At 43.1% G+C, this 65,607-nt stretch overlaps 3 protein-coding genes across 10 annotated transcripts; 2 read left to right on the forward strand and 1 right to left on the reverse strand.

The window, feature by feature from the left end:
- Positions 1-3,002: 3,002 nt before the first annotated feature.
- LOC311146052 (tryptophan--tRNA ligase, cytoplasmic-like) lies at positions 3,003-15,438 on the forward strand. Of its 2 annotated transcripts, none has more exons than XM_084182508.1 (11): positions 3,003-3,288; positions 3,651-3,782; positions 9,434-9,647; positions 9,983-10,091; positions 10,371-10,490; positions 11,170-11,352; positions 12,020-12,120; positions 12,441-12,553; positions 13,477-13,650; positions 14,026-14,166; positions 14,844-15,438. In XM_084182508.1, the coding sequence occupies exons 2-11, from the start codon at positions 3,669-3,671 to the stop codon at positions 15,000-15,002; spliced, it is 1,428 nt and encodes a 475-aa protein (XP_084038634.1). In that variant the 5' UTR covers positions 3,003-3,288; positions 3,651-3,668; the 3' UTR covers positions 15,003-15,438. The 2 variants fall into 2 exon arrangements, with proteins under 2 accessions (XP_084038634.1, XP_084038635.1); XM_084182509.1 differs by lacking the exon at positions 3,003-3,288 and adding an exon at positions 3,291-3,393.
- LOC311146053 (solute carrier family 25 member 47-B-like) lies at positions 15,425-19,124 on the reverse strand. Of its 2 annotated transcripts, XM_084182510.1 has the most exons (6): positions 18,816-19,124; positions 18,560-18,603; positions 18,374-18,445; positions 18,102-18,290; positions 17,605-17,863; positions 15,425-16,884 (listed from the first exon to the last, which is right to left on the reverse strand). In XM_084182510.1, exons 1-6 carry the CDS (start codon positions 18,850-18,852, stop codon positions 16,607-16,609), a joined length of 879 nt encoding a protein of 292 aa, XP_084038636.1. In that variant the 5' UTR covers positions 18,853-19,124; the 3' UTR covers positions 15,425-16,606. The 2 variants fall into 2 exon arrangements, with proteins under 2 accessions (XP_084038636.1, XP_084038637.1); XM_084182511.1 differs by lacking the exon at positions 18,374-18,445 and having other exon boundaries at positions 15,484-16,884; positions 18,816-18,941.
- A 13,272-nt stretch (positions 19,125-32,396) lies between these two features.
- Positions 32,397-49,191, forward strand: LOC311145977 (mitochondrial basic amino acids transporter-like). 6 transcript variants are annotated; one of them, XM_084182388.1, is made up of 5 exons: positions 36,332-36,375; positions 43,558-43,619; positions 44,062-44,184; positions 44,488-44,571; positions 46,576-49,191. In XM_084182388.1, the coding sequence occupies exon 5, from the start codon at positions 46,576-46,578 to the stop codon at positions 47,347-47,349; it is 774 nt and encodes a 257-aa protein (XP_084038514.1). In that variant the 5' UTR covers positions 36,332-36,375; positions 43,558-43,619; positions 44,062-44,184; positions 44,488-44,571; the 3' UTR covers positions 47,350-49,191. The 6 variants fall into 6 exon arrangements, with proteins under 6 accessions (XP_084038510.1, XP_084038514.1, XP_084038515.1 ...); XM_084182389.1 differs by having other exon boundaries at positions 44,143-44,184; XM_084182384.1 differs by lacking the exons at positions 43,558-43,619; positions 44,062-44,184 and adding an exon at positions 32,397-33,291.
- Positions 49,192-65,607: the final 16,416 nt, after the last annotated feature.

Raw genomic sequence — 65,607 nt, forward strand, 5'->3', positions numbered from 1 at the left:
TTACGTTTATCCAATGTAAAAAACACAATTTCAAATGTTGCTACATAAGACCGAATCAAGCCGGTCGGTTACAATTTAACATTTTTGTTTTTTGAACAAAAGATAAGGACCTTGTGCTTCCAAAACCGTACCACAAGCAATGCGTGTTAATGTTCAGACCGAGCATAGGGGCTCTTAACAAAACTCCCCGCTACAGAAGACGCCTTCGTCCAATGACTCTTATGTGTAATGTAATGGAACTGAGAGTCATGATCAAGGGCTATGGGCAACCATGATGAATACAATATGGAGAAACTATTGGAAGATGGCAGACAAGAACAAAAAGAGGAAAGTGGAAGTGGGGATTGCACAAGGCTTCTGGAAGATCTGATGAAGTAGAAGATGGCGGACAAGAACAAAAGCAGAAACGTGGAATATGTTTTGAATGAATATTGAATGGAGGATCACACATGACTTTTGGAAGAGCTAGAGAAGGAAGTTGAACGTGCCAAGAGTGAGGATGAATTAGATGTGGTGGTAGGTGCAGTGGTGACCGTCGAGAAGGAGCTGAGTGTAGAGGGAAGCGGTGTGGTGAGGAAGGTTGACGTCAAGTGCAAAAAGAGGGATACGTGCTCCAGAATTCAGAGATGGAACCTGACAAGAGTGAGGATGAAGTACCTGCGGTGAGGACCACCGAGTTCGAGCCTCGTCCTGATGATGACAAGGACGATTCTGGCCCAGTGGGAGTGAGATTTGTGGAGAGAATGGATTCTGGTATTCTGGCTGATCCATATGTGGTGTCAGGTTGAGTGGAGAAGAGGTTGGGGACTGTTGAGTGGACTTGATTTATTGTGTTTCTTCCGTCCAGAGGGAGCAGGCGCTCCAGACCACGTGACTAGGGACAATAACTGTTATTTGCTTTGCTCTACGTAGCAGGGCGCCGTTGGAAGGAGTGATTAACAGGGGTGGCATTAAGTGTTGAGGAGGATCAGCTGAAATGTAAGATTCCTGGTGTCTGTGATGCCCGCCGTTTGGTGGGATGCAGACCCGGTGGAAAGCGTGGTGAAACGGAAACATTGTCTGTCCTGCTGAGTTTTGATGCAGAGTCTTTGCCCGACAAGGTCAGGTTAGGATGTGTTAGTTATCCCATGAGAGCTTTTGTTCTGAAAATTCTAGTGTTTTAGGTGCCAAGCTTATGGTCATGTTGCAGCAGTGTTTGGGAGGGAGATTCCTAGATGTGAGAAGTGTGCAGGAGGGCATGAGACGAAGGAATGTGTAGTATCGGTGGAGGAAGGTGTGTGTGTGTAAGCTGTGGGGTTGCCCAAGGGGCTGGAGATCGGAGGTGTCCGGTGAGAGAAAGGCAGGTTGAGGTTGCCATGGTCAGAGTAGTACAGATCCATATGCTGTCGTATGCTGAAGCAGTGAAGAGCGTGGTAGAGGAAGATGGGTACAGGGTGAGGGATCCTGAGAGGATTCCTGTGAGTAGGTAGAGACCAATAGAGAGGGCTGGGAATAATATGTGCTTCAGTAAGGTGGTTTTCTTAGGATTCATAGCCATGGTTGACAACTGTACTACAGAAATGGAACGTAAATCTTAGAAAATAGAGGTTGTGGTGGCAGCTTCAGAGAAGTACTTGGGATTGCAAGGTTTTACTGCAGGGGTTGTTGAGTAGTAGTGTTCTGTCCTCCTAGACTGTTGGCCTGGAGTAGGATTAGATAGAGTTAAATAGTGGAATGGGGTGTTTTATTTGTTATGTATGTTTTGTTGTTGTGAGGGCTAATAGCTGGCAGGATAATTGTCCTTTTAATTTTTCCCAATGTTGTATTACCGGAATTTAATGTAGGTAGGCCGTGACTGGCCTCACACTCCAGTACAGTAGGTGGCAGTGTATGCACCTAAAAGTTGGATGCGATCCGCCAACCCAATCTTAAAGAAGAAAAAGAAGAATCCCTTCTGTCCATTGCCCCATTCACCTTAGTTAGCTAGCTGGCTATTACACTGCATTCATAACCAAGTAGGAAGGTGGTATTTTCCACATGACTGGGGAAAAAACTGTTGAACAGCCCTCCAACAGGTGGGCAACTCGTCTATTATCCCCCTGCTCCGAGTTTCACCTGCATTGCTCTGACATCCTTGTCAACAAATAGACAAAGCATGGTGGCACAGTTGTTGTTTATGGTAAGAACTAAATACAAATTGTTGATACAAAATGGATTCTGTTCATCTTCCTCTTGATTTAGAAAGTGAAAGCAGATCTGGATATACTTGTTTTATGAGCAAAAACTGAGCAAAACAATCACAAGGCTTCTAATGACCTTTGACGGCATTTCCCAGTCCAAAACGTGAACGCACCCAACTCGTATTTACAACTTCACAACTGGTAATTACCACCTTCCCACTTGGTTATGAACGTAGCATTAGCGCACATGAACCCGCAAGCTGGCTATGCGCTGAAGACAGGCACAACAGCTGTATCACAGATACAGTAGAACAATGAGCTATGGGTTAGTTATAAAAATCTTTGGCTCTATGGTTAGCCACATTAGCTAGCTCGCTTTGCAACTCAATCAAGAAGCTGCATAGCAACATCTCTCTTCCTGTGCCTACAGCAGATATGCCACTACAACATATATGTCACAAGTACTATGACGGGCGAAATTATTGCTGTAGCTAACGTTACTTACAATTCAGTGGTTCAGGAGAAAGTACAGTAAATGTATGTAAATCATCAATTTTGTCCAGCTCCAAATGTGTGAAGTCCCCTGTAGCTCAGTTGGTAGAGCTTGCAACGCCAGGGTTGTGGGCTCGTTTCCCACGGGGGGCCAGTATGAAAATGTATGCACTCACTAACTGTAAGTCGCTCTGGATAAGAGCGTCTGCTAAATGACTAAAATGTAAATGTAAATGAAGCCTGTGCAGGAACCAATGAATGCACATCTTAGAAATAAAAGTTGTAATTATATCTCACGCTCTTTAAAGTAGCGCACAGCCCTTGACAACTTTTATTTTGAAATCAGTCAGTCGGAATCAAAACATTTTCGGCATCGTCGACGTTTTAAACATACTTGCATTGTTTTTTATGCATTTCTCTTTATGTCCTTCTCATTCGAAGTAACTGGATTTTCTCTAACTCTTTGACATGAAAATATTAGAACCTCTCTTATTACGGTAAATAAATTCATAGTGGAACTCTATAGATCAAGTACTTGTTTCTCAGGTGATACATTTGCCCTGAACACTTCCCCTCTTCAAGCAGGCTGATGCAAGTTGAATGAGTGGATTGTAAGCGGTGTCATAGAATCTGAACGGTGGGTGTGAATTTGTTTGATGTAACCATGTTTATTTGATAAACATGTCCTATCAACCGAAAGCCACTGTCATGGCGTGGTAGAGTAGATCAGAACAGAACAACGGTATGGCAAACATATGGGGTAACCACCAAGGCTAAGCTAACTTTAGCAGTGGAGAGAGAGGTTCTTGAATCACAACATATGCGCCTTGAACCTTCCTTTCTGTTCAGGTGGCTTCATGGACCATAACAAAACCAGATAGCTATTGCTGATCTTATGACAAGACATACTAGATAGCTTGTTAACTAATGCAATGGCATATATGCTACTTGGCGTAAGCTAATGCATATGAAATTGTCACATAATCTTGTATCTCCTAGGTCCTGACCAGGTTGAAGATGACAGACTGTCTGGGAGACGGGGCCGGGGATATGACCCCAATGGACCTATATGAGAAACTAACATTACAAGGAGAGACAGTCCGAACTCTGAAAACAGAAAAGGCTGCTAAAGTAAGCTTTTCGATGTATTTATTTATTTGAAATGTTGCAGGATAAAATCTCTTGAAATGCACCATCTCGTTTTCAAGTGTCCAAAAAAAACAATACTTAGTAACAAGAATAATATGGCAACTACTGTCTAATAATATTAACAATTAAATAATAATAATATGTCAACTACTGTCTAATAATATTAACAATTAAATAATAATAATAATATGGCAACTACTGTCTAATATTAACAATTAAATAATAATAATATGGCAACTACTGTCTAATAATAACAACGAAATACAAATAAAACTGCATAAAAAAGTTGTAAAGCTAATAATAGGCCTACAAATAATGTCGTAGCAAATTGTCTTTGTCCTCAGTCAAACACAAAGTATTTCAGAGTTTTTGTTGAATTAAGATAGACTTTATTACACAAGCAATAGAGCCGAGGTGGTCTGCAGAGCATATCACTTTCAGCTCTCAGTTTATATAGTCACTTTACATACATTTTTATCTTAACCCCTCCCTCTTGGGTTCCACCCCCACTGTCTCCAGTTTCCACCTCTTGACTGCTCTGCTCACTTCCTTAGTTTATGATAGTGGCGAAATCTGACTTCTATTCAGTTTGGAAACAATGGTGGTGTGACCAATCAAGCTTTGTCATGCACAAATAACAGCCCTGTCATGTAAAAATAATCATGTTCAGTTTTAACTTTGTTCAACCCTAGCTCACCCTGGCTTGACCTGGAGATGGATTGTGGACAACATGGCAGGCCCACAATCCATCTCTCAAACATACCCAAGCCTAACCCCTCTGTCCCAGCCCGTCACGCTATAATTTAATCAGGAAGACACTCAAGGAGAGACGAAGGGTTCAGCCTGGTTTCAGTCACTGATAAGATAAGACAACCGAAGACCGGTCAGATGACCAGAGAACAAACACATAATCCCAGTGAGAGAAACCAATTATGTTCTTGCCTATCAACAGTGATGTATCAAAATGTTTAACCCTGGCTCCGTGTTTGTCTATCACAAAGTACACTGACAAATCCTCATCATATGGTTAAAATCTAACAGAGACATTTCCTGGCTCTGTTTCACAATTCCCTGAGCTATTTCCTTGCTCTGTTTCAGGCCTCTTCTTGTTATGTTGTGCTTAACTATTTAACCATACATTGTTAGCTTGTCATGATGTAATTAACTATGCTTACTATGCTTAACTGGAATAAACCACATCAATCCCCCCTTTGGAACTTAATAGTCCCATATCAATACATCAAAATACTTCACATGTATATAGTGACTAATATATGAATACTGTGACATAAAAATCAACATGTTAATGATTTAAGGCACAATCCTTGCATTAAGATCATATTGTCAAACAGTAAGATTTAAACGTTTCTACTCTAAATAAATCATATACGTGTATCCTAACTCATTAAAACTAACGTAGCATTGTTTTAACCATAATATCTATTTAAGGCAGTTATCTTGCGATTGTATACGCAATACATTTACATTTTAGTCATTTAGCAGACGCTCTTATCCAGAGCGACTTACAGTTAGTGAGTGCATACATTTTCATGACATGTTGAGAATAGTGTCAACATCTTTAGCTCACATAGCTTCTCTACCCATATCACAAGTAGTATAACAATCACAAGAATCAATATCTAATACATTAATTGCAGTGTCAACATCTTTAGTTATTAACATATTAATAACTTACTCAAATCAATCAGTCACCTGACAACTCAATCATAATCAAATTAATTATCCCAAAAAAAATTTGAATTACAATTCTTAGTGATTCACGTTAGTCCTATCACTCAAAGTTAAAACCCTCAACTTGGCACCCATTGACACTGGCAGAATGTACATTTATATTAACATACAGTATAATTATCCATAATTCTAGTATAAGCTTCCTTATAAGGAGAATAACTACAGATCAGTATCTCAATGCATTCTTATCCTAAATTACTATACATTTAGCCGGGGTGTAGACCTCCTCAATCAACCTGATACCCCAAATAATGATTTTGGACAAGTCCAAATCAATTACGGGCACAGTCAAATCAATTACGGGCACAGTCAAATCAATTACGGGCACAGTCGACCAACCCCTTCCTTCCCCGCCACTCAATCTTCTGGAGTCTCTTCATTTTCTTTTTCAGATAGCTTTATAGTTCAAAATGGATGGCCCATGATAATGTCCCAATTTCAATGTCTCACCTGAGCCGCCACTACCTCTACCCCCATTATGTTTTGTCCATTTGCCAACCAGTATACCAGCATCATGAGAGATGTTATATTTGAACAGATCTCTCTTCATGCCCACTCCACATGGACTCCTGTCACACTCCTGAGATGAAAGGCATGAGAGAAAAGCCAGTTGATAGCTTCGATTGGATGCTGGTTCTGATTCAGGTATCTTGGTAGAAGTGGTGCTGGACAGGACCCTATTCAACGCCTTTGTTGCTCCTCTTCAGCCGGTTAGTTTTTAAAATTGAGGATCACACCGTTCTTGACCGAATTATCCCTGCTATGCATCAAGACACCATCTGCAGTAACCTTGAGAGAGTAAAGATCAGAACAGTTTAGTGGAGTTCATTTCTGATTCAGGAAATCCAGATAAGCATTTATTTGTTAAAAACAAATTATTATTTTTACCAATTATTCTTAAAACCAATTTCTAATATACTCCCCTCTATCACCCTTCGGATTTCACCTCAGTCATAGGATCAGGAAGTTAGAACTCTAACCCATTGGGAGAAATCCCAACAATCCAGCAGACCCAATCTGGTGAGATTTACATTGAAACACAACAGAATAAACCCAACAATACACTCCTTCATATATCACTGGATACACTCTTACATATCACTCAAGGTGTGTACATCTCAATCCAAAAACCTCAGAGGACTGGTAATTCCCCTACTTTGACACATGACTCATAATGAGAGTAATGTTTAAAAAACAACAACCCTGCTACTGGTTTAAAACAAATCGAATAAGAATCACTAGCCTTAATAACTCCATAAAGAAAAAACGTGTATCCATACGTCATAAAAAAATAGTCTTACAGTGAGGGAAAAAAGTATTTGATCCCCTGCTGATTTTGTACATTTGCCCACTGACAAAGAAATGATCAGTCTATAATTTTAATGGTAGGTTTATTTGAACAGTGAGAGACAGAATAATCTCTTTCTTGTCCCCTCTCTCTGACTCTCTTCCTCACTTTCTTGTCCCCTCTCTCTGACTCTCTTCCTCTCTTTCTTGTCCCCTCTCTCTGACTCTCTTCCTCTCTTTCTGCTACTTTGCTTCACGTTCTCTGTCCGCTCTCCATCGTTATTCACTTTCCTGATTCATCTCTACTCCTTGTATTCTTGGCCTTCCTGTTGCTAATCTTATGTTTGGTTCTGTGTCTATGTTAGGATGCAAGGTCAATTATTTCTGTTAGCTTTCTCAGCTAAAAGTTTTTCTATTCCTCAGTTAATGGTATCTCTCTCCATAATATATCTTCATACTCTGCTTCTTTCCAACAATGAGTTTTTATCCCTTGTGTTTTTAGTACTCTTTTTATTCTCTTTTACTGGCTTATATCTGGACGGCTAGTCCATATTCTAAATTCTCCTACCTTCTATGTTATTACTGTGTTTCCTGCGCCCACCACTGTTTTAATAATCGTGGTCTGACTGTTATCTTTTCTCCCGGTCTGCGCCCCCACCTTCAAATTTCATGTACCAATTTGGGTAATTCTATTAGTGCCTATTTGTTCCCTGATTACTGTCGCTCGTTTGGGAATAACCCACTGGAAGTCTCTCGATACTATAGACACTTCTAATTAAGCTTCTGTTATTGTTTCCCTGGATCTACATTTATATCTGTTCTCTCTTTCCTTCCATATATCTACCTCATACGTGTCCAATCCACCTTTATTCATTTGGAAATAGGTCTGACGAGTTTAATCAAATGGATTATGTTTTCCCTTGCGACACAATGAAATTCCTTTACCACACCACCTTAGCTCCGCAATGAGAGACAGTCATATAATGCTTAACCTTATCTGTATTGTTTCCCACCCCTCACGTACGTCTACGATTTGGGTGCGCAAGTTAGTATATAAATATTATTCCACTTATTACTTTATCAAATCTCTAGTAATCGATTACACGCACATAGAATTCACCATATCGTCATATATTCACATCAACCAATCAATTCGCGTTTTTTAATGATTATCCATTGCCACACATCTCCTTATCACAGTCTACTCCCAGCGGAACCATCCCCTTATCACAGTCTACTCCCAGCGGAACCATCCCCTTATCACAGTCTACTCCCAGCGGAACCATCCCCTTATCACAGTCTACTCCCAGCGGAACCATCCCCTTATCACAGTCTACTCCCAGCGGAACCATCCCCTTATCACAGCCTACTCCCAGCGGAACCATCCCCTTATCACAGTCTACTCCCAGCGGAACCATCCCCTTATCACAGCCTACTCCCAGCGGAACCATCCCCTTATCACAGTCTACTCCCAGCGGAACCATCCCCTTATCACAGTCTACTCCCAGCGGAACCATCCCCTTATCACAGTCTACTCCCAGCGGAACCATCCCCTTATCACAGTCTACTCCCAGCGGAACCATCCCCTTATCACAGCCTACTCCCAGCGGAACCATCCCCTTATCACAGTCTACTCCCAGCGGAACCATCCCCTTATCACAGCCTACTCCCAGCGGAACCATCCCCTTATCACAGTCTACTCCCAGCGGAACCAAAAACAACTTTTAGTTACACGGACCCACTTTCTAACATAACATCCCGCTCTCAATACCTCCCTGTGATATTCTCTGATGGGCAGTAATGTACGGAACCCCAAGATAACGTTATATCAAAAGCTTATTATCCAAATCTCAATCATTTTATTTTACATATTTCTATATGTTATTATCCAAACTATAAAACTCATTCCCATATTCACACAACTCTCATATCACATTCACACAATGCTATTTCCAAACACACTTAATCCATATTTGTATAACCTGCAGGAATATTTTTATTCTATGAAAGGGGGACCCAAATTTGGAATGTCAATTCTATCACATTATCATTTTACTATAACCAATTTTAAACCCAGTGAGAGAAACCAATTATGTTCTTGCTTATCAACAGAGATGTATCCATGTTTAACCCTGGCTCCGTGTTTGTTGATTAACCATGTCTATCCCATAATCCACTGACAAATCCCCATTTCCTGGCTCTGTTTCACAATTCCCTGAGCTATTTCCTTGCTCTGTTTCAGGCCTCTTCTTGTCATGTTGTGCTTAACTATTTAACCATACATTGTTAGCTTGTCATGATGTAATTAACTATGCTTACTATGCTTAACTGGAATAAACCACATCACTAACAAAACTACTGCTACAACTAATAAAACAAATATCTTCACATGGGGATGTTTCTATTGGTTAAAAACACAAACAGTGTGTTCTTATACTGTATCATGTCATAATAAGTTGCTAAGTGTTGTGCAATACAGTCATGATACAACATGGTCATATCGTCTTCATGTAGTGAATTATTCCATGACCATGGTAATGGGACACCATGATGTTATTGTAATACCTGTATCTTCTATTGGTTTTGGATCGCAGGCTGATATTGATGCTGCTCTACAGTTGCTGCTGAAGCTCAAAGTGGACTACAAGCAGGTAACAGGTCAGGACTACAAGGCTGGATGTCCACCCTCGGAATGCTCTGTTTCACAAGACAATGGGCCAGCAGCAGCTGCAGATGGGGAGGACATGGTCGACCCCTGGAACGTCTCCACCACCAGCGCCAAAGGAGTGGACTACGACAAGCTGATAGGTCAGAGGGGAAAGCATAATGTTAGATCTCTGGGTAGAATCCTAATTTGGGCACATGCACAGCGCACTCTTCACTCGACAATTGTGTGAATCATGCATTGATGGAAGAATTGTTAGAGTTATGTACGAATTCTCAAGTTAGGAGTTGGGCCTCTGTGAAAATGAATGAGCCTTTATGCGAGATATCTAAAATATCTCACACGTTGCTGTAAACTCGCTTCAAACATATGGACGTTATCTAATGTCAAACTCTTTTTTGATTTAGTCAGAGCATAATTCATGGTATGGGTAAATTGTGCACTGCCGTAAAACATCTTACTGTGTGTTTCTTTCCAGTGAGGTTTGGCAGTAGCAAGATTGACCAAGAGCTGGTGGACAGAATAGAGAGAGTCTCGGGACAGAAGGCACACCGGTTTTTACGCCGAGGAATCTTCTTCTCTCACAGGTCAGTGACGCTAGTCAACACAGTCACCAGATTGTTCACTCCTCTAGTATGACAGCTGTGCTTGTCATCACCGAGTTCGTCATTCCTATGAATTTATTTGAATGTACTCTAGAAGGCGGTCCATCTGTCTGTCCGTCTGCCTTTATGTCTATCTGTCTGTGATTGAGCATGAGCAATTGATCCCAGGTAGTAAACATCTAGTCTTAATCTGCTCTCATCTTGTCTTGAAGGCATTTTAGAATGTGTCATGTGCTTTAACTCTGCGTTTGTCTTTTCCAGAGATATGCACCAGGTTCTGGACGCGTATGAGAAGAACAAGTCTTTCTACCTCTACACGGGCAGAGGGCCCTCCTCAGAGGCCATGCACGTGGGCCACCTCATACCTTTCATCTTCACAAAGTGAGGCGCTGCTTTTATATACTGTTTATCTCTGTTAGTATTAGTAGCCAGGGTTGGGGTCAATTCCAATTCCCTTCCAGTCAATTCAGAAAGTAAACCACACTAATGTTTCCTGTGAAAAGCATAGAAGAGAATTGGACATTCAGTGTACTTCCTGAATTGACTGGAATTTAAATGGAATTGACCCCAACCCTGATTAGTATTAGTGAGATGGATAGACTTGACACTATTAAGAACCACCAAAAGTTCAAACATTTGAGTAGACTCCATCTATTCTCCCTACACTATGGTACATCCCAGACCTTGTCCCAGACCAGGAAACACTCTAGACCCTACCTACTGTATTACACACTGCCTATAATAACAGATACTGTATAACACACTGCCTATAATAACAGATACTGTATAACACACTGCCTATAATAACAGATACTGTATAACACACTGCCTATAATAACAGATACTGTATAACACACTGCCTATAATAACAGATACTGCATCATGTCAAAAACACCTAAGCCCCAGCGTTTCAAGTCAGGTTTGTAGAAGAAGGGTCTACGTTAGACTGACTTCGTGGCTTAAGGCCGGTCGTATGGAAGTGGATTCAGGTCAGAGGGTCGTATGGAAATGGATTCAGGTGAGATTTGAGAGTAAAGGGCTGCGCTCCACCTGTTCCCAGGTGGCTGCAGGACACGTTTGACATCCCACTGGTGATCCAGCTGACGGACGATGAGAAGTACCTGTGGAAGGACCTGTCCCTGGAGGACTGTCACCGCTACGCCGTGGAGAACGCCAAGGACATCATCGCCTGTGGCTTCGACGTCAACAAGACCTTCATCTTCTCTGACCTGGACTACATGGGGTACCTAACTAACCACGGACCCCTCTGTCTCACTACGTCTCTGGGCACTTATCCACGAAGCATCTCAGAGTAGGAGTGCGGATCTAGGATCAGGTCCCCCTCTGTCCATGTCATGTTACTCACTAGGATCTAAAAGTCAAAGCTGATCCTAGTTCAGCACTACTACTCTGAGACACTTTGTGGCTACGGGCCCTGGGCCTCATTTACCTAAGAGGTGCAGGGACTACTGTGTGTTTTAGTACTATTAAATATTAGTCGTTTCAGAATTGCCTCATCATGCTCTTTGAGCGTTTATACATCATGGGAATACTAAAGAATAGTTATTTTTCTAAAAAATGTCTCTTAATCACACGTCTGTTCACTGGTGGCGCTATAGTGCAGTCATTTAAAATAATATTTAGATAGTAGGCTACATTGCTCTCAACCTCTCTCTCTCAGGAGCCTTCTGTCATCATAATTCTTCACCATAATTATTTGCTGTGTGGGTTATTCTCAACAGCCTGAGATACTAAAAGCTGATGCTTGTCATTCAATAGAAGTAGCTCACAGTGACATACTTTACTTATTCAAAGTGCATCGTAGTCCTGCTAGTGGTATGAGGTTGGCATGTCAGCTATGTTGCCTATTTTGATGATTGTTCTTAACCCTGATTGTTTTGTCTCTACAGGGCGTCCCCAGACTTCTACAGGAATGTGGTGAAAATACAGAAGCATGTGACTTTCAACCAGGTCAAAGGCATCTTTGGATTTGGCGACAGTGACTGCATCGGTAAGAGAGATGACTTGTAGGAATTGAGTCAACACCTGTTGAGCAATTATACAAATGCTGGGCTTTCACTTTCATTATGAATGAACACTATTAATTCTTTCTGACTAGCATAGTGTTGCTACAATGTGATCAGGGTCATTTTCACTAGAAACCAAACGGGGAAAAAAACTCAAACAAGGAGGGACTAACTGTCCAATAAGAAATGCTCATTTCCATTTTCTGTTGTAAAACGTTGTTTTACTACGGTGTGCACTAATGAATATGGCACAGTTGAATGCTTTTGAACAGCTAAGTATTCCTCCCTCTCTCACCCACCCCAGGAAAGATCGCCTTCCCTGCCATCCAGGCCGCGCCGTCGTTCAGTAACTCTTTCCCTCAGATCTTCAAGGGCAGAAAAGACATCCAGTGTCTCATTCCCTGTGCCATAGACCAGGTCAGTCAAGCCTCACACCACAACCAGGACACGGTCTGCTAACCTTTAACAACCAGGACACACTGTCTATTAACCTTAAACAACCAGGACACACGGTCTGCTAACCTTGAACAACCAGGACACTGTCTGTTAACCTTGAACAACCAGGACACTGTCTGCTAACTTTTAACAACCAGGACACTGTCTGCTAACCTTTAACAACCAGGACACTGTCTGCTAACCTTGAACAACCAGGACACACTGTCTATTAACCTTTAACAAGCAGGACACACTGTCTGTTAACCTTGAACAACCAGGACACACTGTCTATTAACCTTAAACAACCAGGACACACAGTCTGCTAACCTTGAACAACCAGGACACTGTCTGTTAACCTTGAACAAGCAGGACACTGTCTGCTAACCTTTAACAACCAGGACACTGTCTGCTAACCTTTAACAACCAGGACACTGTCTGCTAACTTTTAACAACCAGGACACTGTCTGCTAACCTTTAACAACCAGGACACTGTCTGCTAACCTTTAACAACCAGGACACCGTCTGTTAACCGTTAACAACCAGGACACTGTCTATTAACCTTTAACAGAGAAAGATTTCTGAAAGATAAATATTTACCAGTTCATTTTAGAAATTGGATGCTTTGACTGATCATCTACAAGGCCCTGACTAGTGGTAACTGATTAACCTCAGCTTCTCTTTCTACACACGATGCTTGTGACTGTATATTTAGCCAGAATAAAATCCTGCAAGGTTAAAAACAGAAGGATCTGAGTAGTAGGGTCTGACAGCATGTCACTGAGATGGTAAAGAACTGTTAAATTCAGTCTGATATGTTTAAGTTTACAGGGACTCAAGTAATGTAGCGTTACATCTAGAGCACTATAACGGTTTTGAAGACTTATATCCCTCCTCTACCCCTTAAGGACCCTTACTTCCGGATGACCCGGGATGTGGCCCCCAGGATCGGCTACCCCAAGCCTGCCCTGTTGCACTCTACCTTCTTCCCCGCGCTGCAGGGGGCCCAGACCAAGATGTCCGCCAGCGATGCCAACTCCTCCATCTTCCTCACAGACACGCCCAAGCAGATCAAAAATAAGGTGACACTGAAGCTTTCTAATACCCTTTTTACACTGTGTTGCCCACTCAAACTATACTGGCTCAGATATTTTATTTTTACCTTCCAGCACGATTCTAGCAATAGTGAATGCTTAACCAGACTGGCACAGTACAGTACAGTCCAGTTTACCCAGTTTAGTATTGTGAAAGAAGTCACTTGACAACGTAAAACAGGGCTTTATAGCTAGATACAGTACATTTACTTTATTAGTTCCACATGGCAGTCAAATATAGTCACCTGAAATGGAAATGACATTACATTTGATCGATTGATATCAGAATGTTTTACACGAAAGGAGAGGGGGGAAAAAAACTGTAATTCATGTTGAGTTGTCATTGTGGCTGTCATCACTTAGGTGAACAAGCACGCCTTCTCCGGGGGAAAGGACACGGTAGAGGAGCACCGGAAATATGGCGGCAACCCCGATGTGGACGTGTCCTTTATGTACATGACCTTCTTCCTGGAGGACGATGAGCAGCTGGAGAAAATCCGACAGGTGGGGGAGCGTGCTGCCGGACAGCTGTCAGAGAACCCAATGCGCCTGGACGTCAACAGTAGACAGACATGGCTCAACATATTTACAGTATTGCTGTCAAGGTTTAGGGGCTGGTGTTATTTTAACCGACAGCCACACTGTCCTACATTCAATATATATATAATTTATTTTACCTAGCTACATAGCCCTACATTTGAATTGGTGTTTTTTTAACCCACACAACCATGCTATCAATGACTACCCCCACAGGTGAAAAATAACCTGATCTTTATAGGAAATAAGCAAAGTTTTCTATTTGGTATGAAAACTATTGGACAGAGCGGGACATTTGACTATCCCAGACAAGATTCACATCTGTTTACGCAAATCTCTCCAAATTAACACTGTGATGCTTTGTGTGTGTCAACGTCTTATCCGAATGATTAACGGTCTAGATTTCCTGGAAACAAAGCTAGAGTTCTTACCTGGTCGCTCTCCCATTATGTGCTGTAGCCATCTATTCTATTGATGTCATGCCATGTTTGGCCTGGCAAAGAACGAGCCGAGAGGAGCGGCCAAAGCACAAACAGGCTGGACCACCAGGCTAATGATTTCCTGGAAACAAAGGATGTTCTTTGCTGTATTTTGTCCTAAGTAATAATCTCACTCATTGGTGTACTGTATCTCTCTCTCTCCAGGACTACGCCAGTGGAGCGCTGCTAACCGGTGAGCTGAAGAAGAGTCTGATAGAGACCCTGCAGCCAATGATCACATCCCATCAGGAGAGACGCAAGCAGGTCACAGACGAGACCGTCAAGCAGTTCATGACCCCGAGACCTCTAGATTTCAATTTCTAGCCTGTGCGCAGCCAGTTTTAATCATGTGCTAAGTCCCGACCCAATGTTGGAGGTCGTCCATGTCAAAACTCAGCAGGGCAGCGTTCAGCAGAGCACAACGTTGTGGAACGTTCAGATATAAATGTTTTGTAAAATAGATATGCCTCTGACATGTAGAATAAAGGAATCTTGTCTAATCTATTCATTACATTTCTATCTGCAATGTTCCACAACCTCCTACTGAATGTGGCCCAGGTCTTGTCACATGCGGCATACCAGAAACATGAACTTAAATGTGTCAAAACTACATATCCCCATGCTGAACAGTTCATGTCTAATGATTAACCAACTCTGATATGGCTTCACATCAAACTTACTAAGCATGGACAAAGGAAGTCTTATTTTGGTTTGTGCTAACAGCAATACCATTGGATGAATAAAATGTCTGTCTTGTGAATTTTTATTCAGTCATTAAATAATTTATTACATTTTTTTTTTTTTTACACTGCAGAAATGTTTGTGTGTGTTAAAACTCCCTTATACATTTCACTCACACCAAAATCAGATGCATTCCTCACAAGTACAGTATCATCAGTACATGTGGTATACAGAAAATGACTCGCAGTATTTTGAGAACTGGGAGTTTAGACAGTACTATTGAAAATACTGTCCAAGTCAAGAACATATCAGAATTGATACTGCTTGGATCCAGTAACAAAGCAAAGTTCTTCAATTACATTTTCAAAGCGACGTTGATAAAGTCCTAGCCTCGGCTCCCAGGCTTCGCTCACTTTCATAACGAAGGTGAGGTGAAAGCCTGTGGCAGAAGTTAATCAATTCCTAAATACTGATGATTCCCCCCTCATCCCCACCCCCCAGTATACTGCAGTTTGCTGGCTGGTGGCCCTATTTCAAAGACACTTGTTTCCGAGCTGCGACAGGAGTGATATGAACAGTGGGATAATTCTTAGGGCAGGATCAACAAGATCGCTAGGTAACTTTCCTTAATAACCGTCAGCTTCAGTTCTAGCCATTAAAATCAAGTGATCCTGCGGTGTAAAATCCAACCCTGTTATGTTAAGGTCAGTGAGGGAATGTTATGTAAACAGTAGGTAAGTCTCCCTTCAAATAAATAAAAAATAAATGTGCAAATGAAGTAAGTTACTGTACTGCTATTCCTGAAAAGGGGTGATAACTATTAGGCCCTATTGCTAAACGATCTGAGAACTACCATAAAACTGTTTTAGCTCAGTATTCATTTTTCAATTCGCATTTTCACTTGAAATACTATGCAGGAATATATAAAATCTTACTGAGGAATTGTAGTTTGCCTTATAGTGCAGTATGGCACTATAGAAAAATCACATAGCAGCAACTGAGGCAAAGGTGAACGGTGATACAACATGAACACAATGGATTGTGCGTTATTCTAGTCATGGAAAACTGCATTGAGAAACATCAAAATAGAATCCCATCACCCAAGTCTTCAAAGCCAAGGTTGTATTCATTAGTGCACGTCGTGTCAAAAATGTTTTGCAACGGAACATTCAAATTTGTTCTCGGACCAGTAGTTCCTCCCTATTTCAGTCCATGGGGTGTCTAATGAACGACCCAAGCCTTTAAATTCAAGTTTTCGGTCGGAGGAGGCGCACAACCACCTCGTACATGGCGAACACGGACATGTTGACTGGAAAGGCCCGTATGCAATTGAGGCCCAGGCCTTTGAAGAGAACACCCGGCCCCTCAGTGCGTATGCTCTGCGCGATGCAGTGGAAGAAACCCTTGTATCTCCTCTTGCCCATACCGTCCACCTGCAAACGGGATTTGATCACGTCCATAGGTGTCCCTATGCACCAGCCACACATCCCTGACAGTCCACCAGCAAGCAGAACCACCTTCCACTCTGGGGGGGGGGGGAAAGACACCAAATAATCAACACTAAATTATCAAGAATCATGATGACCAATTGTAAAAGCAACCATTTACACTTAAAGATGACATGAGCGGAGTTACAGAAGCATATGCTTTGGAAGATTCTTCCAGAGTGATGCTGTGTGTTTACCTGGCTGGGTGTTCCCAGGTGCTATGTGTTTACCTGGCTGGGTCTTCCCAGGTGCTATGTGTTTACCTGGCTGGGTGTTCCCAGGTGCTATGTGTTTACCTGGCTGGGTCTTCCCAGGTGCTATGTGTTTACCTGGCTGGGTCTTCCCAGGTGCTATGTGTTTACCTGGCTGGGTCTTCCCAGGTGCTATGTGTTTACCTGGCTGGGTCTTCCCAGGTGCTATGTGTTTACCTGGCTGGGTGTTCCCAGGTGCTATGTGTTTACCTGGCTGGGTCTTCCCAGGTGCTATGTGTTTACCTGGCTGGGTCTTCCCAGGTGCTATGTGTTTACCTGGCTGGGTGTTCCCAGGTGCTATGTGTTTACCTGGCTGGGTGTTCCCAGGTGCTATGTGTTTACCTGGCTGGGTCTTCCCAGGTGCTATGTGTTTACCTGGCTGGGTGTTCCCAGGTGCTATGTGTTTACCTGGCTGGGTCTTCCCAGGTGCTATGTGTTTACCTGGCTGGGTCTTCCCAGGTGCTATGTGTTTACCTGGCTGGGTCTTCCCAGGTGCTATGTGTTTACCTGGCTGGGTCTTCCCAGGTGGGGACAGCTGCTCACAGATAACGTGGTAAATAGTGAAGTAGGTGGCAAAAGAGGGGCCGTCTCGCAGGGCGAGGGCACCAGCTCCCTTGTACAGTCCGAGGAAGCCCTCTTCACGAGCGATGGTCAGCAGACAGTGCATTGGGCCACGATACTTGGGTTGCTGAGCGTCCAAGCCTTGGTGTACCATCTGGCACTGCATCCGTACTTTTACTATGTCAGCTGGTGCCATCACAGATACCTTAAAGAGGACAAGGGAAAGACTACTCAAAGGTGTTGTGGTATGATGTCATCAAGGTCGTGTTTCGGCCCATTAGCTTCCTAGTGAATATGATCCAGTTTTGCTTAGAGGAAAATTCTTTTTTTTTTAGTTCCCCTAATACAATTCACTGAAACTGACCAATATTGGCCATGCCAAGTACCATGTCATGTAATGTTGCAACAAGTGTAGACTAATATACTAGTTATAAGTAGACTACCTGTGCAACACCTCCTGACAACCCGGACAAGAAGAAGTCCACTTTGGCTGGCAGAAAATCCAAACCTGTGGAGGTGGATCGTAGTTGTTGTAAACACTGCAGGACATTCCTGTAGACGCCAAACACTACAGAGGAGCTGATGGAGACAGTGGTGACTGGCATGGACATGCCCCTGTAGAATCCATTCACCTGTGGAGAGAGAAAGCTTTCAGCCCCACGTCCAAACTACAGCGCTTCATATGGGGGTTTCAACACCTCACTGAGGCACTCACCCCCTCTGTCTTCCATGTAGTATGAATGCATTGCCAAACTCCCGTGAATCTCCTTTGCGTCTGTATTCTCACCTGCAAAAGGTAATCGAGTCAAAAGTTATTGAATTTGATAACTGCACATTATTAAACATTAGTCAAATGCGCACAGACAACTTATGAAGCTCGCTGACATAACAAGATACATACCTTCACTGTGTCCAAAGGATACCCCACAGCCACTCCAAAGGCTCCTGTAGGAACAAGTAATATTCATCACATCGTAAATTATGTAACTAACTCAGTGAAAATGTTTCAACCTATTTCACATTGTAAGCTAGCCTATAGCTTCGCTTGCCTGTGTAGTTACATGTTGCCAAATTTCTCAGCAATATAACTAGGATAAGTTAAATGATTTAGATAACAACCAGACAAAAACACATTACAGTAACGTTATTTAGCTCACCTCCAACGGAACCAGCAACGAAATCTGCCAAATGCATATTTTTCTCCTTGGGGGGTCAACTCAATTCATTTAGATGGCTGCCTGCGAGCCAGTTAAGTAAGCTATGATGTTTTTCTAGATAACACGAGTCATGACCTTCAATTTTTTAATAATGATATATTATTCTCCTCGTCGATTCACTGTCAGGTGAATTACGTATACGTCGCATCAGAAAATGTTTACTAAAGCTTTTTACATAGAGATCTAAAGTGACCATGGACGACCTACACAACTATGCTAGCTAGCTACTGTCAAACATCAAAATGCTACACCGGCATTGTGTCACATTGATTTTTAACTCGTGGTGCAACAAACAGCCTGAGCCAAGTTCTGGGTTTGAGTTAACATCACTGAGCTGTAATAGGCCTATTGAATTAATTGGAAAATATAAATGTAGTATATTATTTAAACATAAATAGTAAATAATTAAAAACAACAACAATTAAATAATAGAAAGGAAAACAATCACATTCCTCAGCAAGGAGGTTCTCAATCAACAGTTTGAACTGCCCAAGAGGCATCAGAACACCATTTTTAGGGAACTCTGTAGTTTATTCCATACATGGGGTGCAAAGAAACTAAAAGCAGATTTACCTAGCTGAGGAAACCGAAGGGGTTTCCAGAGTTAGCCATCCCTAGGGCAGGGTATTGTAACTCGCACGTCTAAAGGTTATAAATGATGTTAGCAGGGGTGAAACTTAGGTGCAACTCCATACTATACTGAACAAAAATAAAAACGCAACATGTAAAGTGTTGGTCCCATGTTTCATGAGATGAAATAAGAAAATGTTCTATATACACAAAAAGCTTATTTCTCTCAAATTTGGTGTACAAATTTGTTTACATCCCTGTTAGTGAGCATTTCTCCTTTGCCAAGATAATCCATCCACCTGACAGGTGTGGTATATAAAGAAGCTGATTAAACAGCATGATCATTACACAGGTGCACCTTATGCTGGGGACAATAAAAGGCCACTATAAAATGTGCAGTTTTGTCATACAAGACAATGCCACAGATGTGGTGGTCCTCTGTAGCTCAGCTGGTAGAGCACGGCGCTTGTAACGCCAAGGTAGTGGGTTCGATCCCCGGGACCACCCATACACAAAAAAAAAAAAATGTATGCACGCATGACTGTAAGTCGCTTTGGATAAAAGCGTCTGCTAAATGGCATATTATTATTATATTATTATGTCTCAAGTAAAATGTAAAATGTAAATGTAAGTTTTGAGGGAGCGAGCAATTGGCATGCTGACAGCAGGAATGTCCACCAGAGCTGTTGCCAGATAATTGAATGTTCATTTCTCTACGCTAAGCCACCTCCAACATCATTTTAGAGAATTTGGCAATACTTTTTATTTGATTTATTTGATTCATTAGGATCCCCATTAGCCGACGGCAATGGCGACAGCTAGTCTTAATATTATTATTATTTATTTTTAAATTTTTTAGGGGGTAGATTAGCTTTAATATTGCAGATAAATTGTAGCTTCCATCAATGTAATTGTCTCCATCATTTCCAATCCCCATATATATATATATATATATACATACATACACTAACAGTCAAAAGTTTGGACACACCTACTCATTCAAGGGTTTTTCTTTATTTTTACTATTTCCTACATTGTAGAATAATAGTGAAGACATAAAAATTATGAAATAACACATATGGAATCATGTAGTAACCAAAAAAGTGTTAAACAAATCAAAATGTATTTTATATCTGAGAGTCTTCAAATAGCCACCCTTTGCCTTGATGACAGCTTGGCACACGCTTATATATATATACAGTGCCTTCGGAAAGTATTCAGACCTCTTGTCTTTTTCCACATTTTGTTACGTTACAGCCTTATTCCTCAGCAATCTACACACACTACCCCATAATGACAAAGTGAAAACAGGTTTTTAGAAATGTTTGACAAATTTATTTAAAATATATATATATTTACATAAGTATTCAGACCCTTTGCTATGACACTCGAAATTGAGCTCAGGTTCATACTGTTTTCATTGATCATCCTTGAGATGTTTCTACAACTTGATTGGAGTCCACCTGTGGTAAATTCAATTGATTGGACATGATTTGGAAAGGCACACACTTGTCTATATAAGGTCCCACAGTTGACAGCGCATGTCAGAGCAAAAATCAAGCCATGAGGTCGAGGAAATTGTCTGTAGAGCGCCCAGACAGGATTGTGTTGAGGCACAGATCTGGGGAAGGGTATCAAAAACTTTCTGCAGCATTGAAGGTACCCATAAACACAGTGGCCTCCATCATTCTTAGATGGAAGAAGTTTGGAACTACCAAGACTCTTCCTAAAGCTGGCCGCCCGGCCAAACTGAGCAATCGGGGGAGAAGGGCCTTGGTCAGGGAGGTAACCAAGAACCTGATAACCACTCAGACAGAGCTCCAGAGTTTCTCTGTGGAGATGGGAGAACATTCCAGAAGGACAACATTAATGTTTCTTATAAAAACAAGAAGTGACTCAGTGAGTCTTTCCTCAACTCTTAGCCAAGAGAGACTGGCATGCACAGTATTAATATTAGCCCTCTGATTACAATGAAGAGCAAGATGTGCCGCTCTGTTCTGGGCCAGTTGCAGCTTAACTAGGTCTTTCTTTGCAGCACTTGACCATATGACTGGACAATAATCAAGATAAGACTAAACTAGAGTCTGCAGGACTTGCTTTGTGGAGTGTGGTGTCAAAAGAGCAGAGCATCTCTTTGTTACGAACAGACCTCTCCCCATCTTCACAACAATTTAATCTATGTTTTGACCATGACCGTTTACAATCTAAGGTAACATCAAGTAATTTAGTCTCCTCAACTTGTTCAACAGCCACACCATTCATTACCAGATTCAGCTGAGGTCTAGAACTTAGGGAATAATTTGTTCCAAATACAATGCTCTTAGTTTTAGAGACTGCAACTCTTTGTTAAGGGTTTCAGTGACTTCATTAGCTGTGGTTGCTGATGTATATGGTTGAATCATCAGCATACATGGACACATATGCTTTGTTTAATGCCAGTGGCTGGTCATTGGTAAAAATGGAAAAGATTAGAGGGCCTAGAGAGCTGCCCTGCGGTACACCACACTTTACATGTTTGACATTAGAGAAGCTTCCATTCAAGAAAACCCTCTGAGTTCTATTAGATAGATAGCTCTGAATCCACGATAATCCAGAGGTTGAAAAGCCATAACACATACGTTTTCTCAACACCAGGTTATGGTTAATAATACCAAAGGCTGCACTGAAATATACCAGTACAGCACCCACAATCTTCTTAAATCAATTTCTTTCAACAAATCATCAGTCATTTGTGTCAGTGCAGTACATGTTGAGTGCCCTTCTCTATAAGCATGCTGAAAGTCTGTTGTTAATTTGTTTACAGAGAAGTAACATTGTATTTGGTCAAACAATTTTTTCCAACAGTTTGCTAAGAGCTGGCAGCAAGCTGATAGGTCTGCAGTTAGAACCAGTAAAGGCTGCTTTACCACTCTTGGGTAGAGGAATGACTTTGGCTTCCCTCCAGGCCTGAGGACAAATACTTTCCTTTTGGCTCAGATTAAAGATATGAAAGATAGGAATGTCTATAGAGTCAGCTACCATCCGCAGTAGCTTTCCATCTAAGTTGTCAACACCAGGAGGTTTGTCATTATTGATCGCTAACAATAATTTTTCCACCTCTCCCACACTAACTTTACAAAATTCAAACTTGCAAAGTTTTTCTTTCATTACATCATACATGAGTACGATGGCTCGCTGTTCATTGTTCCAACGAATCCAACCGGCCTGACAACCGCAGACCACATGTAACCACGCTAACCCAGGACCTCCACAACCGGCTTCTTCACCTTGCGGGATCGTCTGAGACCAGCCACCCGGACAGCTGATGAAACCGAGGAGTATTTCTGTCTGTAATAAAGCCCTTCTGTGGGGAAAAACTCATTCTGATTGGCTGGGCCTGGCTCCCCAGTGGGTGGGCCTATGCCCTCCCAGGCCCCCCCATGGCTGCACTCCTGCCCAGTAATGTGAAATCCATAGATTAGGACCTAATGGATTTATTTTAATTGACTGATTTCCTTATATGAACTGTAACTCAGTAACATTTTTGAAATTGTTGCATGTTCCATTTATATTTTTGTTCAGTATATATGATATGTAGCTCTGTTCACACCAGGGGAACTGAGCAGTAGTTAACGACTTTGGTGAAACTCCACCTGATTATTGCATTTCAATTTTCATTTTTGTGTGTTGCACTTGCATTCAGTAGCATCTATGAATCACATGATAATGCATAGTATTGACGTCAAACAGAAGGACACGGATGGTTCCTGATGTTGTGAGATTCTCTATGGTGTTTACAGAACAACTGGTTCTGTGAGTTTAGGCTATCAGGATTCAAGGATGCTGTGAGATTAGGATATCAGGACCTGCTTAGACAAAGCAATTGTAACAGAAGAGCAAACCATCGCAACATCGTTTATGGGAAAATAAATGTATGCAGTATTGCCATTATAATGAGTATCAAATCAAATTGTATTTGTCACCTGCTTCATAAACAACAGGTGTACACTAACAGTGAAATGCTTACTTACGGGCCTTTCCCAACAATGCAGAGAGAAAAATAGGAAAATAATAGAAAAAGAATAACATGAGGAATAAATACACAATGAGTAACGATAACCTGGCTATGTACATTGAGTACCAGTACCGAATCGATGTGCAGGGGTACGAAGTAATTGAGGTAGATATGTACATCAGTGGAGGCTCCTCCTCAGAGGAAGGGGAGGACCATCCTACTCAGTGAATTTAATACAAATAGAAATTGAGAAAACATTAAAAAAGTTATCCTTTTTAGATAAGACTATACAAAATATAATCACGTCACCAAATAATAGATTAAAACACACTATTTTGTAAAGAAGGTCTACAGTAGCCTCAACAGCACACTGTAGGGTAGCACCATGCTATAGCCGGAGGACAGCTAGCTTCCGTCCTCCTCTGGGTACATTGACTTCAATACAAAACCTAGGAGGCTCATGGCTCTCACCCCCTTCAATAGACTTACACAGTAATTATGACAACTTCCGGAGGACGTCCTCCAGCCTATCAGAGCTCTTGCAGCATGAACTGACATGTTGTCCACCCAATCAAAGGATCAGAAAATTAATCTAGTACTGAAAGCATAAACTACAGCAAGCTAGCACTGCAGTACATAAAGTGTGGTGAGTAATTGACTCAAAGAGAGAGAAAGACAATAGTTGAACAGTTTTGAAAAAAGTAATTTATTCCAAACTGAAGGAGAAGCAAGAGAGAACTAGAGGCAAGAGAGAGATTTCGTTTTTTTTCACTTTCAATTTCACTTACTTAGCAAATGCAGCTAGCTAGTTTAGCCTACTGAAACCCCCTGCTCAAACAGAGGGATGCTATGTTAGCTTGCTGGCTATGACTTTGTAACACAACACTGGAACTCTTCCAAGTCAAGGTAAGCTTTTGGTATTACTAATTTATTGCCACCGGGGCACGCTGGTGTAACTGCTTACTGACTATACACTGTAACGTTACTGCATGATTGTAGGGGGTTTACTAACGCATTAGTTACATTTTACATTTACATTTTAGTAATTTAGCAGACGCTCTTATCCAGAGCGACTTACAGGAGCAATTAGGGTTAAGTGCCTTGCTCAAGGGCACATCGACAGATTTTTCACCTAGTCGGCTTGGGGATTAGAACCAGCGACCTTTCGGTTACTGGCACAACGCTCTTAACCACTAAGCTACCTGCCGCCAGTTATATTAACTATGTTGACTAGGACGTTACTTTAGCTAATATGGTGACAACGATGTAGGCTGTTTGTAGAGGTTTGGCTTGGAAAGGTTTTTTCGCCTGGTCACATACAGCTGATTTGTTGTGCATTGAAGTCCACAAGCGAATACAACATGGCTGTTATGAGAATGAACTCTGTTTACCCGTGATCAGGGGTGTTTTCATACCGCCGTTTCTGTTGAAAAACGTTTCTTAAACAGAAGCAAACGGAACAAAACGGGGATAAACATACCTGCATTTGTCCAATAGAAACTCTCGTTTGCAACTGTATATCAGCTAGATGCAGGCAAGAGTGTGCAAGGCGGTATTGAATGTCATTGTCTGTCACCTCAAATTTGTCTCTCGACCTGTGTGCACCTATGTTGTAAACTTTCATTCATAGGCTAGGTTGTAGCAACCTCATGATGGATATAGGTAAAATTCGAGTATCATGTAGTAGCCTAAACCTATCGATGTTACATTGAACTGGGTGAATGGAATATGAATGAGTCATCCAATATGCTGTAATAGAAATAAGGCCATGCTCATGAAAATAAAATTGCCCTCCCTCATCTTAAATGGCACCGACCACCACTGATGTACATATAGGTAGGGGTAAAGTGACTAGACAACAGGATAGATAATAAGCAGTAGCAGCAGCGTATGTGATGAGTCAAAAGAGTTAGTGCAAAAAGGGTCAATGCAAATAGTCCGGGTAGCTATTTGGTCAAATATTTGGCAGTCTTATGGCTTGGGGGTAAAAGCTGTTCAGGGTCCTGTTGGTTCCAGACGTGGTGCATCGGTTCTGCTTGCCGTGCGGTAGCAGAGAGAACAGTCTATGCCTTGGGGGGTGGCTTCAGCGCCTTGTGGTCGGGTGCCAAGCAGTTGCCATACCAGGCGGTGATGCAGCCAGTCAAGATACTCTCAATGGCACAGCTGTATAACTTTTTGAGGATCTGAGGGGCCATGCCAAATCTTTTCAGCTTCCTGAGGAGGAAGAGGCATTGTAATGCCTTCTTCATGACTGTGTTGGTGTGTGTGGGCCATGTTAATTCCTTAGTGATGTGGACACAGAGGCACTTGAAGCTCTCGACCCGCTTCACTGCAGTCCCATCAATATGGATCGGGGCGTGCTCGGCCCTCCTGTAGTCCACGATCAGCTTCTTTGTCTTGCTGACACTGAGGGAGAAGTTGTTGTCCTGGCACCACACTGCCAGGTCACTGACCTCCTCCCTGACCTCATCTCTGTCTCATCGTCGTCGGTGATTTTTTGATTTTTTTAAATTTATTTATTTATTTCACCTTTATTTAACCAGGTAAGCCAGTTGAGAACAGGTTCTCATTTACAACTGCGACCTGGCCAAGATAAAGCAAAGTAGTGCAATAAAAACAACACAGAGTTACATATGGGGTAAAAAAAACAACATAAAGTCAGAAATACAACAGAAAATATATATACAGTGTGTGCAAATGTAGCAAGTTATGGAGGTAAGGCAATAAATAGGCTATAGTGCAGAATAATTACAATAGTATTAACACTGGAATGCTAGATGTGCAAGAGATTATGTGCAAATAGAGATACTGGGGTGTAAAAGAGTAAAATAAATAACAATATAGGGATGAGGTAGTTGGGTGGGCTAATTTCAGATGGGCTGTGTACAGGTGCAGTGATCGGTAAGGTGCTCTGACAACTGATGCTTAAAGTTATTGAGGGAGATAAGAGTCTCCAGCTTCAGAGATTTTTGCAATTCGTTCCAGTCATTGGCAGCAGAGAACTGGAAGGAATGGCGGCCAAAGGAGGTGTTGGCTTTGGGAATGACCAGTGAGATATACCTGCTGGAGCGCAGACTACGGGTGGGTGCTGCTATGGTGACCAATGAGCTAAGATAAGGCGGGGATTTGCCTAGCAGTGATTTATAGATGGCCTGGAGCCAGTGGGTTTGACGACGAACATGTAGTGAGGACCAGCCAACAAGAGCGTACAGGTCACAGTGGTGGGTAGTGTATGGGGCTTTGGAGACAAAACGGATGGCACTGTGATAGACTACATCCAATTTGCTGAGTAGAGTGTTGGAGGCTATTTTGTAAATGACATCGCCGAAGTCAAGGATCGGTAGGATAGTCAGTTTTACGAGGGCATGTTTGGCAGCATGAGTGAAGGAGGCTTTGTTGCGAAATAGGAAGCCGATTCTAGATTTAACTTTGGATTGGAGATTCTTTATGTGAGTCTGGAAGTTGAGTTTACAGTCTAACCAGACACCTAGATATTTGTAGTTGTCCACATACTCTAGGTCAGACCCGTCGAGAGTGGTGATTCTAGTCGGGTGGGCGGGTGCTAGCAGCGTTCGATTGAAAAGCATGCATTTAGTTTTACTAGTGTTTAAGAGCAGTTGAAGGCTACTGAAGGATTGTTGTATGGCATTGAAGCTCGTTTGGAGGTTTGTTAACACAGTGTCCAATGAAGGGCCAGATGTATACAAAATGGTGTCGTCTGCGTAGAGGTGGATCTGAGAGTCACCAGCAGCAAGAGCGACATCATTGATATACACGGAGAAAAGTGTCGGCCCAAGAATTGAACCCTGTGGCACCCCCATAGAGACTGCCATAGGTCCAGACAACAGGCCCTCCGATTTGACACACTGAACAATATCTGAGAAGTAGTTGGTGAACCAGGCGAGGCAGTCATTTGAGAAACCAAGGCTATTTAGTCTGCCAATAAGAATGCGGTGGTTGACAGAGTCGAAAGCCTTGGCCAGGTCGATGAAGACGGCTGCACAGTACTGTCTATTATCAATCTGCGTGATCAGGCCTACCACCGCCGTGTCGTCAGCAAACTTAATGATGTGTTGGAGTCGTGCGCGACCACGCAGTCGTGGGTGAACAGGGAGTACAGGAGGGGACTAAGCACGCACCCCTGATGGGCCCCCGTGTTGAGGGACAGCATGGCGGATATGTTGTTGCCTACCCTCACCACCTGGGGGCGGCCCGTCAGGAAGTCCTGAGCTTAGTGATGAGCTTGGAGGGCACTATGGTGTTGAACGCTGAGCTGTAGTCAATGAACAGCATTCTCACATAGGTGTTCCTCTTGTCCACATGGGAGAGGGCAGTGTAGAGTGCATTAGAGATTGTGTCATCTGTGGATCTGTTGGGGCGGTATGTGAATTTGAGTGGGTCCAGGGTGTCTGGGATGATGAGCCATGACCAGCCTTTCAAAGCATTTCATGGCTACCGATCTGTGTTTTGGGGCGAAAGTCATTTAGACAGGTTACCTTGGCGTTCTTGGGCACAGGGACTATGGTGGTCTGCTTGAAACATGTACAGTTGAAGTTGGAAGTTTATATACACTTAGGTTGGAGTCATTAAAACTTGTTTTTCAACCACTCCACACATTTCTTGGTAACAAACTATAGTTTTGGCAAGTCGGTTAAGACATCTACTTTGTGCATGACATAAGTAATTTTTCCAACAATTGTTTACAGACAGATTATTTCACTGTATCACAACTCCAGAAATTTTCAGAAAATGATGTCTTGGCTTTAGAAGCTTCTGATAGGCTAATTGACATAATTTGAGTCAATTGGAGGTGTACCTGTGGATGTATTTCAAGGCCTACCTTAAAACTCAGTGCCTCTTTGCTTGACATTATGGGAAAATCTAAAGAAATCAACCAAGACCTCAGAAAATAAATTGCAATTTCCAAATGCCTGAAGGTACCATGTTCATCTGTACAAACAATAGTATGCAAGTATAAACACCATGGGACCACGCAGCCATCATACTGCTCAGGGAGGAGACTCGTTCTGTCTCCTAGAGATTAACGTACTTTGGTGTGAAAAGTGTGAATCAATACCAGAACAACAGCAAAGGACCTTGTGAAGATGCTGGAGGAAACAGGTACAAAAGTATCTATATCCACAGTAAAACGAGTCCTATATTGACATAACCTGAAAGGCCGCTCAGCAAGGAAGAAGCCACTTCTCCAAAACCGGCAAAAAAAGCCAGACTACGGTTTGCAACTGCATATGGGGACAAAGATCGTACTTTTTGGAGAAAAGTCCTCTGGTCTGATGAAACAAAAATATAATTGTTTGGCCATAATTACCATCGTTATGTTTGGAGGAAAAAGGGGGTTGCTTGCAAGCCGAAGAACACCATCCCAACCGTGAAGCACGGGGGTGGCAGCATCATGCTGTGGGGGTGCTTTGTTTCAGGATTGACTGGTGCACTTCACAAAATAGATGGCATCATGAGGAAGGAAAATTATGTGGATATAATGAAGCAACATCTCAAGGAAGTTAAAGCTTGGTCGCAAATGGGTCTTCCAAATGGACAATGACCCCAAGCATACTTCCAAATTTGTGGGAAAATTGCTTAAGGACAACAAAGTCAAGGTATTGGAGTGGCCATTACAAAGCCCTGACCTCAATCCAATAGAAAATGTGTGGGCAGAACTGAAAAAGCGTGTGCGAGCAAGGAGGCCTACAAACCTGACTCAGTTGCACCAGCTCTGTCAGGAGGAATGGGCCAGAATTCACCCAACTTATTGTGGGAAGCTTGTGGAAGGCTACCCAAAACGTTTGACCCAAGTTAAACAATTTAAAGGCAATGCTACCAAATACTAAATGAGTGTATGTAAACTTCTGACCCACAGGGAATGTGATGAAAGAAATAAAAGCTGAAATAAATCATTCTCTCTACTATTATTCTGACATTTCACATTCTTAAAGTAAAGTGGTGATCCTAACTGACCTAAGACAGGGAATTTTCACTAGGATTAAATGTCAGGAATTGTGAAAAACTGAGTTTAAATGTATTTGACTAAGGTGTATGTAAACTTCCGACTTCAACTGTAGGTATTACAGACTGGGTCAGGGAGAGGTTGAAAATGTCAGTGAAGACACTTGCCAGCTGGTCAGCGCATTCCCTGAGTACGCGTCCTGATAATTTGTCTGGCCCTGTGGACTTGTGAATGTTGACCTGTTTAAAGGTCTTACTTACATCTGCTATGGAGAGCGAGAGCACACAGTTGGAACAGCTGGTGCTCTCATGCATGGTTCAGTGTTGCTTGCCTCGAAGCGAGCGTAGAACATGATGCATGGAATGCTAAAGCATTAATGTATGAAAGCGCACATTCTTATTTTAAAAGTATGTAGTTCTGTCCTTGTGCTGTACTTGTCTATTGATGTTTTGTATTTGTCATGTTTTATGTTTTGTGTGGACCCCAGGAAGCCACCCAAGCCACAAACTGTTCTCTCTGCTACCACACGGCAAGCAGTACCAATGCACCAAGTCTGGAACCAACAGGACCCTGAACAGCTTCTACCCCCAAGCCATAAGACTTCTAAACAAGACTGCTAAATAGCTAATCAAATGGTTACCCGGACTACCTGCATTGACCCTTTTAGGCACTAACTCTCTTGCACTGACTTTATGCACACACACAGGACTCTACCCACACACACACACACACATACACACACACTACATACACCCACACACACATAACATGCACACGCACATGCATACTGACGCCACACACTCACACACACACACTCACACACACACACACCACATATGCTGCTGCTAGTCGCTTGACCCCTACCTATATGTATAGTACATACAGTAGCTACCTCAAATACCTTGTACCCCTGCACATCGACTCGGTACTGGTATTCCTTGTATATAGTCATGTTATTTTTACTCGTTAATCACTGTACCACTGTTTCAAATGTTTTATTTAATTTTTTATCTTATCTTTAACTCTGCATTGTTGGAAAAGGACCCATAAGTACGCATTTCACTGTTAGTCTACACCTGTTGTCTACGAAACATGTGACAAATAAAATGTGATTTGATTTGAGTAGCTGCTGCTTTAGCAGTAATGGGGATCCTAATAAAATACAAACACTAGTATGGCGGGAGTTTTTGTAAGAGAGCTATAGATAAAAAGAGAGCAATGGATCGACCTACTTGATTTCAAAGAGGGCCAGGATGACATTGACCAAATCACTATATCAAACAAATGGGAGCAAAAAGCAGGACTCATGCCAAAGGTGTCATGATAATGCAGAACAATTTTTACTCAACAGGCAAGGACATAGCTCATCAGTGTTCCTAGTAATATGATAGATAATATTCGGACTTTCCAAAGTGGATATAGGTGAGATCCAAGAACACCACAGAGAACCCCTCTCTCGCTCCTTATCTCCATCTCTCTCCCCGCTGGCACAGACGTCAGTTCAACGTCTAGTTTTGATTTACATTTGGTTGAGTTGTCACCTAACGTGAATTAAACTTGAAATCAACAAAAAAAATGGATTTAGGTTCAAAGTTGAGTGATTGCAAATCCAATCAGTTTTCCATGTTGATTCAACAACTTCACATTAAATGTTTTTGTTGAAATGACATGGAAACAACATTGATTCAACCAGGTTTTGCACAGATATAATAAATAAATAAACATAAATATGGGTTGTATTTACAATGGTGTTTGTTCTTCACTGGTTGCCCTTTTCTTGTGGCAACAGGTCTCAAATCTTGCTGCTGTGATGGCACACTGTGGGTTTGTTTTCAAATTCTTTGTGGATCTTTGTAATCTGAGAGAAATATGTGTCTCTAATATGGTCATACATTTGGCAGGAGGTTAGGAAGTGCAGCTCAGTTTCCACCTCATTTTGTGGGCAGTGTGCACATAGCCTGTCTTCTCTTGAGAGCTGGGTCTGCCTACGGCGGCCTTTCTCAATAGCAAGGCTATGCTCACTGAGTCTGTACATAGTCAAAGCGTTCCTTTGGGTCAGTCACAGTGGTCAGGTATTCTGCCACTGTACTCTCTGTTTAGGGCCAAAAAGCATTCTAGTTTGCTCTGTTTTTTTTGTTAATTCTTTCCAATGTGTCAAGAAATTCTCTTTTTGTTTTCTCATGATTTGGTTGGGTCTAAATGTGTTGTTGTCCTGGGGCTCTGTGGGGCCTGTTTGTGTTTGTGAACAGAGCCCCAGGACCAGCTTGCTTAGGGGACTCTTCTCCAAGTTCATCTCTCTGTAGGTGATGGCTTTGTTATGGAAAGTTTGGGGGTCTCTCTCTCTCTCAATTCAATTCAATTCAATTCAAACGGCTTTATTGGCATGGGAAACATATGTTTACATTGCCAAAGCAAGTGAAATAGATAATAAACAATATAATATAAAAAACAATATCTCTCTCTCTCTCTCTCTCGTGATAAAATAGGATACAGTTATGAAAACATGGGCATGGCAAGCAGGGGAGGGTCAGGTATCAGTGACTCAAGAAGTCAGACTGTAGGTGTGTAAGCCAAAAGGATTACACGTCTGGCAGGTATACAAACAAACACTGTTGAAATGTCCCAGTGCCTCAACATCCCAATGGATAAAATACACCCAACAAAGATATACAGAAGTATAAATAAACTATAGTATAAAAGCTAAAAAATGTAAGTACCTTTGGCCACTTTCAAGAATATAGCTGAATATGCAAATGTAACTAGCTACAATGTAAATATTTTTGCAGCTCCAAAAATTAAAATGCAACAATAACCATTAAAAAATAGAAATTGAACATACAGTGAGTTTTTTTTTCCAGATGTTATTTTTTTTCAGAATGTCTCAAATGCTACAGATGTTGCAATCTTGCATGTGTCTTGGTTAATATTTTACCGTATTTTCCCCCTAACATCTGGTCCAGGGTCGGTTTTGTTACTTGGGTACTAGGAGTAAAGGGTAACCGAGTGGCGCAGCGGTCTAAGGCACTGCATCTCAGTGCTTGAAGCGTCACTACAGACCCCCTGGTTCGATTCCAGGCTGTATCACAACCGGCCGTGATTGGGAGTCCCATAGGGCGGCGCACAATTGGCCCAGCGTCGTCCGGGTTTGGCCGGTGTAGGCTGTCATTGTAAATAAGAATTTGTTCTTAACTGACTTGCCTAGTTAAGTAAAGATAAAATAAAATACTAGGTTGGGGAGAGCTGATCATAAACCAGTTGTTTGGAGCAGAAAGTACTGTAATCAAGAGGTTTTGAAGACAACCGGTGCAAAATCAACTCGAGCCAATCAGCGTGCGGGGCGGTAGGGGTGTTGTCTTCATCACAGTGATCTCATTGGGCTAAATGCTTGCTTAAAATGGGCTTTGAATTTCACACGATACAGTCAGAAATAGAAACAACGTGTAGAAGGAAGAAGACACAGCTGGTGGGGGTAGATAGGTAGCGCCTCAATTCAATAATCTAATCATACACATTAAGCTACTTAGCGATCTATCTTATTAACGAGCTCACTTGGGTAGTGTCATCTACAGCCCTTCGCTAACTCGCTTTCATTCAGGAGGAGACGAGAGCTAGCTAGTTACTGTAGCTTGCAATTCAGCTATCCTTTAACGTTACAGATGCAGCCATCAAACTACAGGTGAAAACTGATAGTTAGCTAAATTATTCGTCTAGCTTGAAGCAATACAAGATTGTAGCTAGCTTTTGCACCAAGCCAGAACTTTGAATTAGCTAGCTCCCTTGTGCTACGAAGAAGAAATACGGGCTCATTGATAGCTAGCTTTTGACTAATTCAAAGACTCCTGAGGGAATGGACTTTATATTGGACTTTGCAGCAGGATGCATAGGAGGTAAGTTAAAAACTAGCTAGAAAGCACACCCTTGGATAGATTGCTTCAATGCTTGCTACGTGGCAGCACGGAGTCATGTAACGGTTTGCAAAATACATCAGGTTGGAAACGCTTTGAATGAATGATTCAGTGGTTTGGCTAGCAATGCTAGCTAGCCAATGCAGAAATGTGCCTAGTGATGGCGCAAGTTTGCCCAAAAAATGTAGGTTTCATGAATGGAAAAATACCGAGTACTGTTCAGTGTCTAGTCTGCTTTCGTGCCCCCATTGTTGTGAAAAATATTATATTAAATGTGCTTAGCAGGCTAAACCTGTTGGTTTATTAGAATCACAAAATATATTTTTGTGAACGTTTACGCTCACACCCAGACAATTCCATTCATTCCTAACCATGTGCTAGGAGTGTTAAAAATCAGCAGCCCCTCTTAAGCACCAATTATATTAGCGACATTCAACTTCACATGGTCAAAACTGATGAATATAAAAAGCAGACTAAGTAGTCTTCAGATTTTTCACGGTACAAAGAATACCTCCTCCCCTAAACTAAACCATGTGTAGTTTTAAACCTAGGTGGCGTTGTGAAATAGGACCTGTGTAGCAATTTACCACAGTTTCTTTGATTTTAAAACATTGTTAAAATTCTTATCCACCGGAAGTCAATTCCTAACTTCCTATCAAGATTTATAATGCCTTAGTTAATCCCATCTCAATTGATATTAATGTTGTCAGGTTAGCCAGAAAGACTGTTATTGATAAATAAACTATCATTATTGTGATACTGTCTCGGCTACTAATGTCTTGAAAGTGGGGGTCAGACAAATGTTCTTTAGGGTCATCTTTCTGCAATGAGTCATTCTCATGAAACTGACGTTTGACAAAATTCTCAAGTGTCATTTTTCATGAAATGTCCTCTTGGATCACTGAGATAGGGATTGGTACTGATCTATTTAATGTATTTTGATCAGATTTTATGCATTTAACTACGATTTCCACAATTCTTATTACTGCAGCAGTTTTCGAAGTCCAACAAAGTAATAAACAAATCAATTTCTAATATTTTTTTAACATTGCTCCCCTAATGAAAAGGCCTGAGTTAAACATAACACTGACATCTTTTTTTATACTGAACTAAAATATAAATGCAACAATTTCAAAGATTTTACTGAGTTACAGTTCATATAAGGAAATCAGTTAATTGAAATAAATTAATTAGACCCTAATCTATGGATTTCACATGACTGGGCAGCGATGGGTGGGCCTTGGAGGGCATAGGCCTACCCACTTGGCAGCCAGGCCAACCCACTGGGGAGCCAGGCCCAGCCAATCAGAATGAGTTTTCCCCCACAAACTGGCTTTATTACAGACAGAAATACACAAACATCTGTGGCATTGTGTTGTGACACAACTGCACATTTTAGAGTTGCCCTTTATTGTCCCCAGTACAAGGTGCACCTGTGTAATGAGCTTCTTGATATGCCACACCTGTCAGGTGGATGGATTATCTTGGCAAAGGAGAAATGCTCACTAACAGGGATGTAAGCACATTTTTTTTATTTCAGCGTTTATTTTTATTTATTGTTAAATTAAATGAATCTGACTTCCTAATTTGGCCGTTTCGTTAATGAGATGGCCAAGTGGGGTAAAGGCGGAATTTGAGAATAAGAACCTCATTCTGAAGGCATATAAGCGAATAAATTAACTCCTCTAGATGATGCATCATGGGTGAATAAAACTTTATTTCAAAACTGATTGGAGTTTTTACAGGAACTTAGCGTTACTAAAATGAGACACTGTTTGTACATAAATATTATAGTAACACATCAACTAGTATTAGGGCTCCCGAGTGGCGCAGCGGTCTAAGGCACTGCATCTCAGTGCTTGAGGCATCACTACAGACCCCATGGTTCGATTCCAGGCTGTATCACAACCGGCTGCGATTGGGAGTCCCACAGGGCGGCTCACAATTGTCCCAGCATCGTCCAGGTTTGGCCGGTGTAGGCTGTCATTGTAAATAAGAATTTGTTCTTAACTGACTTGCCTAGTTAAATAAAGGTAAAATAAATAATACATAAAAAAAACTAGTGTTAAAAAAAGTGTGATTTCTGGACAAACTACAGCAACATATTTTGTGTTTTATTCAATTAAGTTAGGTTTTTCTGAAGTAAAATGTTATAAAATGACCTGAGAATTGAGTCTGGATGAATTTCAGTAATGAGAATTTGGTTTGAAAATGTAAAATAATTCAGGCAAATGTATTTAAAATAAGACACTTTGCCAATAACTAGACATCTTAAAGCAAATTGTATTGGTTGCGTATGAAATTTTGCAGATGTTATCGCAGGTGCAGCGGAATGCTTATGTGTCTAGCTCCAACAGTTCATTAATACATTTTACATTTGAGTCATTTAGCAGACGCTCTTATCCAGAGAGACTTACAGTTAGTGACCCAACAATACACAACACACACACACAGAATAATAGTTGATTTTTGCAGATGCATCATGGGTTTTGTAACTCGTGATATAAAACTGGTTTCATGAGAATCACACGCATGCACAACCACTTCACTCAAACACCAAGCCAGAACACATACAAGTGCACCTAACCTGAAATTACCCTAGGCAGGGTTTTGTCCTGCGACGCACACAGGTGGTGTCAGACGCAGTATTGACACAGTATTGCATTTTCTTCTCGCTAACAATGTCAAGGACGCGGGTACAGTACAGTGAACAACTGATGGGCAGTCCAGAGAAGACTGTTTGTTTTTTGTGTAATGCACTTGATATTCAAACATGCACCCGCCGCCACTGAAACAGTGTTGTAACTTTGCATCAGGTCGTGGCTCATAGACTGAACAGTAAACAGCGTCTCCATGCTCTCTACTGTACCTATACTTGTATTTAGTTACCACTCTTTCTCCAAGTTGTCAGGTTTTGTAATTGTTTTACTACATCAGTTTCACATGGATTTAGCCCACATTACTTGTCAACCTCCTCCAACAAGCAAATGCTGACTAATTGTTGATCTTTTGTAATTTCCAGGTGCTGCCGGTGTCTTGGTCGGGCATCCTTTTGACACTGTAAAGGTGGGTTTATGTTTTATCTGGTTGGCAAATGCCTGGCACGTGTATCTTTTTCATAGAAATCGCACTGAAATGTCATTCTTATTTAGCTACCGTGGGGTTTATCGAGGATCCTCTAAAGTGCACGTTTTGAATATAATGAGGTTATCCGTGACCCAAAGTGTTTGATAAAGTATGAAATATGCATGCTCTCCCAATCAAAACATTTCAGGAACCGCATTTCTCGGCTACTACTTGCGTATAGCAGACTGCACTTATTTTCATACCACACAAACGCGGGTATTTTGGCAGTTTTTCTGACCTAGGGTCATATCTACCCACTGTTGTTGTAAAAGTAGAGCACATGGCATTAACCCAGTGTCTTTACTGCAACACAATCTGTTCTTGGAACGGAACAGACAGCTCCTCCCAGTTAGCTCAAGGACCAGAGCTAAAGAGCTGTTTGTTGTCTATGCATGGTATGTTGGCAGTGCATGGTATGTTGGCAGTGCATGTTGAAGCTTGCAGAGCAACCGTGTCAGATGCGCGCACAACAAACAATTCAACTTATCTAGAAGCATGCTAGGTTTCTGTCTGTTATAGTTAACATTTCAAGATTCTATTTTTTTTTTGTATGAGTGAGTGCATAGCCTCAAGCTCAGCTGACCCCTACACTCATATGCATAACCCAAATATCTTTCTGACTAACACCTAAGCCACATGATAGGTTGGAGCTGACCTTATGAGCTAACCACAGCATAGGTCATTGGAAAGCTCTGTAAATAAGCAGTTGAGTTATACACTTCATAGTCCCCTGTAGCTCAGTTGGTAGAGCATGGCGCTTGCAACGCCAGGGTTGTGGGTTCGTTTCCCACGGGGGGCCAGTATGAAAATGTATGCACTCACTAACTGTAAGTCGCTCTGGATAAGAGCGTCTGCTAAATGACTAAAATGAAATGAAAATGAATTGGGCCATGGACTCTACAAGGTGTCAAGTTCTACAGGGATGCTGACCCATGTTGAGTCCAATGCTTCCCACAGTTGTCAAGTTGGCTGGATGTCTTTTGGGTGGTGGACCATTCTTAAAACGCACAGGAAACTTTGGGTTATGGTATGTAACCCCGGTTCTCTGAAGGAGATGCGGGAGACCTCTCACTATGGGACACACCCTCTTTTGCAGGTCATTGGTTGAAGCCTTATTCAATCACGCCAATCAGAGCTTTATGGGTGTACGCCCTGCGTGTCTATAAATCAAATCAAACTTTATTGGCCACATGCGCCGAATACAACAGGTGCAAACATTACAGTGAAATGCTTACTTACAGCCCCTTAACCAACAGTGCATTTCTTTTTAACAAAAAAAATAAAACAACAACAAAAAAAGTGTTGAGAAAAAAAGAGCAGAAGTAAAATAAAATAACAGTAGGGAGGCTATTTATACAGGGGGGTACCGGTGCAGAGTCAATGTGCGGGGGCACCGGCTAGTTGAGGTAGTTGAAGTAATATGTACATGTGGGTAGAGTTAAAGTGACTATGCATAAATAATTAACAGAGTAGCAGCAGCGTAAAAGGATGGGGTGGGGGGGCAGTGCAAATAGTCCGGGTAGCCATGATTAGCTGTTCAGGAGTCTTATGGCTTGGGGGTAGAAGCTGTTGAGAAGTCTTTTGGACCTAGACTTGGCACTCCGGTACCGCTTGCCGTGCGGTAGCAGAGAGAACAGTCTATGACTAGGGTATATAACTCACTGCTCTGGTTTCCTCTTGCAAGAGGGGCAATCTGGTGAGATGTCTCCATCTCTTTCAGAGAACCGGGGTTACATACTGTAACCCAACGTTCTCTTTCAGTAGACTCGGTTCGACATCTCACTATGGGACACTTGCAAAACGCCCCGATTGCCAATAGCCTGTTTCCTGAGAAGCCTGTTGTGCTACATGGGAATGTGCCTGATCCATCCTACTCTGCTCCAGAGCCAAGGACTGTGTGTGCCAGGGAGGGCGCAGTTAAAGTCCAGGCGATAGAACCTCACCAAGGTGTGAGGGAAGCCCAACTAGCCGCCGCACAAATCTCCAAGACTGAGATGCCTCTGAACAGTGCCCATGACATGGCAATTCCTCTAGTGGAATGTGCCCAGACACCCAGTGGAGACTGCAATCCCTGACAACTGTACGCCTTGGCGATAGCCTCCACTACCCAATGGGAGAGGCATTGTTTGGACAAAGCCCTACCCCGAGCAGGGTTGGCAAAGTAAACAAACAGTTGGTGACAACTCCGGAATGGCCTAGTCCTGTCCATGTAGATGCGCAGTGTGTGCACCAGACACAATGGGTTAAGGTGCTGCTGCTCTGGAGAAGAGAGCGGTGGCTTGACTACTAGAAGTCATGGGAATGAACTTAGGAATGAACGCGGCGTTAGGATGTATCCTAACCTTGGCGTAGCCTGGGGCAAACTGAGTGCATGAAGGATGAACCGAGAGCGCATGAAAGTCGCTAACGCGCTTGGCCGTGGCCAAGGCGAGCAACAGAGCCGTCTTTATAAGACAGAGTCTTAAGATCCACTGTCTCCAGGGGTCCAAAGTGATCGCATCTAGAACCAGCGCCAAGTCTCATGATGGGGCAAGTGGCTTGGAGACGCGACGATACGCTCTCTTCATAAAAATACGAACAAGGATGTGAGCCCCGATCGTAGTCTCACCTAGTCCTGCATGGCAGGCAGAGAATGCCGCCAAGTAGACCTTAATGGTGGAAAAGGCCTTGCCCTTGTCAAGCAGTTCCTGGAGGAAGGAGAGAATGGCAGGGATGGAACACTGAAAGGAGACCAACTCTCGTTTCTCACACCACCTCTCGCATACCCTCCACTTCAGGTCGTAAAGACCTCTTGTAGAAGGGGCTCTGGTGGTCTGAATTGTGGCAAGTTGGACCTCTCACTGGCCAGGACCAGAGATCCATCAGCTCGGGATGAGGGTGAAATATTTCACCCTGCGCTTGGGATAGCAGATCCCTGCGCGATGGGAGGCGCCATGGTTGCGCGTACAGGAGAGGTACAATCTCCACCTGCCATGGCTTACTGGGCCAATGCGGGGCTATCAGGATGAGGGATAGCCCGTTCGTTCTCACTGTCAAGAATAGGTGGGGGATCTGGCCCACTGGAGGGAAGGCGTACAGAAGCACGTCTGGCCACTTGTGGGCTAGTGCGTCCACGCCTAGAGGAGCGTTGTGATCTCTCATCGTGAAGAACAAGAGACAGTACGCGTTGTCCTGCGACGCTTACAGATTGACGGTAGCCCTGCCGTAACGCCCCCACACCTCCTTGACGACTTCGGCATGAAGTCTCCACTCCCCTGGTAGGGTGTTCCCCCGCGACAGTATAGCCACATCTGAGTTTAGTCTGCCTGGCACGTGTTGCTCTGAGCAACAACAGATGTTCGCTGCTCCATAGCAAGAGCTCTCTCAGAGAGTGAAGTTGACGGGAGCACGTTCCTCCTTGGTGGTTGATATATGCCACCGTTGACGTATTGTCCGACCTGACCAGGATATGTTGGCCCTGTAGGAATGGACAGAAGTGCCTGAGGGCTAATAACAGTGTAGAGCTCAAACGTTGATATGGGCTGTACTCATAGTCTGACCATACGCCGTTCACCGAACGCCCTTCGTGGACTGCTCCCCCCCCCCATCCCTGTAGTGATGCATCCGTTGTCACTACTTTGCTTGTGAAGACTGTCCCAGTAGGGCAGCCCCGTGTCAGGAGGGATGTGTTTCTCCAGCATTGAAGTGCCGATAGACAATTTGCAGAGAGAAGCACGCGCCTGTGGATGGATAGGTTCAAGCAGAGTGAGGTCACCCACTGCTGGAAGTCTCTCATGACTGATGTTGCCGGGAAAAACAGTCAGTGGTGAAAAGACGTCGCTCTATCCATGGTGAGGGCTGCTCGACAGGCTACCGAAACAATCTCAAAAATATTTTCTGCTGGGTCTGTAAGGGTGAGCTTTTGGCCCGATTTATCCTGAAGCCTATAGCAAGCAGGTGCGAATACAGCTGGGCTGTGTGCTCCGCTGCCTGAGCCCGAGTGTCCGCGCAGATCAACCAATCGTCGACTCTTAAGCCTCTCTCCCGCAGGGGGGCTAGGGCAGTTCGGCACACTTTGTGAATGTACGTAGGGCAAGGGACAAACCGAATGGTAAGGTGATGTATTCGTGGGAGGGCTATGCCCTCGAAGGCGAACCTTAGATATCTCCTGCAGGATAAACTCTGTGGAAATAAGCATCCTTGAGGTCTACTGTGGTGAACCACTCGTTCGGCAGAATCGGATCTAACAGCACCATTCCCATGAAACGCGGGGGGGACCCCTGCGAATTGTTCTCTGTACCCCTGGTCTATTGTGCATAGGACCCAAGGGGAGACTGCACACGTGCGCCACTGCTCTCTGTGAGGAGCAAGGGATCCCGCCTCTCCCCTGTGGCAGTCGCCCCACTGGTGTCACTCTGCATGTGGGCAACCTGCCCCGTGGAAGGGACGGGGGCCTGCAAAGCCTTGCGCCCTCGAGAGGTTGATTGTTTTCCATGGGAACATTCTGAACCATAACCCTCGGCCCGTGGGCCTGGATGTGATAGGAACTCTATTTGAGAACTGAACTTGGGGAACAGTGGTGTTGACCTACCCCAGTGGTGTTGACCCGCCCCAACGAGGGCTTAGCAGTCTGGGGGGGACGACGACGACTCCTGTGCTACACCTCTGCTGTGTGTAAACGAGCTTGTGTGACCTGAGGCAGGACTCCCGAGGAGACTGGTCGTTGAGGTCGGAGGATCTCTGCCGGCTCCTCGAGCCCCCGCGCCTTACGCTATGTGTGCCGATTCTTCACCAGCAACTCAGTGCCTCAGGGCATCGCAACGAGCAGCGGAGACCCCCATAGCGTCATCCGGAGGGAAGTGCCGATTCTTCCCCTTCCCTCCGGATGACGCTAAGGGGGTCTCCGCTGCTCGTTGCTTGGCGTGATGCCCTGAGGCACTGCGGTGAGGGGACTGTCTGTCCCAGGGTCGGAGCAGCCGGAGAAGGCTGCTGAGACTTCTTGGGGATCCTCCAGTTCTGGGAAGGGGGTCTCATGGTGACGACCTGGGTGAACGTGGGCTTCTGGGGCTTGTTTCTGTGGTAACAGGGAGCCCAGCGCCTCAGTCTCCTTTTTCTTAGACTCGAACCTGGCCTGTATCTCCGATATGGCTGGTACAAGCAGTCTGGTGGAATCGATCTGTCCATTCAGGATCTTTCCCTTCTCCCTCTGTCACCCTTGCGTTGTTCAGCCAGAGGGCTCTCTGGACGACGGTCGCGTGCGCCATGACCCACCCAGAAGGTGGGGGAGGCGTGGCATCAATATCCAGTTTGGTGGCAGCGCATCTGATTGCTTCGAAGAAGAGGTCAGTTATTGACTCCTGCCTCTTCAGTCTGGCTGGGGTAGCACAAACTGAGCAGAGAGGAGACATTCTTCAGTGGCGTAATCCATCTCCTGGTCAAAGGGCGCTACCTGATGTGCCAAGAGACATGCCGTCATCCTCACTTCTGGATTGGTCGGAAATAAGGGAAAAGTGGGGGTTCCCCCGAATCAGCCTGATGCGCAGACGGAGGGGATGCCTAATTAGCATCTCCCTCCTCTGGGACTTCGTTGTCAACGGAGTTGTCCTCGCGCAAGTATGAAGCCTGGGTAATACTTTCCATGTACTTCGCTCTACGTCTAAGGACACCGGAGCCCAGCTGAGCGCAATGCACACAACTAGCGGGGTCAACGAGAGCCTCCATAGTGTGTTCAACGCCGAGGCAAGTAGTACAGAGCGTATGGGAATCCGTCCCGGACATGTAATGCCTGCAGTTGCCAGGGCGAGCATTGCTAGGCTTGTGCTGCTTTTTCTCCACCTTCCCTGATGACTTGGCCTGTAAGCCTGTCGACATCTCGTTTCGACCGGACGGACAAAAGCAAATGGAATTACCGGGGGGCTAGCAAGGCACTCCACGTGCTGCTACTACGATGTGAAGTCGGGAGAGACACGGTAACGTGAGCTTAAGCCAGTTAAGCAGAAACCGAAAGCTTTATTTACCAGGGTGGTGAGAAATAAATGCTGTCTTTATACTTTCGGTGTAGTGAAAGTAGAGCCAACACTGATGCTAGCTAATTAGCTGGCTGTCTTCACTTGAGTGATGCTAGCCAAGCCGTCGCGTGAGATACCAAGTGCCGACTCGGTGTGTAAACCAAGTAACTTGAGGTAGAACGCACGGCTGGGTTATCTTTCACAGGGGAATAAAAAAGAGATGGCGCTTCAATGGTGGGGGTAACACGCTGAAGAAACCGCACCGCTCGTGCTAGCCAAACAAACCGACGGAGAGCTAGAAACCCCGGGTAGAAGTAGCAAAAATGTGTGGGAACCTGCTATTAGTGGGATGCTAATGCATTGCAGTTAGCTAGCTAACAACGGCAATTGTGTGTAGGCCAGGAAACAGGTGTACTGTAGCTAGCTGACGACAAAAATAGCTGCTAACTGAGGTAACTTCACTCTGTAAAGTGAAGCTGAAGTTAGCAGAATTCCTGAAAAATAGAAAATAAGCCACTCCACGCTATGTGGTGGGGTGGTAACCCACACCGAAAGGAACAGTTAAGTTGGGAGCTAGTTTACTGAATAAAGCTGCTTAACGGGCTAGTAACCAGATCGTAACCAAATGGACTCGCGAAGAATGAGGAAACCAGAGCAGTGCAGGGTGTTCTATAGACACTCAGGCGTACACCCACAAAGCTCTGATTGGCCTGTTAGGCGTGATTGAATTAGGCTTCAACCAATGACCCGCAAAAGAGAGCGTGTCCCATAGTGAGATGTCGAACCGAGTCGACAAAGAGAACTGTTGAGCGTGAAAAACCCAGAAGTGTTGCAGTTCTTGACACAAACCGGTGTGCCTGGCACCTACTACCATGCCCCGTTTTTAAAGGCACTTAAATATTTTGTCTTGCCCATTCGCCTTCTGAATGGCACACACACAATCCATGTCTCAATTATCTCAAGGTTTAAAACGTTTTCTTTAACCTGTCTCCTCCCCTTCATCTACACTGATTTTTGAAGTTTAACAAGTGACGTCAATAAGGGATCATAGACTGACCAGGTGAAAGCTATGTTTTGTACACTCAGTGTATCTGCAGGTGTTCTTCTGTGTTTGTTTTTCCGTTTCACATTTTAGGGGTTTGCATTTTTGAATGCTATGGATCCCCCTGTAAACAAGATGCTACTTCCAACCTGCTGGTAAAATGATTTAAATTTTTTCAAGGCAGCGGGCAAGGTATTTTTTTTTAAAGAACATGCATTTTGTTACTTTAAGGTAATTTCTAGTAAAGTTATACCAGTCATGGCATAAAGTTCTCATTATTTAGCCTCAAAATAGCCTTTCTCATGCAGTTTATTTTATATAGCTGTGGAAACTAATAATCAGTAGGTTTAATTGTTTTAAAGATACAATTTACGAGGCTTGTACTGAAATGTTTATCTTCTCATACGATTAGTCTTCTAAGAGCAGTAATTTGCAGACACTGAATCTTCAAATATTTTCGCTGTGTACTCTTAATAATTTCTAAGCATACAAGTTATAACACATGCATCATGATATTTGTACATGATATTTTGACAATTGAGTCAGAACTTTATATATATTTTTTTGTGTTCATAATCGTTTTTTATATTAATACAGTTGTGGAGAGAGGGACACTGTTGGTTTTATCCCTGAATGGGGAGGGCTGTCTTTAACAGCATAAGTGTCACTGTGTTGTAGATGAGGGATATACAACCTCTGCACGGATGTGTGACCTAGCTAGTAAGTACGGTCAAGGTCTTCTGTTTCTCCCCTGTTTTATTTTGTGAAAAATATCCTCCAGATTTACAAAATAGCACCAAAAAAAACAATATATTATAATTTCACCCTCCTTTTTGTCACCCAAATTGCACCCCACTCAACTCTTAAACTGTAGTACACTACATTGCACAATAGTAAAGTTTATTTATATTCTCTTTTTCTATGCGTTTTTTTATGTGTAGTTGTGTAATGTGTATGATATTATTAAATGTGGCGGTATTGCCTTCTGTGCTTTTTCACTAACATTGAGGCTTCCATTTTCAGGTACGACTCCAAGTTCAGAGTGTGGACAGACCTCTGTACCGCGGCACGTATCACTGCTTCCAGTCTATCGTACGGCAAGAGTCGGTGAGTACGACCACCACCGTTACGGAATCAAGTTCCTCACAGTACCAAGTCTGTAGAATAGTGGTGTCAAACGCTCAATCCGCAAGCCCCCCCTCCCCCCCCACTGTGCTCAGAATGACAGAAAATAAAGACAGAAATCACAATGCAGCCAATAAAACAACATTTTCAAAACATTTGCCAAAATGCAATTTGTGGGAAAACTCCATTCTAAACAGCGCACCTGATGCGAGCGGTTCTATATGTGACAGAAAATCAGTTAGAAAGAGGGGGAATGTAAAGATGCAACAACTAGTGCTGTGACGGTCAGGAAGGAGATGTGTTCGGTCTCCTAGAGATGAACGTACTTTGGTGCGAAAAGTGCAAATCAATCCCAGAACAACGGCAAAGAACCTTGTGAAGATGCTGGAGGAAACCGGTACAAAAGTATCTATATCCACAGTAAAACGAGTCCTATATCGACATAACCTGAAAGGCCGCTCAGCAAGGAAGAAGCCACTGCTCCAAAACCGCCATAAAAAAAAGCTAGACTACGGTTTGCAACTGCACATCGTACTTTTGGAGAAATGTCCTTTGGTCTGATGAAACAAAAATAGAACTGTTTGGCCATAATGACCATCGTTCTGTTTGGAGGAAAAAGGGGGTTTGCAAGCCGAAGAACACCATCCCAACCGTGAAGCACGGGGGTGGCAGCATCATGCTGTGGGAGGAGTGCTTTGCTGCAGGAGGGACTGGTGCACTTCACAAAATAGATGGCATCATGAGGAAGGAATAGTATGTGGATATATTGAAGCCACATCTCAAGACATCAGTCAGGAAGTTAAAGCTTGGTCGCAAATGGGTCTTCCAAATGGACAATGATCCCAAACATACCTCAAGTTGTGGCAAAATGGCTTAAAGACAACAAAGTCGAGGTATTGGCGTGGCCATCACAAAGCCCTGACCTCAATCCTATAGAAAATTTGTGGGCAGAACTGAAAAAGCGTGTGCGAGCAAGGAGGCCTACAAACCTGACTCAGTTACACCAGCTCTGTGAGGAGGAATGGTCCAAAATTCTCCCAACTTATTGTGGGAAGCTTGTGGAAGGCTACCCAAAACATTTGACCCAAGTTAAACAATTTAAAGGCAATGCTACCAAATACTAATTGAGTGCATGTAAACTTCTGACCCACTGGGAATGTGATGAAAGAAATAAAAGCTGAAATAAATCATTCTCTCTACTATTATTCTGACATTTCACATTCTTAAAATAAAGTGGTGATCCTAACTGGCAGTTTTAGCATGGGCAGCACCATTGAGGGCTTCCGCCATTTTAAAGTTGTGGGGATTCCTATGGGTTGTAGCCTCAATGGCGCTGCCATGCTGTCACAGACGCTGTAATGGCACATACTGCATGTAAAGATGAGTCCCCTATCTATCTCTATGGCTTCAACAGAGGTCAGGGGCGGCAAGTAGCTTAGTGGTTAAGAGCGTTGTGCCAGTAACCGAAAGGTCGCTGGTTCTAATCCCCGAGCCGACTAGGTGAAAAATCTCTGTGCCCTTGAGCAAGGCACTTAACCCTAATTGCTCCTGTAAGTCGCTCTGGATAAGAGCGTCTGCTAAATGACTAAATTGTAAATGTCTGCCTAGCAGAGAGACTATTGGCCAGTCTGGGGGGAGGAGGTTGGGGGAAGACATATCAGTAGCCAAGGTCAATTGGGGTGTTACGCCTGCTGCTTGGCTAAATTAAGAGAACCACCTTGTCACTCGAGCCGGTTAAGTTTTAGGTTAAGGCTGTCAGTATTATAGTAGAATAGCAGCTTAGTATATTAGCATTATAGAATTGCCTTATGAAGAGTATGGCCTTAAACAGCATTTATTGTGGTCAAAGTGTGATTTGGCAGTGGCAAACTACTAATATGTTTGTTTGTGCCAAGTTCTTCAGCGTCATTCAACTTAAATTACCCAATTACTTCACTCACGTTTTCTCTCGCTCTTTCTCTTCCTCTCTCTGCCGTGTGTCCACAGATGACGGGGCTGTACAAAGGCATTGGCTCCCCCATGATGGGCCTGACCTTCATCAATGCCATCGTGTTCGGTGTCCAGGGCAACGCCATGCGCAGGCTGGGCCACGACACGCCGCTCAACCAGTTCCTGGCTGGGGCGTCGGCGGGCGCGTTGCAGAGTGTCATTTGCTGCCCCATGGAGCTGGCCAAGACGCGCATGCAGCTGCAGGGGTTGGGTGAGCGGAAGTCCAAGCAGAAGCTGTACAAGAACTCGCTGGACTGCCTGGTGCGCATCTACCGGAAGGAGGGCTTCCGCGGTATCAACCGGGGTATGGTGACCACGCTGGTCCGCGAGACACCGGGTTTCGGGATCTACTTCCTGACCTACGACGTCCTGACGCGCTCCCTGGGCTGCGAACCCGACGACCCCTACATGATCCTCAAGTTGCTGTTCGCCGGCGGCATGTCGGGCATCGCCTCGTGGATCTCCACCTACCCCGTGGACGTCATAAAGTCCCGGCTCCAGGCGGACGGCGTGGGCGGCCAGAACAAGTACAACGGCGTCGCGGACTGCGTGCGTCAGAGCCTGAAGCGGGAGGGCTGGCGGGTGTTCACGCACGGCCTCACCTCCACGCTGCTCCGGGCGTTCCCCGTCAACGCCACCACCTTTGCCACTGTGACTCTGTTCCTCATGTACATGCGAGACGATGAGGTCGCCGTCAAAGACTGTGAGCCCCAGCCCGCCCACTCCTCGCTCACTGTGAGCCCACAGCAGGCCCAGCCCTCAAGCCTGTGAACGGTGGAAGACTGTGTTTCTGCTCTGGTGACCCTTTATTGGATTGGAAGCGGTCCCACAATGCACCAGCTAATAAGCTGATGTGACTTGACCACTCAACGTTAGCGTCACGACGAAGGCTATTTTTACAAGATGTCTGTTCAGATGGTAAACCGCGCTTGTAAATACTTGTCCCTTTTTGACCCCTGGTTTTGTACAGAGCAGCCTTTTTTTATAGAATTGTTGAGTTTTTTTTGTGAACTAATTGGTCACTCGTGGGAGAAAGCAATCAGTGAAAAAGCACTAAAATGGCTGACCTGTTCATTCTTAGTCATCCCTTGTATATGTGTGCACAGCTGAGTGTATATATATATATGTATGTCTGAAGGGCTCAAGGTAATGACTGGAGCGGATTCCGTGGAATGGTATCAAATACATCAAACACATGGTTTCCAGATGTTTGATGCCATTCCATTGGCTCCGTTGCGGCCATTATTATGAGCCGTTCTCCACTGGTCTGAAGGTATGTACATATGCTCTACTGTGTAGATACATGAAGCTTTCCTATGAGCAGACTCATTAGTAGAGTCCTAGCCAGGGATTCCAAACTATGTCCTCGAACCTAACGGTCCGTTCACACAGGTTGCGGGGGAAAACTCATCCAGAAAGGAAGCCATTTCATTGGGGTTCTAATCAATGATTCTGCCGGGCTAGGACCAATGAAATGACTTCCTTGCATAGATTTTTACGGCGAGCAGTGTGAACGCGCCCTTAGGTCCGCGAGTGAAGATTCTCTCGAGTAACCTCTTTATCTACCCTGTTGGAATGGCACTGGTTATTCCAGAGACGGGTGCGATGTCTGCATTAGCTGGTCCCTGATTAAATGACTTGGCTGAATTTACACAAGCATTCCAATTCTGATCTTTTGCCCAATTGTTGATCTGATCTGTTTGGTCAAAAGATCAATTATTGCCAAATAGATCAGAATTGTGCTGCCTGGGTAAAAGCAGCCTTAGTTCTTCTTCAAAGTCCTAACTTCAACACGGATCATGGATTTCACCTCCGTCATGTCTCAGACCCTGTAAAGGTGGCACCTTATTGCTCATTTTACTGAAAGATTCAGAATTAACTGAAATATTTGCTCAAATGTGCTGAAATGATTGCAGTTAATAGCATGAAATGGCATGAGGAAAGTGCAGAGCGAATTGTTTTGATTAAACCTTTTTTTGTACAGTAGAATTGTACTGTATTCGAGGCAGCACAGTCCCTAGCAATAGACATTTACAGCCTGATTCTGTTACATTTTGGGCAAAAGTGGTACAATTTGTACATACAAACATGATATTGAATGATGTACATCTGATTTATTTTATACAAGTATGATATATGTAAAGGAATCTCTTGAATATCGCATCCTTTCACTGGGTAGGTTAAACATACAGCTCTTGGATATCAAAGACTTGTCTAATTGAATTGCAACCGTGTGTGGTTCACAAGGACACATTTCATAACTAGTTTCTATATGCTGGATGACACTGCTTGTACAGAGATGCGTACTACATTATGTATTTATACTGTGAATTTGGGTCAGTGCTTTCAGTCCCTCTCGTCTTGTTTATTTTACAGCACAATTTGTGTTGACGTAGACATTCAAGGGCAACTAAATGGAATGCTGCTTCCTTTCTGTTTTACTGTAATGTTAAACAACACGTCCAATCAGAGCTAGATATTTGTCCAGAAGAGCTCAAGAGCTTGAAAAGGCCAGTTACTCTTCATTTGTACGTGTCATATTTGTTCTGTATCGGTCGTAATTTCTTTCAACTAAAGCAATATGTGGAAAAATAATAAAACTATCTGATATGAGTCTTCTTTGTCATGTCTTTTCAAGACAAAGTAACAGAGTACAATTGTCAGTATTTCTGCCTAAGGCCAGGATTCAATACGATCGTGCTTTGTCGACTATGCGCCATTTATAGGTAATTTCCGATTGAGCTGACATACGGCGATGGGTCTAATGAACGTTGCCTTTAAAAGGTGCGTTGTCGTCAACAAAGCGCGATCGTAATGAATCCCGGCCTAAGCCTTAGCGTATGTAAGGCTAAGCCTGATGCTGCGTTCATAACCTCTAGTTTATTTGTAAATACCAGCATACGACTGGGAAAATTCCACTTTAACGCCTCTCCAACTGGTAATTACTAGTGGGAAACTTGTCTATCATCCTGAGCTCCCACATGCTAACCTCTGACGTCACCTGCTAAGGGAAATGACCTCGATAACAGCATTTCTGGCAGTTAAATGCAACAAAACATTATTCATGAAAAGCAATCTTTTAATATGGTTTTGGAACGCCTTTATTTGTTTGAGCACGATAGCTGTACGTTTACTGTATGGTTGACGCAGTTTGTTTGCCATTAGCCTGTTGGCGTTCTCAACAAGTTAAAAGCGCGTGAACGCACACAACTCGTTGCTCATAGTTTACAGCTCAGTCAAAGCTCTTCTCTGTCCAGGCACCCCAATGGTTGAACCTGCTTCCCCCTGAAGCTAGGACAGCAGAGTCCCTGAACATATTCTGAAAAAGTCTGAAAACCCACCTCTTCACAAAGTATCTTGATTAATCCCCCCCCCCCCCCGTCTGCTAAATGACACCCGGAGTGTGGGAGACACAGCGGCTGTGCGAAGATACTAGACAGCCAGACATACGGTTGAAAGCGCATGTTATCTTCTACAGTCAAATATTGAGAATACAATCAACTATTAATGTTGGACAAAGGATAATAATCTAACGCTAAGAAATATATGTGCATAAACTTCATTTTGAGTGCTTATCTGGCAATGTGTTTTGACTGAATCATGTCAAACACTTTTGTGAATTTGTTTTTGAATAAAGCAACTTAAGAGTTATAGAAAAATAGTGATCAAAACAGTATGTTTGATCTCTACAAAATATGAACACAAAAATACGTTATTTGAACAGAAATGGTAATAACTTCAATAATTTGTTAAACAAAACAAACGCAGTTAAACGTTTTACATAGGAGTGAGCGAGTACTCCCAATTTGCATTCACCATACTGTACATTCACCTTAGTGTCCGTCGTCAAGTCTTATTTCAATGTGCAAGAAATATATACAGTAAGGCTGGGCCTTGTACACAACTGAAAACATTTTGCAATGGGGGAACGAAAATGCGTGTTTCTTATTGGACCAGGTAATCCCTCCCTGTTTCAGGCTGTTTTAGTCCACCTGGGGCCACCATTCCAGGCCTTGATGACGTTAGAAGTCCTGTTTGAGGGAAATTGTCCTTCAGGCTCAGTTCTAGGATCAGCGCACTCTCCCCAAATCCTAAACGGTAACCGTTAGGGAGGAAAAGGGCAAAACTGACATTTAGATAAGTGCCAATGGGGAACTAGGCAGTGATGGCTGGCTAAAGGCTGCACTTCCTGGCTGTGTTGTGGTGGTGTCAAAGGAGTAGTGGATGCAGCGGTAGATCTCCTCGGCTGTGGCGCGGCTCACACACGCCCCCTTCTGTAGAGCACACGCCCCCTTCTGTAGAGCACACGCCCCCTTCTGTAGAGCACACGCCCCCTTCTGTAGAGCCTCGATGGAGCTACAAGTAGAGGGGAGGGGCTAATTCCACATTATGTTGTTAATACCATAGAAATAGAATCTGGATGGATTAATTATATTTCTATTGTTAACACCAAGTATTGTATTACTTTAGCTAATTCTGTTAGATTTCCTGATGGTGTCCTCATCAATATTCCTCATATTATTGCTATCATCAATTCTGGGGCCCTTTAATGGCTGAAGGATTATCCTGTTGGTTGCATGGGTCTTTCCACTTTAACAAATCGGAATTGAAATGCAATTGGAATGGAAATGGACTGCTGCTTTGACGTGTCAATGCACTGATGTACTAGATATGTGTTTGTATTGTGTGTAACTAAAGGAATGCTGCTTTTCTTGGCCAGGGCTTACTTGAAAAAGAGAGGTCAATCTCAATGTGACTTTTGTTTAATATTTTGTTATCAAATGTATTATAAATGAAAGTTTACAGAGATGCTCAGTTAATTTGACTGCCCCTACCTGTTGACCAGGTGGCCCACCGATCTGAAGCTATGGCACATGTTGAGGGTGTTGACATAGCTGACGCAGGGCAGCGTCCGGTAGAGCAGCAGCATCTGCTGCCTGTGACCTCCAGGGGAACACTGATGACCCTTCCGCTGCTCCACCTGGGCCAGCTCGGCCAGCGGTTGGACACCTGCATGCACCAGGCTGGCCAGTGTGCTGTTACCTTGGGAAGGAACATTTTCAAAACAGGGACAACAACGGTAGATCACAAAATGTTTGTCTGATAGTAGAAAGGCAACGTTGAACCCTGTAAACCCTGTCTGATCTTTCTACTCTTACATTTATTATTTTATACATTCTTGTGAGATGCCAATCAAACAAAAGTGAGCATACTTTAGACATGTAGAAAATCAGGAAGTCAACCCACAGGAAGTATCCCAGCTAACTGGTTCCGTTCAAAAGTGAATGCGTGCCCTCCCTCACCTGGTTTGGTGCGGTCCTTCTCTACGAACGAGCCAGACGCCATCAAAGAGGCCCTGCAGGCTGGTTACTCTCTCCACCAACCGTTTGTGGTTCGCCATCCCGGCCAGCTCCGATTGGCTCTGCCTCGCCACCGCCATGCAGTTACTGACCACGAAGTCGGCGTCATCCAGCGAGCACACATGGACCGAAACGGCGTGGCGCTGACGCAGGCTGGACACCACGTCCACACAGGCTGTGATGCAGCGGCTGTCCACCAGTACAGAGACAAGGCCAGACGGGCCCGATGACGAGGCAGGGGGCTCGCTTAGAGCGGCGGCCTGACAGATGGAGCTCTGGGCCTGGGGTTCTGAGGAGGTGGAGGCAGCCTGGGGAAAGACACAACATAGACATTTAAGGGATAAATCAAATTAATTAGATAGTGTGAAATACTACTACTTCTGAAATCCAGAATCTGGAAGATTCTATTCCATTCTTCTATTGAAAGCTAAGTTTATATGTTGATGTTTATACTGTGTATTGATTCAAACATCTGCTGTTTACAGAAACTAAATATCCCTTGGTAAGTGGTAGTGGAACAGGTTGAGAGCTTCAAGTTCCTTGGTGTCCACATCACCAACGAACTATCATGGTCCAAACACACCAAGACAGTCGTGAAGAGGGCACGACAAAGCCTATTCCCCCTCAGGAGACTGAAAAGATTTGGCATGGGTCCTCAGATCCTTAAAAAGTTATACAGCTGCACCATCGAGAGCATCCTGACTGCAAGGCACTACAGAGGGTAGTGCATACGGCCCAGTACATCACTGGGGCAAAGCTTCCTGCCATCCAGGACCTCTAAACAGGTAGCTTAGTGGTTAAGAGCGTTGTGCCAGTAACCGAAAGGTCGCTGGTTCTAATCCCCGAGCCGACTAGGTGAAAAATCTGTCGATGTGCCCTTGAGCAAGGCACTTAACCCTAATTGCTCCTGTAAGTCGCTCTGGATAAGAGCGTCTGCTAAATGACCAATTTTTTATTTTTTATTTTTTAAACTAGGCGGTGTCAGAGGAAGGCCCTCAAAATTGTCAAAGACTCCAGCCACCCTAGTCATAGACTGTTCTCTCTGCTACCGCACGGCAAGCGGTACCGGAGCGCCAAGTCTAGGTCCAAAAGGCGTCTCAACAGCTTCTACCCCCAAGCCATAAGACTCCTGAACAGCTAATCATGGCTACTCGGACTATTTGCACCCCCACCCCATCTTTTTACGCTGCTGCTACTCTGTTAATTATTTATGCACAGTCACTTTAACTCTACCCACATGTACATATTACCTCAACTACCTCAACTAGCCAGTGCCCCCGCACATTGACTCTGCACCGGTACCCCACTGTATATAGCCTCCCTACTGTTATTTTATTTTACTTCTGCTCTTTTTTTCTCAAAACTTTTTTGTTTGTTGTTTTATTTAAACTTTTGTATTAAGAAATAAATGCATTGTTGGTTAAGGGCTGTAAGTAAGCATTTCATGGTAATGTCTACACCTGTTGTATTCGGCGCATGTGGCAAATAAAATTGGATTTGATTTGATTATGTGATACTAAGTGAATCTATTACCATTTAGTAGCAGCATAGTAATTGGATTAGCATCTGACCTATATCATGTGACCTATATCATCTGAACTATATTATCTGATCTATATCATGTGGGCTATATCATGTGGCCTATATCTGATCAGTACATTACCACATTACCTGTGGCTGTTTACTTGAGGACAACAGAGACTCTGACTGCTTCAAGTCCAGCTCCTCAGACAGGAGGGCCTGCTGCTGGAGCCTCTGGCGACACCTCTCTTTCTGCTGCTCCGCTCTAGGCCCTCTCACAGAGCTCGCCGAGAAGGTCCTGCAGGTTCCATTAGGGCTCTAGGCCCCACCACGGAGCTCGCTGAGAAGGCTCTGGTGGCTCCACTAGGGGGCGCCTGCTGCTGTGGAGCTTTAAACACCCAGTCATTCTGTTGCTGTACCTCAGTCGGCCTGCAGAGGGCAGCAACACCTTCAGCTTTAATGTGGTGAGTCTGAAAGTGTGTGTGTGTGTGTGTGTGTTTGTCATCAGTATGCATGTGTGCGCATGTTATGTGTGTGTCAGTGGAGGCTCCTCAGAGGAGGAAGGGGAGGACAATCCTCAGTGAATTTAATAAAAATTGAAATAGTTATCCTTTTAAGATAAAACTATACTAAATATATTCACGTCACCAAATAATTGATTAAAACACACTGTTTTGCAATGAAGATTTACAGTAGCCTCAGCAGCACTCTGCAGTGTAGCACCATGGTGTAGCCGGAGGACAGCTAGTTTCCGTCCTCCTCTGGGTACATTGACTTCAATACAAAACCTAGGAGGCTCGTGGTTCTCAACCCTTCCATAGACTTAAACAGTAATTATGACAACTTCCGGAGGACGTCCTCCAACCTATCAGAGCTCTTGCAGCATGAACTGACATGTTATCCACCCAATCAAAGGATCAGAGAATAAATCTAGTACTGAAAGCATAAGCTACAGCTTGCTAGCACTGCAGTGCATAAAATGTGGTGAGTAGTTGACTCAAGGAGAGAAAAAGACAATAGTTGAACAGTTTTGAACAATTTAATTTCTTCCAAAATTAAGGAGAAGAGAAAGAGAGAGAGAAATTTGGTTGTATTTTTTTTTTTTTACTTTCACTTTCACTTAGCTAGCCAATGCAGCTAGGTAGTTTAGCATACTCAAACACCCATCTCAAACAGAGAGGGACGCTATGTTAGCTAGCTGGCTATGGCTATCCAACACTGGAACTCTTCCAAGTCAAGGTAAGCTTTAGGTTTTAGTAATTTATTGCCACCGGGGCCCGCCGGTGTAACTGCTAAACTGCTTTCTGATTGTAGACTGTACTGCATGACTGTAGAGGGTTTACTAACGCGTTAGTTTTAGTAGTTCTAGTTGACTATTACATCACAACGATGTAGGCTGTGTGTCGCGGTTAGCGGTCATGATATGAAGGTTTGGCTTGGAAAGTTTTTTTTGGCCTGGTCACAGACAGCTGATGTGTTGTCCACTGAAGTCAGGGGTGTATTCATTCCACCGATTCTGTTGAAAAACGTTTCTTAAACTGAACGAAACGGGGATAAACATACCTGACTTTGTCCAACAGAAACTCTAATTTGCAACTGTTGGACTAATGATTACACCCTAGATCAGCTAGATGCAGGCAAGAGTGTGCAAGGCAGTATTGAATGTGTCAATGTCTGTCACCTTGATTACTCAAAATTCAACCTGTGCATCTACATTGTAAACTTTGATTCGTAGGCTAGGTTGTAGCAACCTCATGATGGGTACAGGGAAAATTAGAGTATCATGTAGTAGCTTAATCCTATCGATGTTACATTGAGCTGGGTGAATGGGATATGAATGACAGTCATACAATATGCTGTAATAGAAATAAGGCCATGCTCATAAAAAACAAAAACATAATCCTCCTTCATCTTAAACGGCACTGACTGCCACTTGTGTGTGTGTGTATATGTGTGTGTGTGTGTGTGTGTGTGTGTGTGTGTGTGTGTGTGTGTGGTTGTCAGTGTAAGTATGTGTGTGTGTATGGATAGAGCCCAGTGTGTGTGCATAGAGTCAAGAGAGGGTCAGCAGTGTGGTTCAGCAATATTATGTCTCTTCACAACTGTGTGGATGTGTGTGGACCATGTTAACTCCTTAGTGATGTGGACTAGTGATTCGCGGGTTGACTCATAACCCGCAGTCCCCGCGGTTATATCTGCAGGGTGGGCGGGTTTAAGGTCATGAAATATTGTGTGGATGAAGGGCGGGTGGGTGGCGGGTTGAATAAAGAGAAAACAACACCTTAAAAAATCCATAAATGTATAATTATTGTGCGATTTATATCTAAAGGCTACTTTGAGGTTTTTCTTTCATTCTTTTAGGCTATCTGACATTAATGTATAGGCCTAAGCTTTAGGGCCTAACTGTACGCGCGCCAAATAGCCTACAGTACATGTCAACCGCCAAATGCTTTTGGGAAAGGGCAGAAAAACTTAACATTAATCCACGGAGACAAAAATGACAATGTCAGAGTTTAATTCAAGAGGAGAAAAGCTACGAAATGGAGCGTTGAAAAATAAAGTGAAGGGTGGGCCAGAAAAGTAATGTTTGGGAAAGATTTGGTGATGATTGTGAGGCGCTATACAAATTATACAGTCACAATATAGGGACTTCGAACAGGCCTATGGCACGTGAAGGGAACTGTAGCCTACCGTTTAGATGGGTTAAATGGAAACTGAAGTCTGGACACTGACTGTAGATCTATAACCTCTCACAGAGCCTTCATATGAACTGCCGCAGAATAAAGCATTTCTTGCAGGAAAATGATACACCAAATGTAGTCCACATTTTGACTCGGGAACAGGAATAGAGAATAGGCTTGGGCGATACCGTTTATACCGTATACCGAAGGCATGATTTTCAATACCGTTTAAAATAAAATAAACACATATATATATATATATATAATTCTTTTTAAATAGCACCCCTTGTGTGCGCATTCCGTAATACTGTATAGCCTGGTAGGTACAGAAATAGTATTAAAATCTGGATACCGTCCAACCCGAGAGGAAATATGATTTATTTCTTTCAGCATTTTGAGAGAATGCTAGGTGCTATCTTTATCAGCATCATAAAAGCTGATAGTATTTCAACCACATAAAATATGCATCCAAGCCGAACTGAAATCGTATCAGAAATATTTTGGGTTGTTTTCACAGCTTTCTGTTTCAACCGGTCAAACTGACATTTTGCACAGAAAATCTTTTGCACAGTTATTGCATTGTGGACACAGAGGAACTTGATCTCTCGACCCATTCCCCTACAGCCCCATCAATGTGGCTCCTTTGTCTTTGTGGATCTTTGATCAGCTCCATTGAAAGTGCGTCTTAGTCAAGGACAAGTTTAACCTCTGTCAGGGGAACTGGCCCTAAGATTCTCAGGAATCAATAAAATCCTGATAAACAACTTTACCTGAGAGAATATGTCCATGTTGTGGTTTTGCTTGTAAACCATTTTGAAAATGCCAGCCACAGCATGGCTTCTCACGACTTTAGGTAAACCCCCTGCACCTTTGAACCTGTCACACAGGGAGATACAATGAGTGTGTGTGGTGCGTGTGTGTGTGTCATTCATACCCAAGCCTCTTGAGCCAGCAGTAGTTCCCTTTGACAAAATGCTTGTGTGCTGGGTCATGTTAAGGCCAAAAAAAAACCCCGAAACAAAACATATCAATACGTTGTGCAACAGAAAATAAGGTTGGAGAGGTTAGAGCTGAGGGCCACCATACTACGACGTCAACAAACAGAGAAGGTAGCCGAGCAGGAACAGAGGCATTCCGGAAGTCATCATTGGACATTGCCTCCCCCTCGCTGTCATCGTCAAAGCCATATTAACTTTAATATGACGGTCGTGAAGAACAGTGTTCAACAGTCACTGTAACGACTGTTTGATGCTAGCTTTCACTGAAGTTAGTAAAAGAGAATTGAGGTATGAAAGTTCACACACCCTATTCTGAGATGAAGAGAACCACACACAGCTGCTAAAATGGACATGCTTGATAACCATGGTGATAGCAGTTACAGTAATTATCTTACAATGCGTGCAGTGGTGGAAAAAGTACCCAATTATCATACTTGAGTAAACATAAAGATACCTTAACAGAAAATTACTCAAGTAAAAGTGAAAGTCACCCAGTAAAATACTACTTGAGTAAAAGTCTAAAAGTATTTGGTTTTAAATATACTTAAGTATCAAAAGAAAATGTATAAATAATTTCAAATTCCTTATATTAAGCAAACCAGACGGCACAATGTGTTTTCTTAATTTACAGATAGCCAGTGACACACACCAACACTCAGGCATAATTTACAAACGAAGCATTTGTGTTTAGTGAGTCCGCCAGATCAGAGGCAGTAGAGATGACCAGGGATGTTCTCTTGATAAGTGTGTGAATTGGACCATTTCCCTGTCCTGCCAAGCATTCAAAATGTAACCAGTACTTTTGGGTGTCAGGGAAAATGTATGGAGTAAATGTATGGAGTAAAAAGTACATTATCTTATTTCGGAATGTAGTGAAGTAAAAGTAAAAGTAGTCAAAAATATGAATAGTAAAGTACAGATACAAGTAATTTTACTTTACACCACTGAATGCGTACCATGGTATGCTTTGGCTTCCTGGTAACTTCTACAGGAGAATCGACTTCACTGAGGAGCATTGATTGGGAGAGGAAATATAACTAACAATGAATCAACAGAATCATTATCATCATTTGAATAGATGTTTAACTTGGGTACCACAAGGGATGTTCTCTCAAACAAAGAACACTTTTTCAGACCCTTTTTCATCATTGGTATTCTACATAAGATACAAAGTCTAAATCTTTAGTTAGAAGACCACAAGACCATTCTGAACCCTTAAGCACTTTCCACAAGTTTTCTTTGTCTTGGGGAAGGCCATGTACGCAACTGTGTGAGTCTTGTTTGTCAAAAATCAAACGCAGCTGGTTCAGACAGGAAAACTGAGTGATGCATCAGTTGATAGCATCAGTTGATATTGTACCAGTTAGATAATCACTCAACGTTAATATGGTGGTCTATTTAGTCCACCAGGTTCTGCACAACACTTCTCTGATGGTTGCCGCGAGCAACCTATGCCCTGGTGTTCTTGATGACATGCTATTGCTGTAACGTGTTACTCGCCATGCATGTCTGTTTTCTGCTTTCCCATCAGCCACCTGTTTGGTCCTGTGTTTTCGTTCCTACAGGGGGATTGGTATAGCATACTTTGCTCTCTGCCATTCAGAGAATAATAATGCCATTCATTATTATTATCTTAACATGATGCATGCTCTGGCAGTGAGCTACCCCGAAGGAGCAGAGCCTAACTCCAAGACATGGATTGTAATCGTTCTAATAGCAATAGATAAACACATGGCTTTCCTGTCTGAACTTAAGGTGTCTCAGAGAAAACAGGTGCTGTCCTAAAAGAGGCCAGTCTGAACGGGAAATGCAAATAAAATAGAAATTATACAAGCAGTCTGCTTATATAGAGACATATTACACCTGAATATTCTGACTCAGTACGGTATCATTACAATTATATTGAGCACTTCTTAAATTGGGCACATATTGTCTACATCCATGGCAAATAAAGATGTGGAAAAAAACAAGAGGCTGGAAATAAGATGTGGTAGGTTTTTAAAATAACAAAGGTTGATTGTACATTTGTGATGGTAGTGCAGCTACATGTACATAAGTTAGAAAATAAACATGAACACCATTACAGGACTGCAATTAGAGACCTGAGCCAGTAGCAGTCCCAGACTGGGGACAACATATGCTAATTCTAATACGCACGCCTGAAGCAGATGTGTAGGTCAGCTAATCAGAGCACCTGCTAATTCTAATACGCACGCCTGAAGCAGATGTGTAGGTCAGCTAATCAGAGCACCTGCTAATTCTAATACACACGCCTGAAGCAGATGTGTAGGTCAGCTAATCAGAGCACCTGCTAATTCTAATACACACGCCTGAAGCAGATGTGTAGGTCAGCTAATCAGAGCACCTGCTAATTACTTGAGCAGGTACAGTTGAAGTCGGAAGTTTACATACACTTAGGTTGGACTCATTAAAACTCGTTTTTTCAACCACTCCACAAATTTCTTGCTAACAAACTATAGTTTTGGCAAGTCGGTTAGGACATCTACTTTGTGCATGACACAAGTAATTTTTCCAACAATTGTTTACAGATAGATTATTTCACTTATAATTCACTGTATCACAATTCCAGTGGGTCAGTAGTTTACATACACTGAGTTGACTGTGCCTTTAAAGAGCTTGGAAAATTCCAGAAAATTATGTCATGGCTTTAGAAGCTTCTGATAGGCTAATTGACATCTTCTGATAGGCTAATTGACCTCCACAAGTCTGTTTCATCCTTGGGAGCAATTTCCAAATGCCTGAAGGTACCACGTTCATCTGTACAAACAATAGTATGCAAGTATAAACACCATGGGACCACGCAGCCGTCATACCGCTCAGGAAGGAGACGCGTTCTGTCTCCTAGAGATGAACGTACTTTGGTGCAAAAAGTGCAAATCAATCCCAGAACAACAGCAAAGGACCTTGTGAAGATGCTGGAGGAAACCGTTCCAAAGTATCTATATCCACAGTAAAACGAGTCCTATATCGACATAACCTGAAAGGCCGCTCAGCAAGGAAGAAGCCACTTCTCCAAAACCGCCATAAAAAAGCCACACTACGGTTTTCAACTGCACATGGGGACAAAGATCGTACTTTTTGGAGAAATGTCCTCCGGTCTGATTAAACAAAAATAGAACTGTTTGGCCATAATGACCATCGTTATGTTTGGAGAAAAAAGGGGGTATGCTTGCAAGCCAAAGAACACCAGCCCAACCGTGAAGCACGGGGGTGGCAGCATCATGCTGTGGGGGTGCTTTGCTGCAGGAGGGACTGGTGTACTTCACAAAATAGATGGCATCATGAGGAAGGAAAATTATGTGGATATATTGAAGCAACATCTCAAGACATCAGTCAGGAAGTTAAAGCTTGGTCGCAAATGGGTCTTCCAAATGGACAATGACCCCAAGCATACTTCCAAAGTTGTGGCAAAATGGCTTAAGGACAACAGTCAAGGTATTGGAGTGGCCATCACAAAGCCCTGACCTCAATCCTATAGAACATTTGTGAGAGGAACTGAAAAAGCTTGTGCGAGCAAGGAGGCCTACAAACCTGACTCAGTTACACCAGCTCTGTCAGAAGGAATGGGCCAAAATTCACCCAACTTATTGTGTGAAGCTTGTGGAAGGCTACCCGAAATGTTTGACCCAAGTTAAACAATTTAAAGGCAATGCTACCAAATACTAATTGAGTGTATGTAAACTTCTGACCCACTGGGAATGTGATGAAATAAATAAAAGCTTAAATAAATCATTTTCTCTACTATTATTCTGACATTTCACATTCTTAAAGTAAAGTGGTGATCCTAACTGACCCAAGACAGGGAATTGTTACTAGGATTAAATGTCAGGAATTGTGAAAAAACTGAGTTTAAATGTATTTGGCTGGTATGTAAACTTCCGACTTCAACTGTATATACAGTTGCGGCCAAATATATTGGCACCCTTGCACTTTTCTTAAATAATTCCCTAAGGAGACCAAAATAAATTGTTATTGGATTTACAACATTGCAGAACCATATATATATATTTAAGTTTACAATTTTAATTCAGAAAATAAAGACAAAGGGCAAGGACAGAATTATTGGCACCCCAGAGCTTGTACTTGGTTGCACAGCCTTTGCCCAAGAGAACTGCCAACAAATGCTTTCTTGTAGCCATCAATGAGCTTGCTGGATCTTTCTACTGGCAATTCGGCCCACTCTTCAGGAGCAAACTGCTCTAATTATTCAATGTTTGAGGGGTGCCCTCCACAAACTGCTTTTTTCAGATCTTGCCATAGGTTATGGATGTGATTCAGATCTCGACTCTTCACTGGCCACTCCAGAACTGTCCAGTGTTTCTTCTTGAACCATTCCTGGGGTGCTTTTTATGTGTGTTTGGAGTTATTGTCCTACTGGAAGACCCACAACCTTCTGTTGATTTCATTATGTCTTGCACACATTCAAGGCCCCAAGTACCAGAGGCAGCAATGCAACCCCACAACATTATCAATCCTCCCACATAATTGATTGTAGGGAGGGTGTTATTTTATTTTAACGCTTAATTTGATCATTGGTAAACATAGGAAGACCCCACTGCTGAAGGAGACACATGAAAGCCTGAATGACTTCTCAAAAACCCACCTAAACAAGCCTAAATCCTGTGGGAAATGTTCTGTGGACCAATGAAACAAAATGAGAGCTCTTTGGCAATACATATCAGCGCTGTGTTTACTGACGACCAAATGAAGCATTAAATGAAAAGGAAAACCCTCCCTACAATCAAAGATGGGAGAGGTTTGATAATGCTGTAGGGTAGCTTTGCTGCCTCTGGTATTGGGGGGTCTTGAATGTGCGCAAGGCATCATGAAAACAGCAGATGATCATGTGTTTTGTAGACCAATGTTCAACCCAGTGTCTAAAAACTGGCTCTCCATTGAAGTTTGGAGGAACGGTTAAGAAGAGATGCTGGACTGTTCTGAAGTGGCCAGCGAAGAGTCCAGATCTGAATAACATCCAAAAACCTACGGCGAGATCTGAACACAGCAGTTGGTGGAGGGCACCCCTGAAATATTGATGAATTAGAGCAGTTTTCTGCTGAAAAGTGGGCCAAATTGTCAGTACAAAGGTGCAGCAAGCTCATTGATGGCTACAAGAAGCAGTGGCTGCAGTTATCTTGGCCAAAAGCTGTGCAACCAAGTACTAGCTCTGGGGTGACAATAATTTTGTCTTTATTTTCTAAATTAAAATTGTAAACTTAAGTTTACAAAAATAAAAATGGTTCTGCAATTTCAACTTATTTTATAAGAAATAGGAACTTTATTTAACAAAAGTGCCAATTTATTTGCCCGCAACTGTATATATACAGTGAGGGAAAAAAGTATTTGATCCCCTGCTGATTTTGTACGTTTGCCCACTGACAAAGAAATGATCAGTCTATAATTTTAATGGAAGGTTTATTTGAACAGTGAGAGACCTACAGTTCAGAGTCTTCCTCTGACTTGGGCTCACATTCAGCAGTTGAGGCCAACTGGTTGAGATAGATCTGTTCTGCAGCAGCAATGCAGCGTGCTGGTTCGCTAACCAAACCCTTCTCCTTGGTTGGGGATTGGACCTCTGAGCTGTCACTCTCATCGTTGAGCATTATAAAGTCACAATCCATCTCCATGATTGGCTGGTCACTGGTGGAGGGGCGTGGTGCTTTCACCCAGTCAGATAAAAACAAAAATGGCATCAATCAACCTATCAAGATTATTTCAAATTTATTCAGAAAAAGGTTTGGTCGTAGTCTGGACAACTTCTATAGATGTTGCACAAGCTATTGTATCATAATGAAAGTTACTGACCTAACACTTCCTTGGTATGACACATGAAGGTAGCCTATCGGTTAAGAGCATTGGGCCAATAACCTAAAGGTCGCTGGTTTGAATCCCCGAGCCGGCAAGGTGGAAAAATCTGCCGTTCTGCCCTTGAGCGAGGCCGTTAACCCCCAACAACAACTGGGTGCCGATGGCGTGGATGTTGATTAAGGCAGCCCCCCGCACCTCTCTGATTCAGAGGGTTTGGGTTGAATGCATTCAGTTGTGCAACTAAAGGGTACCCCCCTTTCCCTCTATATTAACAAAAATACATTTGACACATAAGAGGCTTTGAAAGAGGCCAGATGCCAACCCCACTCAACGCCCACTTTTCAAATCAATGACACCTATCTGACCTGCAAGTCATGCAGACACAGTGGAGCAGCGGGGTGCAAGAGAACTCGAAGCTTGAAGCTGAGGTGTGAGAGAAGGATTAGATGGGGCGTAAAATTATGCCGGCATCTCAGCGAGGGTCCGAGCTAAGAGCGGGAGGAGGAAAGATCAGGGTCCTCAGTGGTCTTATAATAAGGATGTATGATAGATAGATAAATAGATAGATAGAATGGTGTGTCAGGTCAACTGTTTTTAATGTGTACTGTATGATGAGTAGGATGCAGGGATTTTTCTGCCATTGAAACCCTTGGGACTACATCTAATTCCAAATAGTGTAAAAAAATTAAATAATAATAATAACGTTTTATTCATTTGGGCTGGATGGAAAAATGCTTTTAGTGTTATCTTAAACGACTAAAACCAGACATACAGTGGCTTGCGAAAGTATTCACGAAAGTATTTTCTTGCCTTACAACCTGGAATTAAAATGGATTTTTGGGGGGTTTGTATCATTTGATTTACACAACATGCCTACCACTTTGAAGATGCAAAATAATTCTTTTTGTGAAACAAACAAGAAATAAGACAAAAAACTGAAAACTTGAGCGTGCATAACTATTCACCCCCCCAAAGTCAATACTTTGTAGAGCCACCTTTTGCAATTACAGCTGCAAGTCTCTTGGGGTATGTCTCTATAAGCTTGGCACATCTAGCCACTGGGATTTTTGCCCATTCTTCAAGGCAAAACTGCTCCAGCTCCTTCAAGTTGGATGGGTTCCGCTGGTGTACAGCAATCTTTAAGTCATACCACAGATTCTCAATTGGATTGATGTCTGGGCTTTGACTAGACCATTCCATACATTTAAATGTTTCCCCTTAAACCACTCGAGTGTTGCTTTAGCAGTATGCTTAGGGACATTGTCCTGCTGGAAGGTGAACCTCCGTCCCAGTCTCAAATCTCTGGAAGACTGAAACAGGTTTCCCTCAAGAATTTCCCTGTATTTAGCGCCATACATAATTCCTTCAATTCTGACCAGTTTCCCAGTCCCTGCCGATGAAAAACATCCCCACAGCATGATGCTGCCACCACCTTAATTCACTGTGGGGATGGTGTTCTCGGGGTGATGAGAGGTGTTGGGTTTGCGCCAGACATAGCGTTTTCCTTGATGGCCAAAAATATCAATTTTAGTCTCATCTGACCAGAGTACCTTCTTCCATATGTTTGGGGAGTCTCCCACATGCCTTTTGGCGAACACCAAACGTGTTTGCTTATTTTTTTCTTTAAGCAATGGCTTTTTTTCTGGCCACTCTTCCATAAAGCCCAGCTCTGTGGAGTGTACGGCTTAAAGTGGTCCTATGGACAAATACTCCAATCTCCGCTGTGGAGCTTTGCATCTCCTTCAGGGTTATCTTTGGTCTCTTTGTTGCCTCTCTGATTAATGCCCTCCTTGCCTGGTTTGTGAGTTTTGGTGGGCGGCCCTCTCTTGGCAGGTTTGTTGTGGTGCCATATTCTTTCCATTTTTTAATAATGGATTTAATTGTGCTCCGTGGAATGTTCAAAGTTTCTGATATTTTTTTATTACCCAACCCTGATCTGTACTTCTCCACAACTTTGTCCCTGACCTGTTTGGAGAGCTCCTTGGTCTTCATGGTACCGCTTGCTTGGTGGTGCCCCTTGCTTAGTGGTGTTGCTGGGGCCTTTCAGAACAAGTGTATATATACACTGAGATCATGTGACAGATCATGTGACACTTAGATTGCACACAGGTTGACTTTATTTAACTAATTATGTGACTTCTGAAGGTAATTGGTTGCACCAGATCTTATTTCATAGTAAAGGGGGTGAATACATATGCACGCATCACTTTTCTGTTATTTATTTTTTAGCATTTTTTGAAACAAGTTATTTTTTGTGTATTTCCATTACATGATATCCAAATAAATTACACGTTGTGATGCAACAAAATAGGAAAAACACCAAGGGGGATGAATACTTTTGCAAGGTACTGTAATGTATACTGAACAAAAATATGAATGCAACATGCAACAATTTCAAAGATTTTACTGAGATACAGTTCATATAAGGAAATCAGTCAATTGAAATACATTCATTAGGCCCTAATCTATGGATTTCACATGACTGGGAATACAGATATGCATTTTTTGATCACAGACACCAGTCAGTATCTTGTGTGACCACCATTTGCCTCATGCAGCGCGACACATCTCAGCTTCCAGGAATTGTGTACAGATCCTTGCGACATGGGGCCATGCATTATCATGATGAAAAATGAGGTG

This window comes from Coregonus lavaretus (assembly GCF_964263955.1).
Source record: "Coregonus lavaretus genome assembly, chromosome: 18".
NCBI classification, from domain to species: Eukaryota; Metazoa; Chordata; class Actinopteri; order Salmoniformes; family Salmonidae; genus Coregonus; species Coregonus lavaretus.

Coding starts and splice junctions, on each gene's coding strand:
- LOC311146052 (XM_084182508.1), top strand. CDS start 3,669: ATGACAGACTGTCTGGGAGACGGGGCCGGGGATATGACCCCAATGGAC. Junction 10,491..11,169: donor ATACCTTTCATCTTCACAAA/GTGAGGCGCTGC, acceptor ACCTGTTCCCAG/GTGGCTGCAGGACACGTTTG. Junction 14,167..14,843: donor AGCTGGAGAAAATCCGACAG/GTGGGGGAGCGT, acceptor CTCTCTCTCCAG/GACTACGCCAGTGGAGCGCT.
- LOC311146053 (XM_084182510.1), bottom strand. CDS start 18,852: ATGCATTTGGCAGATTTCGTTGCTGGTTCCGTTGGAG. Junction 18,604..18,815: donor CGTTGCTGGTTCCGTTGGAG/GTGAGCTAAATA, acceptor TTGTTCCTACAG/GAGCCTTTGGAGTGGCTGTG. Junction 16,885..17,604: donor ACCTGGGAAGACCCAGCCAG/GTAAACACATAG, acceptor CCCCCCCCCCAG/AGTGGAAGGTGGTTCTGCTT.
- LOC311145977 (XM_084182384.1), top strand. CDS start 33,252: ATGGACTTTATATTGGACTTTGCAGCAGGATGCATAGGAG. Junction 33,292..36,331: donor TGCAGCAGGATGCATAGGAG/GTAAGTTAAAAA, acceptor TGTAATTTCCAG/GTGCTGCCGGTGTCTTGGTC. Junction 36,376..44,487: donor ATCCTTTTGACACTGTAAAG/GTGGGTTTATGT, acceptor TTCCATTTTCAG/GTACGACTCCAAGTTCAGAG.